Genomic DNA, 72,089 nt, shown 5'->3' on the forward strand with positions numbered 1-72,089 from the left:
GGGCCCATAGCCTTTGCAGTATCCAGTGCCTTCAGTCGTTTCTTGAAATCTCGTGGAGCGAATCGAATTGGCTGAAGACTGGCATCTGTGATACTGGGGACTTCAGGAGGAAGCTGAGATGGATCGTCCATGCGGTACTTCTGGCTGAAGATTGTTGGAAATGCTTCAGCCTTATCTTTTGCACTGATGTGCTGGGCTCCCCCATCGTTGAGGATGGGGATATTTGTGCAGCCACATCTTCCAATGATTTGTTTAATTGCCCATTACCATTCATGACTGGATATGGCAGGACTGCAAAGCTTAGATCTGATCTGTTGTTTGTGGGATCTCTTAGCTCTGTCTATCACATGCTGCTTCCACAGTTTAGCATGCAAGTAGTCGTAGGCTGTAGCTTCACCAGGTTGACACCTCATTTTGAGGTGCTGCTCCTGACATGCCCTCCTTCACACTTCATTGAACCAGGGTTGATCCCCCGGCGTGAAGGTAATGGTAGAGTGGGGGATATGCCAGGCCAAGAGGTTACAGATTGTGGTTGAGTACAATTCTGCTGCCTCATGGATGCCCAGTTTTGAGCTGCGAGATCTGTTCGAAATCTATCCCATTTAGCACAGTGGTAGTGCCACACAACACGATGGAGGGTATCCTCAATGTGAAGATGGGACTTTGTCTCCACAAGGACCGTGCGGTGGTGACTCCTCCCAATACTGTCATGGACAGATGCATCTGCGACAGCCTGTTTGTTGAGGACGAGGTCAAGTAGGTTTTCCCCTTTTGTTGGTTCTTTCACCACCTGCTGCAGACCCAGTCTAGCAGTTATGTCCTTTAGGACTCAGCCAATAATGGTGCTACTGAGTCACTCTTTGTGAAGGACATTGAAGTCCCCCACCCAGAGTACATTCTGCGCCCTTGCCACCCTCAGTGCTTCCTCCAAGTGGTGTTCAACATGGAGAAGTATTGATTCTTCAGCTGATGGGAGGCGGTAGGTGGTAATCAGCAGGATCTTTGACCTGATGCCATGAGACTTCATGGAATCCAGAGTTGATGTTGAGGACTCCCAGGGATACTCCCTCCCAACTGTACACCACTGTGCCACCACCTCTGCTGGCTCTGTCCTGCCGATGGGACAGGACATACCCGGGGATGGTGATGGCAGTGTCTGGGACATTGTAAGGTAGGATTCCGTGAGAATGACTTTGTCAGGCTGATGCTTGACTAGCCTGTGGGACAGCTTTCCCAACTTTGGCACAAGCCCCCAGACGTTCAGAGGGAGGACTTTGCAGAGTTGACAGGGCTGGGTTTGCCATTGTAGTTTCTGGTGCCTTGGTCGATGCAGGGTGATCCATCCAGTTTATTCTTTATTGACTTTGTCGCTGTTTGATAGAACTGAATGGCTTGCTAGGCCATTTCAGAGGGCATTTAAGAGTCAACCACATTGCTGTGGGCCTGGAGTCACATGTAGGCCAGACCAGGTAAGGATGGCAGATCTCCTTCCCTAAAGGGTATTAGTGAACCAGATGGGTTTTTACGACAATCGACAATGGTTTCACTGCCATCATTCGACTAGCTTTTTAAATTCCAGATTTATTGATTGAATTCAAATTCCACCTTATTTTATGGCATAATTCAAACCCATTTCTGCAGAGTAATACTCTGGTCTCTACGTTACTAGTCCAATGACAATATCACTACGCCACTACCTCCCCAATTCCATGGATGGTGTTTAAATAGCTACGGATGAATTTGTAAAAGACCTTGCAATCTTAGTAGAGTCAATGCTCAAAATGTTCAACCAATGCAGAGCAGCAATTAATAAAGCCAATGGTTCTAGACAGCCAAAGCAAGTGAAAGGGAGTTGCAATTAAACTGTAGCATGCTGTGGTCAGACCATACCTGGGATACTGATTCTCATTCTGGTTATTGAGACACAAGGGAATCACTCAATCCATGGATGAAGAACATAGAACATAGAACAGTACAACACAGTACAGGCCCTTCGGCCCACGATGTTCTGCCGAACCTTTAACCTACTCTAGGATCAAACTACCTATATACCCTTCATACTACTATCATCCATGTACCTATCCAAGAGTCGCTTAAATGTCCCTAATGTATCTGCTTCTACTACCACCGCTGGCAGTGCATTCCACGCACCCACCACTCTCTGTGCAAAGAACCTACCTCTGACATCTCCCTGACACCTTCCTCCAGTCACCTTAAAATTATGCCCCCTGGTGATAGCCCTTTCCGCCCTGGGAAAAAGTCTCTGGCTATCCACTCTATCTATGCCTCTCATCATCTTGTACCCCTCTATCAGGTCACCTCTCATCCTTCTTCGCTCCAATGAGAAAAGCCCTAGCTCCCTCAACCTTTCTTCGTAAGACATGCCCTCCAGTCCATGCAGCATCCTGGTAAATCTCCTCTGCCCCCTCTGTAAAGCTTCCACATCCTTCCTATAACGAGGCAACCAGAACTGAACACAATATTCCAAGTGTGGTCGAACCAGGGCTTTATAGAGCTGCAGCATAATCTCGCGGCTCTTAAACTCAATCCCTCTGTTAATGAAAGCCAACACACCATACGCTTTCTTAACAACCCTATCAACTTGGGTGGCAACTTTGAGCGATCTATGGACATGGACCCCAAGATCCCTCTGTTCCTCCACACTACCAAGAATCCTGTCTTTAAGCCTGTATTCCGCATTCAAATTCGACCTTCCAAAATGAATCACTTCACACTTTTCCAGGTTGAACTCCATCTGCCACTTCTCAGCCCAGCTCTGCATCCTGTCAATGTCCCGTTGCAAGCTACAACAGCCTTCCACACTATCCACAACTCCAGCAACCTTTGTGTCATCGGCAAACTTACTAACCCAGCCTTCCACTTCCTCATCCAAGTCATTTATAAAAATCACAAAGAGCAGAGGTCCCAGAACAGATCCCTGTGGAACACCACTGGTCACCGAGCTCCAGGCTGAATACTTTCCATCTACTACCACCCTCTGTCTTCTATGGGCCAGCCAATTCTGTATCCAGACAGCCAACTTTCCCTGTATCCCATGCCTCCTTACTTTCTGAATGAGCCTACCATGGGGAACCTTATCAAATGCCTTGCTAAAATCTATATACACCACATCCACTGCTCTTCCTTCATCAACGTGTTTTGTCACATCTTCAAAGAATTCAATAAGGCTTGTGAGGCATGACCTGCCCCTCACAAAGCCATGCTGACTGTCTCTAATCAGACTATGCTTTTCCAAATAATCATAAATCCTGTCTCTCAGAATCCTCTCCAATAATTTGTCCACTACCGACGTAAGACTGACTGGTCTATAATTCCCAGGGTTATCCCTATTCCCTTTCTTGAACAAGTGAATAACATTTGCCACCCTCCAATCATCTGGTACTACTCCAGTGGACAGTGAGGATGCAAAGATCATCACCAAAGGCGCGGCAATCTCTTCCCTCGCTTCCTGTAATATCCTTGGGTATATCCCGTCTGGCCCCGGGGACTTATCTGTCCTCATGTCTTTCAAAATTTCCAGCACATCCTCCCTCTTAACATCAACCTGTTCGAGCATATCAGCCTGTTTCACGCTGCCCTCACAAACGACCAGGTCCCTCTCACTAGTGAATACTGAAACAAAGTATTCATTTAGGACCTCCCCTACCTCCTCCGACTCCAGGCACAAGTTCCCTCCACTATCCCTGATCGGCCCTACCCTCACTCTGGCCATCCTCTTGTTCCTCACATAAGTGTAGAACACCTTGGGATTTTCCTTAATCCTACCCGCCAAGACTTTTTCATGTCCCCTTCTAGCTCTCCTAAGTCCATTCTTCAGTTCCTTCTTGGCTACCTTGTAACCCTCTAGAGCCCTGTCTGATCCTTGCTTCCTCAACCTTGAGTAAGCTTCCTTCTTCCTCTTGACTAGCTGTTCCACATCTCTTGTCATCCAAGGTTCCTTCACCCTACCATCCCTTCCTTGCCTCATCGGGACAAGCAGTCGCAGCAAGTGCTCCCTAAACAACCTCCACATTTCTGTCGTGCATTTCCCTGAGAACATCTGTTCCCAATTTATGCTCCCCAGTTCCTGCCTAATAGCATTGTAATTCCCCCTCCCCCAATTAAATATTTTCCCATCCCGTCTGCTCCTGTCCCTCTCCATGACTATAGTAAAGGTCAGGGAGTTGTGATCACGATCACCGAAATGCTCTCCCACCGAGAGATCTGCCACCTGGCCTGGTTCGTTGCCAAGCACCAAATCCAACATAGTCTCCCCTCTAGTCGGCCTATCTACATATTGAGTCAGGAAACCTTCCTGGACACACCTGACAAAAACTGCTCCATCCAAACTATTTGCACTGAGGAGGTTCCAATCAATATTAGGGAAGTTGAATTCACCCATGACAACAACCCTGTTACTTCTGCACCTTTCCAAAATCTGCCTCCCAATCTGTTCCTCCATGTCTCTGTTGCTATTGGGGGGTTTATAGAAAATTCCCAATAAAGTGACTGCTCCTTTCCTGTTTCTGACTTCCACCCATAATGACTCAGTAGACAAACCCTCCTCGACGACCTCCCTTTCTGCAGCTGTGATACTATCCCTGATTAACAATGCCACTTCCCCACCTCTTTTACCTCCCTCCCTATTCCTTTTGAAACATCTAAACCCCGGAACATCCAACATCCATTCCTGCCCCTGTGATATCCAAGTCTCCGTAATGGCCACAACATCGTAGCTGCTAGTACTGATCCATGCTCCAAGTTCATCACCCTTATTCCTGACACATCTTGCATTAAAATAGACACACTTCAACCCATCATCCTGGCTGCAACTTTGCCCTGCTCAACTGTCTAACCTTCCTCACAGACTCTCTGCACTCTGTATCTGCCTGTTCAACAGCTACCCCATCCACTGATCCGTAGCTCCGGTTCCCATCCCCCTGCCAAACTAGTTTAAACCCTCCCGAAGTGCGCAAGCAAACCTCCCGCCCAGGATATTGGTGCCCCTCCAGTTCAGATGCAACCCGTCTTTCTTGTACAGGTCCCACCTTCCCCAAAAGGTATCCCAATGATCCACATATCTGAAGCCCTCCCTCCTACACCAGCTCTGTAGCCACGTGTTCAGCTGCACTCACTCTCTGTTTCTAGCCTCACTAGCACGTGGCACCGGTATCAATCCTGAGATAACTATCCTGCTCGTCCTGCCTTTTAGCTTCCAAACTAACGCCCTATATTCGCTTTTCAGGTCCTCATCCCTTTTCCTAGCTATGTCATTGGTACCGATGTGTACCACGACTTCTGGCTGCTCCCCCTCCCCCTTAAGAATCCCGTAGACTCGATCCGAGACATCCCTGACCTTGGCACCCGGGAGGCAACATACCATCCGGGAGTCTCGTTCGCGACCACAGAATCTCCTGTCTGTTCCTCTAACCATTGAATCTCCTATCACTATCGCTCTCCTATTCTCCCCCCTTCCCTTCGTGAGCCACAGAGCCAGGCTCAGTGCCAGAGACCCGGCCGCTGTGGCTTTCCCCTGGTAGGCCCCCAACCATATCCAAAACGGTATACTTATTATTGAGGGGAACGGCCACAGGGGATCCCTGCACTGTGCGCCTATTCCCTTTCCCTCCCTTGACGGTCACCTTTATCCTGTAACTTAGGTGTCACTACTTCCCTATAACTGCTCTCTATCACCCCCTCAGCCGCCTGAATGATCCAAAGTTCATCCAGCTCCAGCTCCAGTTCCCTAACGCAGTCTGTGAGGAGTTGGAGATGGGTGCACTTCTCAGAGGTGAAGTCAGCAGGGACACGTGGTGACCCTTACCTCCCATTTCCTGCAAGAGGAGCATGCAACTGCCCTAGCTTCCATCCCCTCTGCACTAAATTGACACAGAGAAGAGAAGAGCTTCAAGGCTGAAACCAACTTTAGAGGTCTGAGTAATGAGAAAAGACTGGAGAGAAACTTGGATTTTGCACTTTGATGATGTTGAATCCCAAATCATGATTGCTTAATGTCACTACCACTCACAGGTGCAATGACTTCCATTTCTGAATGCTGTCCAGATCCATTACCAGGTTGAGCTGAAAGTTTCCTCCTGTGGTTTCCCAGGCATGATGGGTCCTTAGCCAATAATGCATTGTATTTGCCAGTTCAGACAATGGGCCAATTGGTTGATTGAAATCACCCTTGAATATAACTTTCCTATTTTCATGCATGCTCCTCATCGCTTCAGAAATGGTGATTGTTAGCAAGCCTCTAGCATTATTTTAGTTCTTTGTATTAAAAACAGGCAACCATAGTGTTTGATTGCAATGTCTTAACATTGTGAAAAATGCGATATAAGTACATGCTCTTTCCATGTATACTTGAACATCTCTCTGATTCCTCCCCATATCATTAGCTCTTCCAGGGGCAACCAATGACTCTGCTTCTGTCCCCTTAAGTAGATCTCCTATACTTTACTTAAAGTGCACTAAGTCCAGGTGAGCAACTCACTCCCTAGTAGGCTTTATCTTTGTGATAAGCATGGTAATTCACTTCCCTTGTCAATTAATTCCCTTATGCCTCATAGACTGCTCCCTTGTTTCATCTTTTTTCTCTGGCTCCTTGCTAACCTCCTCCTCCACATTATGCCTTGTATCTGCAGCAATGACTGCAGTCTCATAACTATTTGTTACAGTAATCTCATGAATCATTATTCTGACTTACATTCCTCTCTTGAACCTGATGCATGCATTTTCCCTGTTTTCCTATTTTCTTCAGCTTTTGGCTTTCTTATTCACTAATGTGAGGTGACTTACAAGGTCCTTTATGGCAGACTGGTGCAAAAGGTGAAGTCACACGGGATCAGAGGTGAGCTGGCAAGATGGATACAGAACTGGCTTGGTCATAGAAGACAGAGGGTAGCAGTGGAAGGGTGCTTTTCTGAATGGAGGGATGTGACTAGTCGTGTTCCGCAGGGATCAGTGCTGGGACCTTTGCTGTTTGTAGTATATATAAATGATTTGGAGGAAAATGTAGCTGGTCTGATTAGTAAGTTTGCAGACGACACAAAGGTTGGTGGAGTTGCGGATAGTGATGAAGATTGTCAGAGGATACAGCAGGATATAGATTGGTTGGAGACTTGGGGCGGAGAAATGGCTGATGGAGTTTAATCCGGACAAATGTGAGGTAATGCATTTTGGAAGATCTAATACAGGTGGGAAGTATACAGTAAATGGCAGAACCCTTAGGAGTATTGACAGGCAGAGAGATCTGGGTATACAGGTCCACAGGTCACTGAAAGTGGCAACACAGGTGGATAAGGTAGTCAAGAAGGCATACGGCATGCTTGCCTTCATCGGTCGGGGCATAGAGTATAAAAATTGGCAGGTCATGCTGCAGCTGTACAGAACCTTAGTTAGGCCACACTTAGAATATTGCGTTCAATTCTGGTCGCTACACTACCAGAAGGATGTGGAGGCTTTAGAGAGGGTACAGAAGAGGTTTACCAGGATGTTGCCTGGTCTGGAGGGCATTAGCTATGAGGAGAGGTTGGATAAACTCGGATTGTTTTCACTGGAACGACAGAGGTGGAGGGGCGACATGATAGAGGTTTACAAAGTTATGAGCGGCATGGACAGAGTGGATAGTCAGAAGCTTTTTCCCAGGGTGGAAGAGTCAGTTACTAGGGGACATAGGTTTAAGGTGCGAGGGGCAAAGTTTAGAGGGGATATGCGAGGCAAGTTTTTATACACAGAGGGTGGTGAGTGCCTGGAACTTGCTGCCGGGGGAGGTGGTGGAAGCAGGTACGATAGTGACGTTTAAGAGGCATCTTGACATATACATGAAAGGATGGGTATAGAGGGATACGGACCCCGGAGGTGCAGAAGATTTTAGTTTAGACAGGCATCAAGATCGGCGCAGGCTTGGAGGGCCGAATGGCCTGTTCCTGTGCTGTACTGTTCTTTGTTCTTTGTACATAGTTGAGCAGTGTTCTCCCTGGTCTTTCTCTATGCTGGTATGTGTAGGTTCACAAAATGAATCCATAAGTATTAGATATCAGTTGTGGTTCTGTGGTGGTGCTTTTCTGTCTGTCCGAAGGCCATGGGTTCAAGCCACATTCCTGGACTTGAGCTCATAATTATTTATTGCAGGACTGTGAGAGTGCCCAAATTTGTTAACACTAAGTTATATAGCTAAAGCATTCTTCTAAAGAAGCATATTAGGATTTAAGGTTTGAATGCTTGCAATGCACCATGTTCAACTGGCTCACTCTTTTTTGAACAAAACCCAAAATAGCTTTGAAGAGCGCAATGTGAACATAGTGGTCCAGATTTTGCTGTAGTAATGACTGCAAAATTGTCAGCTTTCACTGTCATTACTGCTCTGAAACTGACAGCAACTTCTGGAGTCCACATATTAAACATGGAAATGCACAAGTTGCTGTCAGTGATTCTACTCTTCTCCAGAGGGTGTACTGTTGAGGCCTCCCAGACTGCAATCAATGGAAATCAATTGAACTGACAAGAAGTTTCTCTCTGTTAAAAATCCTTGAAAATGTTACACCTTGTTGAATGAGCTGTAACTGGGTTTTAAACGGCATACTAAATTCATAATTACTGCTCAACACCCTGACTCGTGTAGTGTTTGATTGGTCTGAGTTTGATTGTGTCAGTCTGTTCATTATCTGTATTTGCTGTGTTTGATTGCTTAAACCTCTGGGTGGAGCTAGAGAGGGCAGAAGCTTCCAGAAGACATAGCTTGAATCTGCACACAACACAGGTTGTTGTTAAGAAATGTGCTGAAATTTGTAAGATCTTTATACTTAATGTTTTTGTAAATAAACCAGTGTGATATTTGCAGTGCCCTGAGATTAAACTGGATATCGAAAGTGAACCCAGTAACCCAACATAAAGATAACAAAAACTTAGCGATGAGGATGATTGAAGAAAATCTAATGTTATCGGTTCCAGAACCGTTCCTTCCGACGCCAGGAAATCCTCCTCGGAGTTGGGAGCGATGCATTTTGGGGTTCAAGACATACTTGCTCACAATGGGAATGGACAGCCCAGATATAGCAGCAAACTGTAAGAAAGCGATACTCGTACATTGTCTGTGAGCAGAAGGACAGCGAGCCTTTGAGCAGCTCACAGAAGGTACGGCTACATTCAATACGGCAGTGAGTGCTCTCGGAAAATACTTGGGGCCAAAGAAAAGCGTGCTGATCGGGCGATACACATTCCGCCAGAGATCCCAGGGTCGTGGTGAACCCATTAAACAATATGTGACAGCGTTGCAGGAATTTGCATCTACATGTAAATTTGGCTCACTAACCAACGAACTGATTCGTGACCAATTAATTGAAAAGACTTCAATTCCACAAATTAGGGAACGTCTTCTCATGAAGGATGATGATTTAACCTTGGAAAAAGCAGTAACTATAGCAGTCCAGATCGAATCTGACATGTTAGTTTTGAAGAGGTTACACACACGGACCCTTAGACTCAGGGATGCAGGCACAGCTTGCCCAACCAGCTTCAGTGCAAGGGTTAAGGGCAAGAAAACTTTAGCAACCTCATCAAAATGTGCCCCATCATGGTCATTCCCTGCAAAGCTGTGCCCAAATTGCGGAAATCCTCATCAAGTCACAATGCCAGGTCCAGCTAGAGGAAAAAAGTGTAACTCATGTTCAAAGGGGAACCATTTTGCAAAGATGTGCAGGTTATTGAAGAAAGAATCTTCATCAGTTCGACACATAGCGGAGTCTCATTGTGAGAGTCACGTACAACATGTATATTCCATCACCTAAAGTAAAGCACCAGGTCACTTTAAGGAGTGCTCAGTCGAGATTGCAGGTATCTCAGCGTCACTTCTTATCGATGTTAGCGCAAAAGTTTCTATTTTGAGTGACAAACTCTACCATCCGTCTTTTTCGCAAATTTCCTTCACTCCTGCAACAGACATCCTTCAAGCTTATGATAACACTCTCATTCCAGTTTCGGGGATGATCACAGTTCCACTATGCTACAAAAATGTCATCCTCGACAGGTTCACTTTCTATGTAGCTAAAGACTGAAGCCTTATGGATGTTAACTTTTTCGATAGGCTTGGATTCAGACTCGTTGACCCCACCGGAGCACACATTAATGTGATTGATAAAGCAGACATGGAAGAAAATGAGGATCAGGAGCTAGAACCTGAACAGAATGATTAGAGTCCGTTTCTGAAAGTGAAGGCACTGAGACCAGCACCAAAGAAAGCCGTGTCACCAGCATGATGTCCAGCTTCAAATAAGGGCAGTGGAAATTACTAAATCCTGAGGGCAAGAAGTGATATGACTGGGAATTTCTCCTTGGGATCCAGTTCACAGCAGCTAGTACCCAGAAGCCAGATGGATTGCCAGCAATCAGCGATGTTGTTCTTGACCAGATTAACCAGATCAAACTAATTGTAAGACCTTTGGACCTTTCACAAATCCTGTCCCAGGGCCCAGACCTCACACCATCTTATGCAGATTTTGGAAGGCAGACACAAAGTGGGTGAGCAAGAGCAATACTAAATGTTGGATCAAGGAGATCATAGAATGGGCAAAGGAGAGAGCCAAGGAAGATTATTGCCAATATAACTGTAAATGATGATATCCAGCTGGAGCAGTCTGAGAATGATGGAAACCTATATTAAAACGTGATGATGTTTCTGATGATTCTGACGAACAAAAAACACAAGAACTATTCCAACGAGTGAGAAGCATCTCGAACAAGCTCATGCCAAAGATGTTTCAACAGTTGATGAAGCAGGTTCAGGAGCTGACAGGTGATATAGAGGAGAGGCTGAAGGGAGTGACGTAAGAGACCTTCCTATCTCAAAAACTATCTCTGTACTTAGAGAAAACTGACAAGTTAAACACTAAGAAATAACTTGATGTATATATGTTTGTTGTTTAGAACGTAAAAATAATGTCTTTAGTCAAGAGGGGGGAAAATGTAGTGTTTGATTGGTCTGAGTTTGATTGTGTCAGTATGTTCATTATCTGTATTTGCTATGTTTGATTGCTTAAACCTCCAGTTGGAGCTAAAGAGTGCAGAAGCTTCCGGAAGACACAGCTTGAATCTGCACAGAACACAGGCTGCTGTCAAGACGTGCTGAAATCTGTAAGACCTTTATAGTTAATGTTTTTGTAAGTAAACCAGTTGGTTATTTAACATAGTGTGATATCTGCATTGCCCTGAGATTAAAATGGATATTGAAATTAAACCTAGTAACCCTGCGTAAACATAACTAGCCCTGAAAGAGTAATTTTATATTTGTTGAATGATTAATTTTTCCAATATGAGAAATACCATATTTTTTAAATATAAAAGTGTAGTTTTTACTTCGTGATTTGCTGTCAGAGAATATTTCAATGTGATTCGCTGCTTACCCTACTTAATAACATCACTGTTGCTGAAAACCTGGAGATCCCCTTGACTTGGTAGCAGATTTAAACTAATGTCAGGAAAGGGGAAATCTATCCCTCAGAGATCGCTAGATCTTTTTAGGTGGCTTTCTTTGAAGTTAGCAGCAAGTGCCATTGCTTCGCTGCTAACTGCAAAATCCGGACCAATATTTCAAAGTATATCGAATATATATGATTTCAGCAAGCTTGTAAAATAAATCACAAAAAATTAAGTAATGTACTTAATGTAAATTTTAAAATTCACATTTAATGTTGTGGAAAATTTACAAAACGTTAGAAAAATAAGTAACAAGATATACACAAAAGTCCATTATTCAAATTGAAATAGTGCATATTTAGGCATCATTCAATAGATAAATTTTCAGTCTGTAAAAAAAGCATACTTACTATAGTTTTTATCCAGTCTCTTTTACAATTCCTGACAAATTTACAGTTTAAGGGAGCCTTTTGTTTCATTGTACTTGTTTATACATTTTGTACCTTTCTTGGATCCATCACTCCTACTTCTTGCTTTCAAGGATGAAAAGACAACATGAACCACCAATCTCTCCATGCTGGCAAGATTGTCCTTGGTATGGCTATTCTCTATGGCCCAAGCTTCTGTTGGACTGGACTAGTCCTGCTGGTTATGTCTCTGTCCCTGAGTTAATCATCCCACAGCTCTGCAGTTAATTCAGATCTAGAACTGCTGTAACTCACACAGTGGCAATACGAGAGTTCTGAGTCAGGTCAAAACTGGGAATACAAACTCATATCTCTAAGTTCAAGCATCCAATGTTCTAACATTAAAGCTAAAAGCTCTTATGTAGGTTTGTATCAAAACTGCATGCCCTAGCTTTCATAATCATATTTCTATGATCAACTGAATATGGCACATTAGAAATACACGTTCAACGCCTTATTGATCGTTGGCTACACAGTTCCCAAAGGCTTAAGCACTGATTGGAACAGTGATGGAATAGTTTTTGACACGTTATAGCTATTTTTCATCACTGTAGTAATTCAGGTTGTGAAACATTCGGAAATCAATAAAACAACATATTGTGAAGTCTGCAAATCAGGGTTATTATTTCAGCACCATCCAACAGAATTGATGCAGTCATAAACATTGTTGGAACTTGACCTCAGGTAATTTATATATGAAACCCTGAACTTGTGACTGGATGGCTTAGCATTCTTACCCAGTATTGTTTACAAAATGGACATGGGGTTGGTGACATTATATTATGAATTATCTTTCACATGTGAAAGAACTATCCACAAGTGCTCACAACTCATGACATCATTTCTTCTAATGAGTCCACAAAGTATTGAGGTTTTTCTGTTCACCAGTGGCCACCCACACCCCAACCGCACTTTCACAGTTCAGTATTCTATTTATTGCAGGTACACTCTTAATGTACTGTTATTTTCTCCCATTAAGTGATAATTCCCTGCAATGAACTAATCATTTTCATGATACTGCCAACATTTGGCACAATGAATTATGAGTCCTCACTAAATACAAGGAAGCGCCAGAAAAACTGACTTTTGACAACATTATCTGTAAGGCTACTTTTCAGATAACAGGATAAAGATATACATTATTGTGCTAATTTAAAAAAAATATGCTGCATTTTAAAATAGTACAATTTACGTTTTTGTTAACATATTATAACTAAGACTTGCACTTGAGGGCAATGATTGAATACAAATGTCATGTATGCAACACAGTATAAACTGTTGAAGGAATCACTTCTATCAGATATTTTATTAACAACACTAACCATTCAGGATACCAGAAGTGATAGAAACTGATACAGGTTAATCCTTAAAAAAAAGCTGCACTACTTTGCAAAGGCTTATTTTAGCTGTTGTTCCAATAGTTCTGTTTTTACATATGTGTTGAATTAACTTTTGTTTCATTTTCTACAACTGGAAGTGTCTTAATACCTTGTTTTTCATTCTCTAGGATTACTGGATTTTCATAAACCTGAAGAGATTTGGTTTGTTTTTCCCTTCTGTCACTACATTTTTCATCAGTCTTGCAACACTTACATTTTCCAAAGCACCGAGTGGAACAGCACAGTGTAACACGCTGTACTATTCTGTCCCAGGGTTTCAAGGAATGCATCCAAATGGGAAGGAAGTCCCAATTTTGTAGTACCTTTGGCAAAAACCTTGGGCACTTTCCTTGCATGATATTGATAACAATTATGATGATGATAATGATCAAGATAGGAATACCCACTCCAGCCAGAACTTGCCAACCAGCAATTGACAGCCCAAATATAGTCAGAGGAAGCAGTAAGAAGCACAGAAGCAAGTAGGCGACTGCAAACCACCTGTACTCGGAAGTGTGAGTTCCCAATGCTTTAGCTAGTTTAATTGGAACACGCATGAATGGTATGGGATACCAAATGATGATTCCAGAGATATTGAAAAAGAAATGGCACAAGGCGATCTACAAGGAGACAAAAAGGGATGTTAATATACATTTTAAAAATCCAATTTGCAACTTAAAAGATGTAACTGAACATAGAACAAATAGGAGCAGCAGTAGGCCATTCGGCCCTTCGAGCTATTGAACATTGAGTGTATACATTGATTTATCACAACAGCAATTAATGATTCTTATTCTTTTAGGTTGGTGATCCATATAAAATATGCAGCTTCTAATGCATTGAAAACTAAAGCATAATCATATGAAACATTGTTATTCTTCATATTCTTTGATTTAAAGGTGGTATGTAATATTTATATTAATGTGTTAAACGTTTAAGTATATAACTTTGCAGCCGCAAACCTGATGATTCATTGGGATGATTCATGTGTTGCAGAGCTAGACGGAGTAGAGAGATGTTTGGTTTGATTCCTTGTTAATATAAAATCATAGAATCTTACAGCACAGAAGGCGGCACAGTGGCGCAGTGGTTAGCACCACAGCCTCACAGCTCCAGCGACCCAGGTTCAATTCTGGATACTGCCTGTGTGGAGTTTGCAAGTTCTCCCTGTGTCTGTGTGGGTTTTCGCCGGGTACTCCGGTTTCCTCCCACCACCAAAAGACTTGCAGGTTGATAGGTAAATTGGCCATTATAAATTGCCCCTAGTATAGGTAGGTGGTAGGGGAATATAGGAACAGGTGGGGATGTGGTAGGACTATGGGATTAGTGTAGGATTAGTATAAATGGGTGGTTGATGGTCGACACAGACTCGGTGGGCCGAAGGGCCTGTATCTCTAAATTTAAAAATAAATAGAAGGAGGCCATTCAGCCTATCATGCCTGTGCAGGCTTTTTAAAAGAGCTATCTAATTGGTCCCACTTCCCTGCTCTTCTAAAAGAGCCCTGCAAAATTCTCCTTTTCAAATCTATAACCAATTCCCTTTTGAAAGTTATCATCGTATCTGCTTCTACCACTATCTCAGGCAGTGCACTCACTCGGCTGGATTTAATGGGCCTTCATGGAGACAGGCTAGGAGGTGGTGGGGCCCATGGAATTGCGATGGAAGGGGGGGTGGGTGGGTGGGTGGAGGGCTTGCGCAACACAATTAATTTGGGGGCGGGAAAGGCTGAAGACGCCCTTCCAGCTCAGAGGCCAATTGCGGCCCTTAATTGGCCTGTTGTCAGCCACTTAAGGGTCTCTTCCTGTCACCGCTAGAACTAAGCCAGTGGAGGAAGTTCACCCAGTAAAAGGAGGCGACCACCCTATCGACTTTGTGGGGAGTGGGGGAGGCGCAGTGGGGGCCTCCTCTGTTGGCAATCTGTGGTCCACGCAAGGCCCCCGCCAGCAAAAAACCACCTCCCTTAACACTACCCCCCCACCCTCACCAGGGCCTGCCGACTGGCCCTGGCAACCCTGCCTCACTTAACCGAGGTCCAGGTCTCCGCTGATTGCCTTGGTTCCAAGGCCGCCTGTAGTACCGGCATTGGCCACGGCTTCCAGTGGAACTGCTGATACTACTGAGCTGATGGCCCTCTGACTGGCTGACAGCTCTTGGAGGCAGGACCTCTGACTTTAAAGAGGTTGCTTAATTGCCCAAGTGCTGTTGAATCGTGCCTGGGTTGGGGGGGGTGGTGCGGTGGTGGCAGCTCCAAATGGCCGAGTCGGGATTCCCACCATCTTTTCAGTCTGGCACCAGGAGTCTTGCCGACACGACTAAATTCAGCCCACTTGGTATATACTGTTAATCCCTACCTCCTTTGTCAAAACCCTTCATTAATTTTGAATATGGTTGGCTGATCTCAGGTGAGTGACAACTGAGGCTGTTACAGTTGACCTCAGCAACGTTGGAGCAGGGGAAGAAAATCAGCCAAGATTATTGTTTGATCACTGCCAATCCATCTTAACTGGGAAAACACAAAACAGATGGTAGATGAGAACAGGATTGGGTTCACTCTGATAGTCCCTGTGACCAAACTCCTACATGAAAGAAGGAACACTTGAACAAGAGACTACAACTGCTTCTCATTCTTGGTTACCACATTTGGAAATGAGAGGGAAATGGAGATGAAAAGATACTTTCACCTACAAAAAAGTAGTAAAAAGTAAAAAAGGTAAATGGCTTGGAATCAGAAGTTACATTAATTTGACTGATTTTTTTATGCGTTCATGGGATGTGGATGTCGCTAGTGAGGACAGCATTTATTGCCCATCCCTAATTGCCCTTGAGAAGGTGGTAATGAGCCGCATTCTTGAACTGCTGTAGTCTTTGTGGGGTACGTACACCCACAGTGCTGTTAGGGAGTTCCAGGATGTTGACCCAGTGACAGTGAAGGAACGGCGATATAGATCCAAGTCAGGAGGCTGTGTGGCTTGGAGGGGAACATGCAGGTGGTGGTGTTCCCATGCATCTACTGCCCTTGTCCTTCTAGTTGGTAGAGGTCATGGGTTTGGAAAGTGCTGTCTAAGGAGCCTTGGTGCATTGCTGCAGTGCATCTTGTAGATGGTACACACTGCTGCCACTGTGCGCGGTGGTGGAGGGAGTGAATGTTTGTGAATGGGGTGCCAATCAAGTGGACTGCTTTGTCCTGGATGGTGTCGAGCTTCTTGAGTGTTGTTGGAGCTGCACCCATCTAGGCAAGTGGAGAGTATTCCATCACACTCCTGACTTGTGCCTTGTAGATGGTGGACAGGCTCTGGGGAGTCAGGAGGTGAGTTTCTTGCCTCAGGATTCCTAGCCTCTGACCTCTCTTGTAGCCATGGTATTTATATGGCTACTCCAGTTCAGTTTCTGGTCAATGGTCACCAGGATGTTGATAGTGAGGGATTCAGCGATCGTAATGCCATTGAATTTGGGCGGCACAGTGGCGCAGTGGTTAGCACTGCAGCCTCACGGCTCCAGCGGCCCGGGTTCAGTTCTGGGTACTGCCTGTGCGGAGTTTGCAAGTTCTCCCTGTGACCATGTGGGTTTCCTCCAGGTGCTCCGGTTTCCTCCCACAGCTTGCAGGTTGATAGGTAAATGGGCCATTGTAAATTGCCCCTAGTGTAGGTAGGTGGTAGGAGAATGGTGGGGATGTGGTAGGGAATATGGGATTAATGTAGGATTAGTATAAATGGGTGGTTGTTGGTAGGCACAGACTCGGTGGGCCGAAGGGCCTGTTTCAGTGCTGTATCTCTCTATGACTCTATGAATGTCAAGGGGAGATGGTTAGATTCTCTCTTCTTTGAGATGGTCATTGCCTGGCACTTACGTGGCCTGAATGTTACTTGCCACTTATGAGCCCGAGCCTGGATGTTGTCCAAGTCTTGCTGCATTTCTATACGGACTACTTCAGTATCTGAGGAGTCGCAAATGATGCTGAACGTTGTGAGTGAACATCACCACTTCTGACCTTATGAGTGAAGAAAGGTCATTGATGAAGCAGCTGAAGATGGTTGGGCCTAGGACGCTACCCTGAAGAACTACTGTAGTGATGTCCTGGAGCTCAGATGATCGACCTGCAACAACAACAATCATCTTCCTTTGCGTTAGGTATGACTCTAACCAGCGGAAGATTTTCCCCAATTCCCATTGACTCCAATTTTGCTGGGGCCCCTTGAGGCCATACTCGGTCAAATGCTGCCTTGACGTCAAGGGCAGTCCCTCTCACCTTACCTCTGGAGTTCAGCTCTTTTGTCCATGTTTAAACCAAGGCTGTAATGAGGTCAGGGGCTGAGTGGCCCAAACTGAGCATCACTGAGAAGGTTATTGCTGAACTAGTGCTTGATAGCACTGTCAACAACACCTTGCATCACTGCACTGAAGATAGACAGTAGACTGATGGGGTGGTAATTGGCCGGGTTAATTTGTCCTTTTTGTGTACAGGACATATCTGGACAATTTTCCACATTGCTGGGCAGATGCCAGTGTTGTAGCTGTACAGGAAGGAACAGCTTGGCTAGGGGTGCAGCACGTTGTGGAGCACAAGTCTTCAGTACTATTGCCGGAATGTTGTCAGGGCCCGTAGTCTTTGCAGTATCCAGTGCCTTCAGTCGTTTCTTGATATCACATGGAGTGAATCGAATTGGCTGAAGGCTGGCATGTGTGATGCTGGGGACTTCAGGAGGAGGCCAAGATGGATCATCCACTCAACACTTCTGGCTGAAGATTGTTGCAAATGCTTCAGCCTTATCTTTTACACTGATGTGCTGGGCACCCCACCGTTGAGGATGGGGATATTTGTGGAGCCACATCCTCCAATTATTTATTTAATTGCCCACCACCATTCATGACTGGATGTGGCAGAACTGCAGAGCTTAGATCTGATCTGTTGGTTGTGGGATCGCTTAGCCCTGTCTATCGCACGCTGCTTACGCTGTTTGCCACGCAAGTAGTCCTGGGGTCTAGCTTCACCAGGTTGATACCTCATTTTGAGGTATGCCTGGTGCTGCTCCTCTCATGCCCTCCTACGCTCTTCATTGATCCAGGATTGATCCCCTGGCTTGCTGGTAATGGTAGAGTGGGGGATATGCCGGACCATGAGGTTACAGATTGTAGTTGAGTACAATTCTGCTGCTGCTGATGGCCCACAGCTCCTCATGGATGCCCTGTTTTGATCATCTGGATCTGGTCGAAATCTATCCCATTTAGTACACAAACGGATGGCGGGTATCCTCAACGTGAAGATGGGACTTCATCTCCACAAGGACTGTGCAGTGGTCACTCCTACCAACACTGTCATGGACAGGTGCATCTGCGGCAGGCAGATTGTTGAGGACGAAATCAAGTATGTTTTTCCCTCTTGTTGGTTCCCTAACCACCTGCCGCATACCCAGTCTAGCAGCTATGTCCTTTAGGACTTGGCCAGCTCGCTCAGTAGTGGCGCTACCAAGTCACTCTTGGTGATGGACATTGAAATCCCCCACCCAGAGTCGATTCTGTGCCCTTGTTACCCTTCGTGCCCTTATTAAAATTGATTGATCTGTTTAATTGTTCACCTGCAAAGAGTTAGCTAAAGTTTCTCCTGGACTGGCAAGAGCAGCTATAACAGCTGTTGTGGTTGTACCAATATTGGAACCCAGTGTGAGAGGGTAGACTCGCTCAATAGTTATCACACCAATTCCTGCCAGAAAAAATAAAAAAATTAGCAAAATAGCATTTGAACCACAGCTGCTATATTTTCAGGTAAAAATGTATTCCTCAAACTTACCAACTAATGGTGTAAGAGCTGAGGTAAAAATAGAACTGCTTTGAACAACAAAAGTCATTCCAGCACCCACAACAAGGGCTATATATCCGGTTAACCAACCAAATGGATATTTGAAATCTGCAAAAGGATTGGAGTTTAAATGAAGAAGAACTATTTCCGCTTTATCAAAAGTGCAGCTATACCCATATTTAAATTGTTGTTAAGTAACAAATATATCACAAACTATTTGGTATTGTTACATATACTTTGAATAACCACACTAAACTACGTTATAAATATTCGCATGCTTAAATGTCAAATTTATAAGAAGCAATTAAATTGTATAGCTGTAAAACAATCGTTAAGCTCCCTCTGCAACAGTAATTGTCTTCATTCATAACATATATGATTTTTAAAATTAAATTTTTATCATGTCAGTAGTTTCCAATCAAGATCAGATCTTTCTTATTTATTAATCACACATTTTCTTTTAATTAGTACAAAAATTGTGCAATGAAACAATTAAAATATTTTTATCTAGATTGTTGAATACAATATATAACTTACTTGTTAAAGAAGGAATACATTTATCTAAATAACTACAGAATCCTAACTGCTATACAGGGTAGAGCCACGAGGGTCTCCATTCTGCATTCCTTTGCCTCTTGCTAACACAGAGAATCACTGTTTTTATAGAAGTGTGAACATAAGGATAAATTGATATATTTAAAGAAAATCACCAAAACAATTGGGGTGATTTTTAATTATGTTGCATGGACAGTTACCTGGTGGAATGGATTGCCCATCCTTTATAGAATGTGCCCGATTTTCATTCCATTGATCGCAATGGAACCGAAAACGAGCAGGATCTCTTAATGGCAGGAATTCATTCCAGGAAAAATAGTTGAAAATTACCTCAATTGTTTTGGTGATTTTTTTTTTATATAAATAAATTTGCACTTATGGTAGCACTAAAAAATTACCCAATGTATGTGGGTAATTGAGGGGGGATGCGGTGGTGTCGTGGTAATGTCACTAGACTAGTAACCCAGGACTTGAGGTTAATGCTCTGAGGACATGGGTTCGAATCCCACCATGACATATGGTGGAATTTGAATTCAATGAATAAATCTGGAATTAAAAAACAAAAAGCTAGTCTAGTGGTGACTATGAAACCATTGTCGATTGTTGTAAAAAACACATCCGGTTCACGAATGTCCTATCGGGAAGGAAATCTGCCGTCTTTACCTGGTCTGGCCTACATGTGACTCCAGACCCACAGCAATCTGGTTGACTCTTAAATGCCCTCTGAAATGGCCTCGCAAGCCACTCAGTTGTATCAAATGGCTACGAAAAGTAATGAACCAGACGGGCCACCCAACATCGACCTAGGCACCAGAAATGACAACGGTGAAACCAGCCCTGTTGACCCTGCAAAGTCCCCCTGACTAACATCTGGCGGCTTGTGCCAAAATTGGGAGAGCTGTCCGACAGACTAGTCAAGCATCAGCCTGGCATAGTCATACTCATGGAATCATACCTTGCAGACAATTTCCCAGACACTAGAGGTGGCAGCATAGTGGTATCAAGTCGGGAGGGAGTTGCCCTGGAAGTCCTCAACATTGACTCCAGCTCCAAGAAGTCTCATGGCATCAGGTCAAACATGGGGCAAGGAATCCTCCTGCTGATTACCACCTGCCACCCCCGCCCCCTCGACTGATGAATCAGTGCTTCTCCATGTTGAACACCAATTGGAAGAAGCACTGAGGGTAGCAAGGGCACAAAATGCTGTGGCTATAAGAGCAGGCCAGAGGCTGGAAATTCTGTGGTGAGTAGCTCACCTCCTGTCTCCCCAATGCCTGTCCACTATCTCTACAAGGCACAAGTCAGGAGTGTGATGGAATACTGTCCACTTGCCTGGAGGGGTGCAGCTCCAAAAACACTCAAGAAGCTCGACACCATCCAGCTCAAAACAACCCACTTGACTGGCATCCCATCCACCCCCTTCAATATTCACTACATCCACCACCAACGCACAGTGGCTGCAGTGTGTACCATCTACAAGATGCACTGCAGAAATTCATCAAAGCTCCTTTGACACCACCTTCCAAACCCACGACCTCTACCATCTAGAAGGACAAGGGTAGCAGATGCATGGAAACACCACCACCTGCAAGTTCCCCTCCAAGCCACACACCATCCTGACTTGGAACTATATTAGCCATTCCTTCACTGTCGCTGGGTCAAAATCCTGGAACTCCCTTCTGAACAGCACTGTGGGTGCACCTAGACCCCAAGGACTGCTGCGGTTCAAGAAGGCAGCTCACCATCATCTTCTCAAGGGCAATTAAGGATGTGTATTAAATGCTGGCCTAGCCAGCGATGCCCACATCCCCCAAACGAATAAAACAAAGTCACAACTGTTAGCTCCATAATTAATAATTCCAGAAAGATATTGCAATATAAATCACATTAAGATTATAGATTTTCCATGCAGTGACACTATGGAATTTGCCCCTTCTTCCCGTAATCTGCCATTTGGAAAACTAAAGTCGGAAAGACACCTTTTACCAAAACTCCCAAATGTGTTTAGATTTCATTGTATTTATTGTTTCAATCTGTCTCACAGTGAAAAATGTAGCCAATTATTTAAATTCAACACTCTTAGAGCTGCAAGGGCAGCAAATGAAGGAGGAGGAATATCCATATATTATGTAATTGGAGAGGTGTGGATTAACGTTAATTTTCCTACACTATGCATATCTGCATTTGTGATATGAAATAAGTTTTTCCACTTACCAGTGTTAATAATTTTTTTGATAGCAGTAGCAACTTGTCCTTTTAACATAGAATTGAGAAGCTTGACAACAAGTATCAAGCAGGTACACAGGATAATCAAAGAGGCTGCAAGGAGAATGAGGCCAACCCCTAAATCAGATATGGTTGTATTCACAAATAGATGATGACCTACAACAAAAAAAGTAAACCTGGAATGATTATGTGCAATGCCTGAGTTAACATATCATGAATATACAGATATCTCGTTCCCAAATGGCCTAATGTCCAGTATTAAAAATATTGTATGAAATTCCATAATTCGATACTACGTTAAATTTATGACAAATATGGTACGCAGAACAATAACTTGCATTTATATAGTGCTTTTAACAGAGCATAATGTCCAAAAATGCTTCACAGGAGTTTAATCAGATGAAAACTGACAGCAAGTCAAACAAGGAAACATTCGGGCCAGTCCGAACATTTAACCAAAAGCTTGGTCAAAGAGGTAGGCATTAAATAGCATCTTAAATTAATGTACTGTATTCTTCACTAGCCCAGTGTTTCTATACTATACTGAATAATTCTTTATATTCAGTATTTGTTGCAGGCACAAGCCAGTTTTGAGGCTTTTTACTTTCAAATGATGAAGTTGCATTCCATTGGTTTGTTGATTCTGGTACATACTTTCTTAAATAATATAAAAGTAGTTGACCATTAATTTACATTTTTCAAGGTGTATTGTTTGTGATACATTTTTCAGTGTCCAAGTGTTGTTGCCATCGCTCCAGCAAAGTTCAGGTGATGTGCAGTTAAGTTCACTGGGGACAGTTACATTTTTCTCAACCTGTTAGCCAAAAAAAAATTATTACATAAAATCAGTAATGTTCTTCTCAAACTAACATTATCTGAAACTACACAATCACAGCAGCATTGCCAAATGATAAGGTAGTACTACAAAATAACTTTGTCAACTAAACTAAGAAGTGATTTATCTAATGTTAATTTATTTATTGCTGTGCATTACTGAATGTTTCACTGAACTTTCAGTTTGCTTATCATTAAACCAAATATAATTTTGGAAATTTATTTGCAGCACATTGTAACATCTGATATTTGCATGACGCCTTTAATGTAATAAAATGTCCCAATGCTTCACAGGAGCATTATAAAACAAAATATGACACCGAGCCACATTGGATCAGATAACCAAAAGCTTGGTAAAAGAGGTAGGTTTTAAGGAGTGTCTTGAAAGAGGAAAGCAAGGTAAAGAGGTGGAGAGGTGTAGGGAGGGTATCCAGGGTTTAGGCAACTGAAGGCACGGCCACCAATGGCAATTAAAATTGGGAATGCTCAAGAGGCCAGAATTAGAGGAGCGCAGATATCATGGAGGGTTGTGGGGCTGGAAGAGATTAAAGAGATAGAGAGGGGCGAGGCCATAGAGGAATTTGAAAGCAAGGATGAGAATTTTAAAATCAAGATGTTGCTTTACCAGGAGCCAATGTAGGTCAATGCGCACAGGGGTGACAGGGTGAATGGGACTTGGTGTAAGTTAAGACATGGGCAGTACAGTTTTGGATGACCTCAAGTTTACTGAGGGTAGAATATGGAAGATCAGCCAGGAGTGCATTGGAATAGTCCATTTTGGAGGTAACAAAGGCATAAATGAGGATTTCAGCAGCAGATGAACTGAGACGGGATGAAGTCGGGCGATGTTACAGAGGTAGAAATCGGTGGTGTTAGTGATGAAGTGAATATGTGGTTGGAAGTTCATCTCGGAGTCAAATGTGACACCCAGGTTTGAGCAGACTGGATTAATCTCAAACTGTTGCCAGGGAGAGGAGGGAATGGCATTTGGAGGAGGGGCCGAAAACACTGGCTTCAGTCTTCCCAAAATTTGATTGGAGGAAATTTCTGCTCATCCAGTACTAGATATTAGTTAAGCAGTAAAATAATTTTGCAACAGTGGAGGAGTCGAGAGAAGTGGTGGTGAGATAAAGCAGGGTGTCGTCAGCATACATGTGAAAACTAACGCTGTGCTTTCGGATGATGTCACTGAGGGGCAGCATGTAGATGAGAAAAAGGAGGGGCCAAGGATAGATCCTTCTGGGTCAATAAACAGTACAGCACAGGAACAGGCCATTCGGCCTTGTAAGCCTGCGCCGATCTTGATGCCTGCCTAAACTAACACCTTCTGCACTTCCGGAGCCCATATCCCTCTATTCCCTTCCTATTCATATATTTGTCAAGATGTCTCTTAAACGTCGCTATCATATCTGCTTCCACCACCTCCCCTGGCAGCAAGTTCCAAGCACTCACCACCCTCTGTGTAAAAAACTTGCCTCGCACATCCCCTCTAAACTTTGCCCCTCGCACCTTAAACCTATGTCCCCTAGTAACTGACTCTTCCACCCTGGGAAAAAGCTTCTGACTATCCACTCTGTCCATGCCGCTCATAACTTTGTAAACCTCTATCATGTCGCCCCTCCACCTCCGTCGTTCCAGTGAAAACAATCCGAGTTTTTCCAACCTCTCCTCATAGCTAATGCCCGCCAGACCAGGCAACATCCTGGTAAACCTCTTCTGTATCCTCTCCATAGCCTCCACGTCCTTCTGGTAGTGTGGCGACCAGAATTGCACGCAATATTCTAAGTGTGGCCTAACTAAGGTTCTGTACAGCTGCAACATGACTTGCCAATTTTTATACCCTATGCCCCGACCGATGAAGGCAAGCATGCCGTATGCCTTCTTGACTACCTTATCCACCTGCGTTGCCACTTTCAGTGACCTGTGGACCTGTACGCCCAGATCTCTCTGCCTGTCAATACTCCTAAGGGTTCTGCCATTTACTGTATACCTCCCACCTGCATTAGACCTTCCAAAATGCATTACCTCACATTTTCCAGATTAAACTCCATCTGCCATTTCTCCGCCCAAGTCTCCAACTGATCTATATCCTGCTGTATCCTCTGATAATCCTCATCATTATCCGCAACTCCACCAACCTTTGTGTCATCCGCAAACTTACTAATCAGACCAGCTACATTTTCCTCCAAATCATTTATATATACTACAAACAGCAAAGGTCCCAGCACTGATCCCTGCGGAACACCGCTAGTCATATCCCTCCATTCAGAAAAACACCCATCCATTGATACCCTCTGTCTTCTATGACCGAGAAGTCACCAGAGATAATGGAGCAGGAAGAGAAGACATTGCAAGTGATAATCTGAATATGATTAGATAAGAATGGAACCAGGTGAGAGCAGTCCCACCCAGCTGGATGGCAGTGAGAGGCATTGGAGGAGGATGGCATGGTCAGGTCAACCGTGTCAAAGGCTGCAGACAGGTCAAGAAGGATGTGGAGAGAAAGTTTACCTTTGTCCCAGTCACATAAGATGTCATTTGTGACTTAGATAAGAGCTGGTTTGGTGGCATGGATGGAAATCAGATTGGAGGGATTCAAACATGGAGTTCCAGTAAAGATGGGAATGGATTTGGGAGTTGATAATACGTTCAAGGACTTTGGAGAGGAAAAGGAGGTTGAAGATGGGATGCTTGTTTGCAAGGACTGTGGGATTAAGGGTTGTTTTTTGAGGAGGGGATGTTGACAGCAGATTTAAAAGAGAGAGGGCCAACTGCTGAAGGGAGAGAACCATTAACAATATGGGACAAGGAAGGGGAAGTTGAGAGATCAGCAGTTTAATGGAAACAAGATCAAGGGAGCAGGAGGTGAGTCTCATGGACAAGATGAGCTCAGAGTGGGCAAGAGGGGAGATAGCAGGTAAACTAGAACAAGATGAGAGTTCAGGGCTCAGTTAGAGGGAGAATTAGAGGAAGTTTGGCCTGGTGGGCTAATGGAAGGGAAGGAAGCAGCCAAAGCAGCTGATCGGATGGTTTCAATCTTAGTGACAAAGAAGTCCATGAGCTCTGCACTTATTGTTGGAGGTGAGGGTGGAGGAGACGGGAGAGGGGTTAAAAAGATGGTTTGCAGTCGGAAAAGAAACTGGGGTTATCTTTGCATTCCAGGATGATGCTGGAATAGTGAGCAGTTTTAGCAGACAGGAGCAGGACCCAATTATTTTAAACGTCCAGCCAGATCTGGTGGTGGATGGCTAAATAGGTTGTCCACCATTTCCTTTCAAATCTGTGTCCCTTGGACTTACGGAATTGGAGATGAGGGCCATACCAGAGAGAATGAACAGGGTGAGAGAGAGTAATGGTTTTATTGGGGACTAGGCCATCAAAGATGGAGGTGAGGGTGCGGTTGAGCAAATCAGTAGCTGCAGAAATGTTGTGGCAAATGGAGGGCCAAAGGCTAGATAGTTAGGATGTTGAAAGTGCAATTATAAGTGAATTGGGTGAAGTTTTTTCCAGGGACAGATACAGAAGGAGGTAGGGTTGGGGTGTGGAAGGACCCCAATAACAATAAAAATAAAAAATATATAAGAAAGTACAAAATGAGAAATGGTCATTGGCCAATGAACTCATGAGTCTCAACAGATCAAACTCATCTTTCTACATTAGCGCAAGGCACAGTATTCTGCCTTGATCTCCGTGCTCCTCCAATTCTGACCACTTGAGCATCCCCAATTTTAATCGCGCCACTTCAACTGTCTAGGGACTAAGTTCTGGAATTCCATCCCTAAACCTCTTCACCTCTCTATCGCTTAGTCATCTCTATTATTTCCTTATGTGGCTCAGTTTCAAATTTTGTTTAACAATGCTCCTGTGAAGTGCCTTGGGACATTTTACTACGTTAAAGGTGCTATATACATACAAGTTGTTGTTCTTTCCTCCATTTGCATTACTTTTTTTTCTGTTTTCTTTGTGCTTTATCATTATCTTCCGAACAGCACTGTGGGTTTATCTACACTGCATGTAGTGGTTCAAGAAGGCGGTACACTATCACCTTCTCAAGGGCAATTAGCAATGGGCAACAAACGCTGGCCATGCCTGAGATGCCCACATCCTATGAAAGAATAAAACAAAAACCAAAGTATTTTCTTCTTTCTCACTATTCTGCCCAGCCTTTCTATTCTGGTCTTGATCGGTTTTTTTTCACTCCTGTCTCGACACTGATTTGAACTTACGTTTTTTTCTCTTTGAATTGATTTATTTCTCTTGACTCCACTGGGTCTTTTGTTCAAGAACCTTCACTGTTGCAGGATTGTTTGTAACATCAGACCTGCACTAACTTATACTTTTACCTACCTCCCATTACATAGTTCCTACAAACATTATGTTTTGAAAGTTTCAACACAAATTCCATGCATTACTTGGTATAAATAAAATAAACCAGAATGAACAGTAGTTTCAGTTAAAAAAGCACTTTCAAATTACATAATCCAGCTGGCTCTGAAGTGTATATTTATGTGGCCCAGTGTCACTTTATGGTTTACTTCAGAGTCAACTATCATTCATTATTGTTTAATCTGTTATATTGGGTATTTTTAATGCCAGTGGTGGTTGCATCAATGACTGTTGCAAACTAGCAACAAAACTATGTGGGGTGGTAAAAATTCTGAGCCAAGAGGTGCACCACAAGAATTGCAGTGGGGTGAGTCTTTAGTCTGTTCTGGAGTAGATCCTGCTCAAAGTCCTGGGGATAGGTCATTTGAATAAAAGAGGCAGCACCCACACCATTAATCACCACAAGGGCACCCACCCTGTGGGAGCACAGGAATTTTGGAGCAGCATCTTGCAGTTTTGGTGGAGAAAAGGGAGGCATAGGCTGAGCTGGGCCAGTAAAAGTCACCAAAGACTAAAATTGCCGCATTCCTAAGAGCAATGGATTGGTGCAATCAATTGTTGTTGGATGTGACGTTGTAGGCCCAACTGCAGCCATTGTATGTAAAGTACACCTGCTTCATGCAAGCCAGCTTTTCATCATTTGGCTTAAAGTGGCAGGATTTCAAGAAGAGTCTAGTACCTCACCAGTTCTATTACCAAATATGGCATCAGATACCCCCAAATCCCTTCCCGCCCCAAGATGGAATTTCTCAGAGCGGCCAGGGAAGGACAGGAACAGGTTCTGTCTCAAATTGCTCTCCCACACCCAGATTCCGCTAACTCTCAGCGAGGTTAACAGTGGCTGTAGCTTCTTTCAAGCCGACCCCATAATCTGCTGCACCATTTGGCCAGCTCTTCTTACAGCAAATTGTTGCCAATTTTCCAGGTTATGCTTGTTTAAACAGTCACTAAGTGCATTGAACTGAACTAAATTGGTAAGCTGTTCATCACTGTTCATTATTAATTATATTCTACACTAGTTTATCTACAGTTCTTGTTCACTTACAATACTAGTTGCGGTCTTGCACCATTCCTTAATAAGGCTTTTGTTTGCTGCCGATGGATCTCCAGTTGCTATATCATTGATTACAGATTTATCCAGCTGAAATGAAATAATTGTTTTAGTAATTTAAATATATAATCAAGACAAAAGTGTTGCATGAATTTCTTTTAAAATGTTACTGTCCTTGAATTTAATGGATTTAAAAAAAATTCAATCTTGGGATGAAAGCTGACAGATATTGTCCATCCCTAGTTGCCCTTGAGAAAGTGTTGCAGTTTTTGATGCAACTGAGTGTCTTGCTAGGGCAATTAAGGATCAACAACATTGGTGTGGGACTGGTGTCACATATGGGCCAGATTGGTTAAGAACACCATGGGCTGAATTTTACCAGCCCCTCGATGGCATGGGTTGTGGTGGGGGGGGCCCATAAAATTCAGCGGGGGGGGGGGGGGTGCCTCGACCCCTAACGTCGAGAAGGGCCTGCCGCATATTACTGGTGGCGGGAGACCTCAGTGCGCCCGCCCCCCCCCCCCCCCCCAGCCACTTGGCGGTGAGGCATTCATCTAAATATTCAAATGAACATAAAATAAATTTAAATGAACCTAACTGCAAGCGGCGACCGTCCCACACCGATTTTACGGCTGCCGATCTCACCTCGTGCGCCTTCGGATCTCCCTACTGAGTTCCGAGGTGAGAACCTGGGGGGGAGGGGTGAGGAATAAAATTTTCATGGCGAGAGGGGTGGGGGAACAGGGAAACCAATTTTTATTGGCTGTGGCGATGGTGGGAAGGGGTTGAGGGAACAAATTTCGGGGGGGAAGGTTCAGGAGATCATTAGAAGTTTATAATGGGGGAGAGGGCAATTTGTATATAAATTACCAATTGTGGGGTGGGAGATGGGATTTAGAGTGGAAATAAAATTTTATTGTTATTTCCAGGAGACTGGGACTTTTAAATATCGAAATATTACTGAAGAGCTTGAAGCCCTTTAAAAATGGCGCCAGCGCCTGCATGATTGCACAAGATGCCATTGCTGGGGACATGTCGGCCAACCCCTCTACGTCGTCGGGGGCGGCCGCTCCACCCCCTCTATTTAAATCAGCCCCCACATATAATATCACAGGGGCTCAGTGGAGGCACTTCGTGTCAGAAGGCTGCCAAGTTCAAAGCAAGCCACCGCCGAGCGCTAATAAAATCCAGCCCTAGGTTTCCTTCCTTAAAGCACATTAGAAAACCAGCAACTTCATGGTTACTATTACTGATATCAGTTTTTATTTCCAGATTTTATAAAATGAATTTAAATTCTCAAACTACCATGTGTGATTTGAATTCACATTCCTGATTCACTACAACAGCAATAGCACCTTTAATGTAGTAAAATGTCCCAAGGAGCTTCACAGGAGTGTTATCAAACAAAATTTGACACCGAGCTACATAAAAAGATATTAGATTAGGTCAAAAGCTGGCTCAAAGAGGTCGGCTTTACGGAGTGTCTTAAGGGAGGACAGTGAAGAAGAGGGGCTTAGAAAGGGAAGTCCAGGCCTCTGCAATGGTACCATAACTACTGTAACCATAATCTATAGAGTCTACAGTGCTCCACAAATGCCACAGTTTTCTTTTGAGCTATAGGTAGGAGTTAAGGAAGTCTAATTTAAAAATAATGATATAGCATGCGCTACTTGACATTCCAGATTTCACAGTGGAGGTTAACATATAAAGCTGTCACAGAGATTTCAGAGAGTGATCAATCATGGTTAGCAGAAGTGAGTTCAATGCAAAGGGAAACAAAATCAGCGAAGAAAAGGAAACAGAGTTCTGGATCGAGGAAATTAAAATAGAATGGAACAAGAATTTAGAAAGTTAGTTTTGTGAAACGAATGAAGCCTTACAAGTGTCTATCCCAACCCTAAGTATTATATCTATGTGATCACCTTGATTATTTGAAACAAAAGTTACAGTCAAGCAACCCGGAAAGCATACTGCAATACCCTATATGTACAATCTGTTTGTTAATGTTGAAATAGTTTCATCCCGACAAGCAATTGCCTGTTTTATGCTAGGAGCATCCATTTTGACAGTAATTAGTATATTATTTAATTCAAACAGCTGAATCAAAAAGGAATTTCATTTCTCCCCAAATAAGCAATAATTTTTCACAAAGCTATTTTTTTATATAACTCCCTGTATTGGGAACTTTAATTACCCAAATATCGATTGGGATAATTTTAGAGTAGAGGGAAAGGAGGGGGAGATATTTCTGGATTGTATTCAGGACAACTTCCCTGATCAGTACATTCTCAGTCTAACTAGAAAGGAGGCATCACTGGATCTGGTGCCGGGAAGAGGTGTGCCAAGTGGAGCACTTGGGTAAGAGTGATCATTGCATCATAAGATTTAGACTTGTAATGCAGAAAAGCAAGGAATGATGTCAGGTAGAACATCTAGATTGGAAGAGGGCTAATTTCAATGCGAGGAGAAGAGATCTAGCCAGGATAAAATGGAACCAAAGACTGACAGAAAAAACTGCAATGGAACAATTTTTAAGGAAGAGATTTTTCAGAAAGAGGCTAGGTACATTCCAACAAGGGCGAAAGGTAGGGGAAGCAAGAACGTGGCGAGAGAGCTAGAGATGATGACAAAACAAAAAAAAGAGGGTGCATGATGGATGTCAGGTGAATTCTTCAAGTGAGAACCAGGCCAAATACAATAAGTTGAGAGGAAATGAAGAGGAAAATAAGACTGGCAAAGAGTGAATGAGACTAGAATGGCAGTCAACATAAAAGGAACCCAAAAAATCTTCAACTGGCATGTAAATAGTAAGCGGGTAGTAAGAGGTGGAGATGGGCCTATTAGGGACAAAGAGGGTAATATATGCTTAGAGACATAGGGCATGGTGAGAATACTTAATGAGTACTTTGAAATGGTGTTTGCTTAGAGGAATCTGACAAAATATCAGTCGAAGTGGAGAGAGTAGAGGCAATGGATAAGGTTAAAACTGAGAAGGAAGAGGTACTGGAAAAGCTGGCTATGCTTAGGGTAGATAGTGACCTGGTCCGGATGGCTTCCATCCCAGGTTGCAAAAGGAAGTGGGGGTGGAGAGAGTGGAGGGCTTGGCATAATCTTCCAATCTTCCTTGGATATGGGGGAGGTGTCAGAAGATTGGAGAGTGGCAAATGTGACATCCTAATTCAAGGAAGGGTGGAAGGAAAGTCCTAGCAACTACAGGCCAGTTAGTTTAACATCAGTGATGGGTAAGGTTTTAGAAACAATCAAGGGAAAAAATCAACAGGCTCTTGGAGAGGTTTGAGTTAATTAAGGATAGCCAGAATGGTAAAAAAACAGATCATGCTTGGCTAATCTAATTGAATTTTGTGGTGAAGTAACAGAGAATGTTGATGAAAGGAATAGAGTGGATGTTGTTTATGTGGATTTTAAGAAAACATTTGATAAAGTACCTCATAAAAAGCTAGTTAACAAAATTGAGGCTGATGGAATAGAAGGGTCAGTGCATATTAAACTGCACTGCATATTAAAAAAAAAAGTCGGGTTAAGGACAGAAAACAGCGAGTTGTGGTAAATTAAAAGCAAAATACTGCAGATGCTGGAAATCTGAAATAAAAACAAGAAATGCTGGAACCACTCAGCAGGTCTGGCAGCATCTGTGGAAAGAGAAGCCGAGTTAACGTTTCGGGTCAGTGACCTTTCTTTGGAACTCGTGGTAAATGGTTGTTTTTCAAACTGGAGGATGGTAGACAGTGGTGTTCCACAACGGTCAGTGATAGGACCACTGCTGTTTTTGCTATATATGGATCTTGGAATACAGAGTAGAATCTCAAAATTTGCCGATGATACCAAACTAGGAGGTGTGGCAAACAGTGAGGATGATACAAACCACCTGCAGCAGGACATAGATAGGCCAGCAGAATGGGCGGACAAGTGGCAGATGGAATTTTATACAGACAAGTGTGAGGTAATGCATTTTGTCAGAAGGCATAGGGTGAGACAATATAGACTTAATGGAGCAGTTCTAAAGAGTGTGCAGGAACAGAGGGACCTGAGGGGGCATGCGCTTCAATCTTTGAAGGTGGCAGGACATATTGAGAGAGTGGTTAGCAAAGCATATGGGATCTTCAGCTTCATAAATAGAGGTAAATATTACAAAAGTAGGGAAGTTATGCTGAATTTTTATAAAACTCTGGTTAGACCCAACGAGAATATTGCGTTCAGTTCTGGTCACCACATTTTAGGAAGGATATGAATGTCCTCGAGAGGGTGCAGGAGATTTACCAGAATGATTCTAGGGATGGGGGATTTTGGTTACAAGATTAGGTTGTAAAATCTGGGGTTGTTCTCCCTGGAACAAAAGAGATTGAGGGTAGATTTAATAGAGGTGTACAAGATTATGACAGGCTTAGATAAATTAGACAAGGAAAAGCTGTTCCCATTAACTGATGGTAGAAGGACTGGGGGACACAGATTGAAGGTTTAAGGCAAGAGATGCAGGAGGAATATGAGGATGAATTTTCTTTACGCAGCGACTGGTAATGACCTGGAACTCGCTGCCCACGAGGGTGGTGAAAGTGGAGTCAATCAATGATTTCAAAAGGAAACTGGATGGGGTCGTGAAGGAAATAACCTTGCAGGATTACAGGGATCGAATAGGAGAGTGGAGACTGAATGGATTGCTCCACGGAGAGCGAGCATGAACTCGATGGGCCGAATGGCTTCCTTCTATGCCATAAATGACTCTTTGCTCATTTGAGCCATCAATTTAATGAGCACAGTGATGTGCGGTAAAGCAGTTTCCTGTATGGTCTTTACTGATCTCATGTTTCACTTCAAAACTTCTAATGAGAAGTGTGATGTCAAACCGAACTTGGAAATTAATCACATGGATGTATTATTTTTAAAAAATCAGTTTAGCATCTCATCCAAAAGACAGATCCTGTTACATTACAGAGCTCCTTGAGTACTGGGCTGCAACATTATCCGAGCTTATGTGTTCAAGTTTATGGAATGGGTCTTAAACATGTGACTTTCTGATCTAGAGGAAAAGAATGCTACTCCAGACCTGTAAAGTGACTCAAATTATCTTCACTTGATAGTATGATCATTTGCTCCTGTGTTTTACTTCAACTCTGATTAATATGCTTAATTAGGTTTGGTTGCATAATAATCTAAACTTTTTTTTTACAGCTGCTTATGTACTGTGTGTTATAGGATTATACAAAGCCAATGCAGAAGTAAAATTATTTGACAATGTCGCCTTATTTTTTTTTCATTCACGGGATGTGGGCATCACTGGCCAGAGCAGCATTTATTGCCCATCCCTAATTGCCCGTGAGAAGGTGGTGGTGAGCTGCCTTCTTGAACTACTGCAGACCATGTGGGGTAGGTACACCAACAGTGCTGTTAGGAAGGGAGTTCCAGGGTTTTGACCCAGCGACAGTGAAGGAACGGCGATATAGTTCCAAGACAGGATGGTGTGTGACTTGGAGGGGAACTTGCAGGTGGTAGTGTTCCCATGTATTTGCTGCTCTTGTCCTTCTAGTTGGTAGAGGTCGCAGGTTTGGAAAGTGCTGTCTAAGGAGCCTTGGTGCGTTGCTGCAGTGCATCTTGTAGATGGTACACACTGCTGCCACTCTGCGTCAATGGTGGAGGGAGTGAATGTTTGTGGATGGGGTGCCAATCAAGTGGGCTGCTTTGTCCTGGATGGTGTCGAGCTTCTTGAGTGTTGTTGGAGCTGCAGCCATCCAGGCAAGTGGAGAGTATTCCATCACACTCCTGACTTGTGCCTTGTAGATGGTGGACAGGCTTTTGGGAGTCAGCAGGTGAGTTACTCTCCTCAGGATTCCTAGCCTCTGACCTGCTCTTGTAGCCACGGTATTTATATGGCTATTCCAGTTCAGTTTCTGGTCAATGGTAGCCCCTAGGATGTTGATAGTGAGGGATTCAGCGATGGTAATGCCATTGAATGTCAAGGGGAGATGGTTAGATTCTTGTTGGAGATGGTCATTGCCTGGCACTTGTGTGGCGCGAATGTTACTTGCCACTTATCAGCCCAAGCCTGGATATTGTCCAAGTCTTGCTGCATTTCTACACGGATTGCTTCAGTATCTGAGGAGTCGCGAATGGTGCTGAACATTGTGCAATTATCAGCAAACATCCCCACTTCTGACCTTATGATTGAAGGAAGGTCATTGATGAAGCAGCTGAAGATGGTTGGGCCTAGGACACTACCCTGAGGAACTCCTGCAGTAATGTCCTGCAGCTGAGATGAATGACCTCCAGCAACCACAACCATCTTCCTTTGCGTTAGGTATGACTCCAACAGCGGAGTTTTCCCCCTGATTCCCATTGGCTTCAGTTTTGCTCGGACTCCTTGATGCCATATTCGGTCAAATGCTGCCTTGATGTCAAGGGCAGTCACTCTCACCTCACCTCTTGAGTTCAGCTCTTTTGTCCATGTTTGAACCAAGGCTGTAATGAGGTCAGGAGCTGAGTGTACAGTATATTAGGCTAATTTTCTTCAACAAAGTACTTGACAAATAGTTTCAATGGAAAACAAAAGAGGCTGAGGCCTGTTACATCAGTTCTTTGTCTCTTCTCCACTGCCATGACATTTACAAGGCTTTCCGCAGTCAATGGACCTAGGCTTATGGCTGTAATAGGTGCAGGACTAGCGTTGCTAAGGAAATGAGGTGGGAGGACATTTCCCGCCTTTCCAGTTCCAATTCTATCCACAGGACCTCAAAGAGTTACTGGTGGGGCTTGCACTGGGACCTCCTCAGTTTGATGGTGCCTGGGAGCAGCCTAGAGAAGAATTATAAACCAGATAAATAACCTTTGACCTTTTCCCAACAGGATCTTTGGGTCTTGAGACTTCCTGACTACTGTTCTCCAGCAGAATCCAGAATGTCCCTCATAGTTGGTGCCCAGGCCAATAGCTGCAGAAATGAGAGCCTTTTACCACAAGGCCCAGGACAGCACAATCAGATAGATCTTGGTAGACACTGAACACTTTGAGTATAGCACCCAGCATGGAAGAAGGGGAAGAAAAGAGAAATGTCAACCTAATTATTTGGGTGGGTTGTGTTAGCAGTTCAATAATGATTCCATTATCACGATGTTGTAATAGCTTACCTGTATAATAAGTTTTGTGAGGGGATTAGTGATGACTTTTAGCATATCTGGAGCATCCTCGCCACTCTTGATATCAAATGATTTCACAATAACGTGGCTGAGATGGTATAAATAGCCAGAAGCTACTTCAAGTGGCAGAAGGATGATTACCGAGAGCCAATTAAAGAAATCGTGCACAGTTGCACCTGCAAAGGCTCTAGGAAGGAAATAAACATTGTTACTACATTCATAATTCTAATTATAGATATAAGCAGGATGGCCAAACTATGGCCCTTTGGTTACATGCTACCTGCAAACCCCAACAATCCAGCCATAAATTTAGGCAAATTGGTGTTCCTTGCATTTAAAATTCTTACTTATTAGTTTATCTTATTTGAATTGTGTAGGTCTGGAGGTTCAGAAAAGGCTATTTTAGGCACCCTTTCCTCAGTGACTAATAAGTGTTAAATCAGAATACCATTCATTTGTTAGCAGCTGCAGCTTGGGATATCTGGGAAGATTAATTTAAATATTATGGGATGAACTTTTCTCTCCTATCCGTCTGGAGAAACCTGAGTTTATAGACAAGTGGGGAAGGACAAAGGGGCGGAAGACAGATGATGCCATGTTTCTGCCCCTTTATATTATCCAGAGATTTCCAGAGTTTCCTCGAGGGACAGCAGGAAAAGGACAAAAGGTAGAAATCTCTGATCAGAAGGCTCCAAGGTCGATGACTATTAATACTGTTATAGGCCTCTCAGGTTGCATTTCTGCACCGATTCCCGAGGACAACTGCTTCAGTCACATAAGATAGATATATAGAGAGATAAAGCACTGAAACAGGCCCTTCGGCCCACTGAGTCTGTGTCGACCAGCAACCACCCATTTATACTAATCCTACATTAATCCCATATTCCCCACCACATCACCACCTTCCCTCAATTCTCCTACCACCTACCTAAACTAGGGGCAATTTACCATGGCCAATTTACTTATCAACCTGCAAGTCTTTGGCTGTGGGAGGAAACCAGAGCACCCGGCAGAAACCCACGCGGTCACAGGGAGAACTTGCAAACTCTGCACAGGCAGTACCCGGAACTGAACGCGGGTCACTGGAGCTGTGAGGCTGTGGTACTAACCACTGCGCCACTGTACTGCCCATTGTAAAATATTATAATATAACTGCAACCTGAAATTGCACCACAAGGGGCTGAGATATATTATTGCTAATAATGTATGTCATGTAGAGCAAAGAAATGGACCTTCAAATACAGTTTTGAAATTATCTCTCTGGATTTATATTTTATAACCTTTGCTGTGCCTTCTAACATTCTTTTTTTTTTAACAGTGACCTGCTCACTAAAACCCCAAAATCTCTCTCCTGATACTTCAAGTACAGCACATAATCCAAATCAACCATTCCTCTGCCAAATCTTCGAACCTAATATTTCCCTATATTAATTAGCATCTTCCATTTCTCTGCCCCCGATTGAGTTTGTCAAGATCCTTTTGAATTTGATGTTCAGCATTTGCCATTGTTCCCAATTTGCTATCAGCTGCAAATTTGGATACTTTGGACACAATTACTGTTAATCTGTTAATTGTGTGTCAGTTGTTTAATTATATGCAGGTGGAGAGTGTTAATTGGGGTTTTACTTGAGCACTTATAAGCAGACACTTACTGAGACTGATGGAGGTTTTTGAGTGAAGAGCTACATGTTTGTAATCCTTTTACTCTGTACAATAAATGTGAAACTAAGTAAAGATAGACTCCAGCATTATCCTTCCACAACGAATTTTCTGGAATTTAATGTGGTAGAAGTTCAGGCTGTGAATAAAAGTTTTTTCTGGGAAGAGAGGGCAATTTATATATAGATGACTCATGGGGGCGGGGCGGTGGGTGGTGGTGGGCGGCGGTGGTGGTCGTAGGAGAGGGGTTTCAAAGATGTAATGAAATTTTATCTTTATATGCCAGAGACTGGGACCTTTAAAAATCGGGGGCAGTTGTTCCACCTCCTCCATGTAAATGAGCCACCACGCGAAATATCGCAGCGGCTCAGCGGCACACAAGTCGTGCGAGCATCGTGCCTTTTTTGATGCTTGTTGCCGATATACAGCGAGCTTTCAAAATTCAGCCCATGTTGTTTCTAGTCAGAGTGTTAGAGAAGTATTAATGGCATCAGGTGACCAGAATCAGAGAGATAAAAAGCAAATTGTCTTAAAGTTACACTGACAATTTGCTCACCCTTCTTATCAAAGATTAAAAAACCCGCAAAAGGATGCAGGTGTGTTGATGAAGAGTATATGAGGATAATAGAAGAGATTAGTGAAAAGTGTGAAATCTGTAAAAAGTATTCAAAGACACCATCATGTCTTATTGTAAGTCTTCCATTGGCACGTGGCCTTAATGAGGTAGTTGCCAACGATTTAAAAGTATGGGACAAAGACAAGAATATTTTCATTCTGCATTTTATAGACCTAGCAACTAGATTTAGTCTTATAGATAAAATTATGGAGAAATGGATAGGGACAGGGCTTGGGGCACCAGCTAGGTTTCTGATTGATAATGGAGGGGAATTTGCCAATGACGAGTTCAGTGACATGAGTGAAAACATGAACATTATGGTTCTGAATACTGCAGCTGAAAGTCCTTTAAACAGTGGGTTTTGTGAAAGGAATCACACAGTAATTGATGAAATGATGCATAAAATCTTAGCTGACCAACCAAACTGCAAGTTGACAACCACCCTGGCATGGGCAGTTCATGCAAAGAATTCACTTCAGATGGTTGGAGGATATAGTCTCTCACAATTGATCTATGGGTGGAATCCCAAATTGCCTTCTATACTGTGCGACAGTCTTCCTGCTCTGGAAGGTTCTACAATTAGCTCCATTTTTTCTGCACATTTGAATGCTTTGTATGCAGGCAGATGGGCTTTCATCAAAGCTGAGGTCTCTGAGAAAAATTCAGAGAGCTCTGAAGCATCGTATGAGGCCGTCTGAGGTGGAATTTAATTGAGATGTGGTGTATTATAAAAGAGAGGGAATGGAAGGGCCCTGGTAAACAAATATGTCATGATGGTACGACGGTAGTTATCTAGCATGAAAATCAAACTGTTAAGGTCCATTCCTCGTGATTAAATGGGGTTGATTACAAAATCTCAGAATCTGAGCAGCTGATAGAGGGAATCGAGGCACTTTGTACCTTGAATCCTCATGTTTTGTGATGAAGGTCCTGAGGAACAGAATACAGTAGATCAAGGGTTGGATAGTAATGTGAGTGGTCACGATGCTCAGGAAAGAGCTATCACATACAAAGGCCAATTGCCCCAAGTGTACTTGGGCGATATATATTCCAGAGGAGTCAAATAACCAAATTGACCAGAAACTGAACTGGAGCAGCCACAAGAATACTGTGGCTACAAGGGCAGGTCAGAGATTGGGAATTCTGTGGTGAGTAACTCACCTCCTGACTCCCCAAAGCCTGTCCACCATCTACAAGGCACAAGTCAGGAGTCTGATGGAATACTCTCCACTTGCCTGGATGGGTGCAGCTCCAACAACACTCAGGGAAGCTCGGCACCATCCAGGACAAAACAACCCACTTGATCAGCACCCCATCTACCACCTTAAACTTCCCTCCCTCCAACACCGACGCACAGTGGCAGCAGTGTGTACCATCTACAAGATGCACTGCAGCAACTCACCATACCTTCTTCAACAGCACTTTCCAAACCTGTGACCTCTTCTACCTAGAAGCGCAAGGGCAGCAGACGTATGGGAACATCACCACCTGCATGTTCCCCTCCAAGTCACAAACCATCCTGGCTTGGAAATATATTACTGTTCCTTCACTGTCGCTGGATCAAAATCCTGGAACTCCCTCCCTAACAGCACTGTGGGTGTGCCCGCACTGCAGTGGTTAAATAAGGTAGCTCACCGCCACCTTCTCAAGGGCAATTAGGGATGGGCAATAAATGCTGGCTTTGCCAGCGATGCCTACATCCTATGAAAGAATAAAAAACACATTATTATGATTGTGATCACATTGGTAAGTAGACCCAAAAGCACCTCTATCAAATCTCTCCTTAACCTTTTGTTTTAAGGAGAACAACCCCATTTCTCTCATCTTTCCACAAACTTGAAGTCCTTCATCACTGGTACAATTCTAGTAAATCTCCTCTGTCCTCTCTCTTAACATCCTTCCTAAAGTGTGGTGCTCAGAATTAGGCATTATTCCAGCTGGGGCCAGCCAGTGTGTTATAAAGGTTTAGAATAACTACCTTCCTTTTGTACTGATTGCCTCTATTTATAAAACCAAAGATCCTGAAAGCTTTATTAACAGCCTTTTGAACTTATCCTGCCACGTTCAAAATCTTGTTTAAGTACAGCCCCAGAGCTCTCTGTTCCTGCACCCCCTTGAAAAATGTATCATGTAGTTTATATGCCTCTCCTTATCCTTCCAACCAAACTGAATTACTTCACATTTCTCTATGTTAAATTACTTCTGCCATGTGTCTGACCTTTTCAGTCTGTCGACACTCTGCATTTAAAATCATTGGAATTATCCTTCTTCCACCCACCTCCAAAATAACAAAACTTACTATCAGGTGGTGCTCCTTCAACCAGTTGGTTTACTGTGTCATGCACACAAGAAGTGCAATAATCATCATGGACTAACTCTGAAGAGTTATTAAGAATGGAATTTGTCTTTAAAAAATGAACCTTTATTTTAAAAAGGTGAACAATGGTCCAAAGTGGCTGCCAAAGAAAAAGGGATTGACCTTTCGTATATTCGAACCATCTGCCAAAGACAAAGGACAAATCTTCAAAGCTATGAGATATCAATTGAACCTATCCTAAAACATTCCAGAATTGAATGTCCACTCAACACCTCCTTTGTTTCAGAAAACACCACATCCTGGGCCATTGTACTATCACCATGGGGAAGAGACCTGTATGCTAACAGGTGGTGAAAGATAACAGCTTTGCCTTAAAAAAAGAGTCCGAGAGGGAGAGAGAGGGGGAGAGAAAAAAACATCCTAACAGTCTGTGTTCCAGCCAAACCAGAAAGCACATGCCCTGCTGCAGAATCCTACTGGAAAGGAAGATGGTTGTGGTTTTTGGAGGTCAATCGTCTGAGCTCCAGGACATCACTGCAGGAGTTCCTCAGGGTAGTGTCCTAGGCCCAACCATCTTCAGCTGCTTCATAAATGACCTTCCTTCAATGAGAAGGTCAGAAGTGGGGATGTTCACTGATGATTGCACAATGTTCAGCACCTTTCACAATTCCTCAGATACTGAAGCAGTCCATGTAGAAATACAGAAGGACTTAAGTGGCAAGTAACATTCGCGCTATAAAAGTGCCAAGCAATGGCAATCTCCAGCAAGAGAGAATCTAATCATCTCCCCTTGACATTCAATGGCATTACGATTGCTGAATCCCCCACTATCAACATCCTGGGGATTATCATTGACCAGAAACTGAACTGGAGTAGCCATATAAATACCGTGGCTACAAGAGCAGGTCAAAGGCTAGGAATCCTGCAGCGAGTAACTCACCACCTGACTCCCCAAAGCCTGTCCACCATCTCCAAGGCAGAAGCCAAGAGTTGGATGGGATACTTGCCTGGATGGGTGCAACCCCAACAACACTCAAGAAGCTCGACACCATCCAGGACAAAGCAGCCCGTTTGATTGGCACCCCATCCACAAACGTTCACTCCCTCCACCACCAACACAAAGTAGCAGTAGTGTGTACCATCTACAAGATGCACTGCAGCAAAGCACCAAGGCTACTCAGGCAGCACCTTCCAAACCCGCGACCTTTACCACCTAGAAGGACAAGGGCAGCAGATGCATAGGAACACCACCACCTGCAAGTTCCCCTTCAAGTCACACACCATCCTGACTTGGAACTACATCACAGTCCCTTCACTGTCGCTGGGTCAAAATCCTGGAACTCCCTTCCTAACAGCACCACATGGACTGCAGAGGTTCAAGAAAGCAGCTCACCACCACCTTCTCATGGGCAATTAGGGATGGGAAATAAATACTGGCCTGTCCAGTGATGCCCACATCCCATGAAATGAAATAAAATAATTATACAGCAATGAGAGCTAACTGTAACCAATGTCTTCAACGGAACCTTCAATCAAGAGAGAAATCTACAATCATCTCAGGTCTGCATCCATCAAAAACTTGATTTCCAAGAGAATTCAACAGGTTTATCATAACCCTCCCCCCACTAAAAGTTGCCTTCTTCTTTCCCTTCTCTTTCTGTCTCTTCTTGTGTGTTCGTGTGGGTGCGAGCGAATGCATGAGTGGATAAAGCATATTAATCAATAAACAATTGACTTTCTGTTTTTCAAACCTACAAGAAAATCTGTCACTGTCTGTTTATTTGAAAAATAAAACACCAAGGGGCTAAACTCTAATGCAAATATACTTGCTATGGTCAGATGGGGAGCTGAACTGTGGGAATTATCCATGCCACACCATGTGGTCAAACAAATTAGGGGCTTGAGCCACGATCTGAACTGCCAGGCAAACGAGAGATTTGGAAAATGGGAGGAAAATTCATCTCTAAAATGTGGAAAAATAAGCAAACAATTTTTTCTTGTATTCTTCTGTTTTTTGTTCTCTATGGTGCTGGAATCAAAAGAGATGGTCACATTTAATGCTAAGGAGTTTGTAGAGCAGGGAGAGATATCCCATGATAAGTTGAGCAATTAACGCATTGAAGATTTAAAAAGCTGAGCTGCAGAGGTGGGAATCACTTTCAGACAAAACCAAAAAAAAACCTGAACTAGTGAAAAATCTAGCCAACCATTTTAAACTTACCCCTGAACTACAAGAGGAGAGCATGGAACCAGAGACTGAAAAAAAAAATCATTCTAGCCAGTTACAGATGAAAAAAAAGGAGAGATGCAATTTCAGAAGGAAAAAGAGGAAAGAGAGTTTCAGTTATAAAACGAAACAGAGGAAAGAGAAATTCAGTTGAAATAAGAACAAAATACAATTGAACAGTTACAGAGACTGCAAACCCAAAATAAGAATGCTACCAGTCACTCAAACCTTATCCCCAATTCAGAGCAAAACTTTGACGTGCTGAGACACACAAGACTAGTGCCAAAATTTAACGAGGAGGAGGTTGAGTCATATTTTACCTAATTTGAGAAAATAGCTGCCAGGCTAAAATGGCCAAAAGAATTTTGGACTATCCCCTTAAAAGGTGAGTTCGTGGGGAGGGCTTGTGAAGCTTTTTCCCTGTTGTCAGAAGAGAGTTCCTCTGACAATGAACAAACTAAACTGCAATTCTAAATGCAAATGAGCTGGTACTGGCAGCATATAGGCAGAGATTCTGACACACCCGGAAAAGACCCACGCAGACTTACATTGAATTCAAAAGAATTAAACATATGGCTTTTGATCCCTGGATACGATCTCTCTAGTTAGAACCCGCATATGAAAATCTGACAGAACTGATGTTGCTGAGGGGGGACCTGACTGAGGTATACAAAATTATGAGGGGCATTGATAGGATAGATAGTAAGAAACTTTTTCCTTAGTGGAGATGTCAATAACTAGGGGGCACAGATTTAAGGTAAGGGGCAGGAAGTTTAGAGGGGAGTTGAGGAAAAAGTTTTTCACCCAGAGGGTGGTTGGAATCTGGAACACACTGCATGAAGGGGTGGTAGAGGCAGGAATACTCATGACATTTAAGAAGTATTTCGATGAGCACTTGAAACGCCATAACATACAAGGCTATGGGCCAAGTGCGGGGAAGTGGGATTAGTTTTGGACGGGTGCTTGATGGCCAGTGCAGGCGCATTGGGTGGAAGAACCTGTTTCTGTGCTGTAAAACTCTATGTCTCTATGACTCTAAAATAGCATCCCAAGTAATATAAGAACCCAACCGAAGAACAAAGTCACAGGAGTAAGGGAAGCAGCTAAAATGGCCAACGACTATGAATTAATACACAAATCACTAACTCCAAATAAATTTGGGTCTAGTAATTCTTACAAGCTTGGGAGAGATAGCAGGGATGCAGATGAAGCAGAAATGGGCTCAAGAGAAAAGAAGAGCAAGGAAGGAAAACCCAACCAGTCTCCAACCATTCAAAGAGGGAACCCAGGGGACAAACCAGTAGGGATCCGCCCAATATGTTTCCAGTGTGGCAAAGCTGGGCATGTCCAGGCCAATTGTTGGTATACCAAAAAAAAAGCAGGAAACGCCCCAGTCAAGCCTGTGTCTGTGGCTTTGAAAGTGATAAGCCTGTTCTAATATAATGCAAGAGCAGAGCACATATCAGACCTTTTTGCGCAAAGGAAAATAACTCCTTTTGTGTCCCAGGCACCAACAAGGAGATCACCATCCTCAGGGATACCGGTCGTTTTCAAACCCAAACTGACGGAAATGCCACTGGACTGTAGAACAAATGTCACAATATTACTAAAAGGGCTTACTGGCAAATGCTTGAAAGCCCCCTTCGTTAAAATATACCTACAGAGTAATTTGGTCACCGGGATAGTGACAGTCAGAATCATTCCAAGCTTATCAATGCAGGGGCTAGACCTATTGCTGGGCAGTGAATTGACAGGAAGCACAGTATTGTACCCTCAGGGTCCAGAACAGCCCACAGAGGCTGGATAAACTGAGGACAGCAAACAAAACTCTGAACAGCTGCAGAGGACTGGGGACATCCCAAACATCCCATAGGGGGTGATAGAGCCAACAGCATTTAAATGGGCCCAGATAGAGTCAAAAAGATTTAAAGGAGCTAAGATAAAAGCCACAAAAGTTGAAGGAAAAGCAACCGAGATATGGTTAGTTGAAACCTTGGTTAAAGATTTAAATAGCAATGAGGAAAGTTCCCAAACAGAAAAGCCAAGTGTGAGGAAGATGCTTCACCTAGCTGAAGTGCCACAGTGGAGTACAGTGGAAGCTGGACAACTGCCTGCCAGCAGTAGTGTCTCATAGGGCATGGAACAGATTAGGGAAACACCGATCTCTGAAATAAAAGGGAAAGGGAAGGTAACATGGCCTAAAGTGAACCAGACTTGTGAAATTCACAAGAAAACTAAAAGTGAGGTCAGCGTGGATCTACCCACTGAAGAATTTCACGATCAGATTCCAAATCCAAAACTAATCAGGCCCAACAATTTAAAGTCAAAACTCAGCAAGAACAAAGAGCAGGAGGAAATCCCAGATGTCTCACAGGGGCTAAAAAACAATGTTTCACCCACTATCATCCTAGAAATAAGAACTATCAATGTGCCAGAACCTGAATGGTCAACACCATGTATTGTGGAAGCAATAGTTAAGGGGTTAAAGTTTGTACAGACAGGGAACCTTGCAACCATCAGTAACAGAAATTTGTATTCTACAAGCTTCACCAAAAATCACATGGTCCTGGAGATTAATATTCTTAAAGTTGTACAAACAGTTGCAAGAGAAACTATAACCCCATTTGACAACACGTAACAAAAAGAAATGCAATCTTTTGATGGTATCTCATCCAAAGGAAGATGAAAAAACTTAAACTTGAAACTCAAATGGCTGCTACAAACAATGTCAACTGCAGCAGTTGTAAGATGGAGGAGTGAATGAAATGAAAGTGTACAGTAGTGTGACCCTAAACTTTCTTACTGTTTCTTTTTTTCCACCCTGAAAAAACAAACATAAAAATGAAATACAAGGAATTTCATTTTTTCTCTTTTGGGGGTGGTATCACACACACCAGAAGTGTGATGATACAACAACCATGGTCTTTAAAAAATGAACCTTTATATTAAAAAGTAAACAATGGTCCAAAATGGCCATTGAAGAAAAACACCTTTTGTGTTTTAGAACTGTCTGACAAAGACAAAGGACAAATGTTCAAAGCTAAGAGATGTCAATTGAACCCATCGGACACCTATCTTAAAACATTCCAGAATTGAATGTCTTCTTCTGAAACGGTGACAGGGAGAGCGAGGTGGCAGCTGGGTAAGTGAGTTTACAACTTATATAAACCTACCTTTTTGTTTTGGCGGTTTCTTTTTGCAGCGGCGACAGGGAGAGCGAGGTGGCAGCTGGGTAAGTAAGTCCTATATATTTGGGCAGCGGCTGAACCCGAGACACTACACTTGTAGTGTCTCCCACCCGCCCTCCTCCTCTAACCAAAAAAAAGGACTCGGTGGTGTGCAGATAAGGTAAGGCTTTTTCTATTTATTTTTTTTTCGTGTGATTGGTAAAAACTTTTCGTTCCTTTTTCGTTTATCTAAGTTAAGACTAACTTAAGCTTAAGATTGAAAATGGCAGGCCCGTGTTATGCTCCTCTTGCTCAATGTGGGAGCTCAGGGACACGGCTGATGTCCCTGACTCCTTCACGTGCTGGAAGTGTGTCCAGCTGCAGCTCTTGTTAGACCGCATGACGGCTCTGGAGCTGTGGATGGACTCACTTTGGAGCATCCGCGATGCTGAGGAGGTCGTGGATAGCACGTTTAGCGAATTGGTCACACCGCAGATTAGGATTGCTGAGGGAGAAAGGGAATGGGTGACCAAAAGGCAGAGAAAGAGCAGGAAGGCAGCGCAGGTGTCCCCTGCGGTCATCTCCCTCCAAAACAGGTATACCGTTTTGGATACTGTTGAGGGAGATGGCTCACCAGGGGAAGGCAGCAGTAGCCAGGTTCATGGCACCGTGGCTGGCTCTGCTGTTCGGAAGGGCGGGAAAAAGAGTGGAAGGGCTATAGTCATCGGGGATTCGATTGTAAGGGGAGTAGATAGGCGGTTCTGTGGTCGAAAACGAGACTCCCGAATGGTATGTTGCCTCCCAGGTGCACGGTCAGGGATGTCTCAGATTGGCTGAAGAACATTCTGAAAGGGGAGGGTGAACAGCCAGTTGTCGTTGTGCACAGAGGCACCAATGATATAGGTAAAAAACGGGATGAGGTCCTACAAGCAGAATTTAGGGAGTTAGGAGCCAAGTTAAAAAGTAGGACCTCAGAGGTAGTAATCTCAGGATTGCTACCAGTACCACGTGATAGTCAGAGTAGAAATGAAAGAATAGTCAGGATGAATGCGTGGCTTGAGAGATGATGCAGGAGGGAGGGGTTCAGATTTTTGGGACATTGGGACCGGTTCTGGGGGAGGTGGGACTATTACAAATTGGACGGTCTACACCTGGGCCGGACTGGAACCAATGTCCTTGGAGGTGCTTTTGCTAACGCTGTTGGGGAGGGTTTAAACTAATGTGGCAGGGGGATGGGAACCAAATGAGGTCAGTGGACAGTAGGGAGGTAGTAGCTAAAGCCTGTAAGGAACTAGATAATGAAGTCAGCATGACTAAGGGAAAGAGTAGACAGGGAGCAGATGATGAACGCAAAGGGACTGGTGGTCTGAGGTGCATTTGTTTTAATGCAAGAAGTGTAGTAAGTAAGGCAGATGAACTTAGGGCCTGGATTAGTACCTGGGAGTATGATGTTATTGCTATTACTGAGACTTGGTTGAGGGAAGGGCATGATTGGCAACTAAATATCCCAGGATATCGATGCTTCCGGCGGGATAGAGAGGGAGGTAAAAGGGGTGCAGGAGTTGCAGTACTGGTCAAAGAGGACATCACAGCTGTGCTGAAGGAGGGCACTATGGAGGACTCGAGCAGTGAGGCAATATGGGCAGAACTCAGAAATAGGAAGGGTGCGGTAACAATGTTGGGGCTGTACTACAGGCCTCCCAACAGCGAGCGTGAGATAGAGGTACAAATATGTGAACAGATTATGGAAAGATGTAGGAGCAACAGGGTGGTGGTGATAGGAGATTTTAATTTTCCCAACATTGACTGGGATTCACTTAGTGTTAGAGGTCCAGATGGAGCAGAATTTGTAAGGAGCATCCAGGAGGGTTTTCTAGAGCAGTATGTAAATAGTCCAACTCGGGAAGGGGCCATACTGGACCTGGTGTTGGGGAATGAGCCCGGCCAGGTGGTTGAAGTTTCAGTAGGGGACTACTTTGGGAATAGTGATCACAATTCCGTAAGTTTTAGAATACTCATGGACAAAGACGAGAGTGGTCCTAAAGGAAGAGTGCTAAAGTGGGGGAAGGCCAACTATACCAAAATTCGGCAGGAGCTGGGGAATGTAGATTGGGAGCAGCTGTTTGAAGGTAAATCCACATTTGATATGTGGGAGGCTTTTAAAGAGAGGTTGATTAGCGTGCAGGAGAGACATGTTCCTGTGAAAATGAGGGATAGAAATGGCAAGATTAGGGAACCATGGATGACAGGTGAAATTGTGAGACTAGCTAAGAGGAAAAAGGAAGCATACATAAGGTCTAGGAGGCTGAAGAAAGACGAAGCTTTGAAAGATTATCGGGAATGTAGGACCAATCTGAAACGAGGAATTAAGAGGGCTAAAAGGGGTCATGAAATATCTTTAGCAAACAGGGTTAAGGAAAATCTCAAAGCTTTTTATTCATATATAAGGAGCAAGAGGGTAACTAGAGAAAGGATTGGCCCACTCAAGGACAAAGGAGGAAAGTTATGCGTGGAGTCAGAGAAAATGGGTGAGATTCTAAATGAGTACTTTGCATCGGTATTCACCGAGGAGAGGGACATGACGGATGTTGAGGTTAGGGACAGATGTTTGATTACTCTAGGTCAAGTCGGCATAAGGAGGGAGGAAGTGTTGGGTATTCTAAAAGGCATTAAGGTGGACAAGTCCCCAGGTCCGGATGGGATCTATCCCAGGTTACTGATGGAAGCGAGAGAGGAAATAGTTGGGGCCTTAACAGATATCTTTGCAGCATCCTTAAACACGGGTCAGGTCCCGGAGGACTGGAGAATTGCTCATGTTGTCCCCTTGTTTAAGAAGGGTAGCAGGGAAAATCCAGGTAATTATAGACCGGTGAGCCTGACGTCAGTGGTAGGGAAGCTGCTGGAGAAGATACTGAGGGATAGGATCTATTCCCATTTGGAAGAAAATGGGCTTATCAGTGATAGGCAACATGGTTTTGTGCAGGGAAGGTCATGTCTTACCAACTTAATAGAATTCTTTGAGGAAGTGATTGATGAGGGAAGGGCTGTAGATGTCATATACATGGACTTCAGTAAGGCGTTTGATAAGGTTCCCCATGGTAGGCGCCTGGAGAAAGTGAAGTCGCATGGGGTCCTGGGTGTACTAGCTAGATGGATAAAGAACTGGCTGGGCAACAGGAGACAGAGAGTAGCAGTGGAAGGGAGTTTCTCAAAATGGAGACGTGTGACCAGTGGTGTTCCACAGGGATCCGTGCTGGGACCACTGTTGTTTGTGATATACATAAATGATTTGGAGGAAAGTATAGGTGGTCTGATTAGCAAGTTTGCAGACGACACTAAGATTGGTGGAGTAGCAGATAGTGAAGGGGACTGTCAGAGAATACAGCAGAATATAGGTAGATTGGAGAGTTGGGCAGAGAAATGGCAGATGGAGTTCAATCAGGGCAAATGCGAGGTGATGCATTTTGGAAGATCCAATTCAAGAGTGAATTATACAGTAAATGGAAAAGTCCTGGGTAAAATTGATGGACAGAGCGATTTGGGTGTTCAGGTCCATTGTTCCCTGAAGGTGGCAACACAGGTCAATAGAGTGGTCAAGAAGGCATACGGCATGCTTTCCTTCATCGGACGGGGTATTGAGTACAAGGGTTGGCAGATCATGTTACAGTTGTATAGGACTTTGGTTCGGCCACATTTGGAATACTGCGTGCAGTTCTGGTCGCCACATTACCAAAAGGATGTAGATGCTTTGGAGAGGGTGCAGAGGAGGTTCACCAGGATGTTGCCTGGTATGGAGGGCGCTAGCTATGAAGAGAGGTTGAGCAGATTAGGATTATTTTCATTAGAAAGACGGAGGTTGAGGGGGGACCTGATTGAGGTGTACAAAATCATGAGAGGTATAGACAGGGTGGATAGCAAGAAGCTTTTTCCCAGAGTGGGGGATTCAATTACTAGGGGTCACGAGTTCAAAGTGAGAGGGATAAGTTTAGGGGGGATATGCGTGGAAAGTTCTTTACGCAGAGGGTGGTGGGTGCCTGGAACGCGTTGCCAGCGGAGGTGGTAGGCGCGGGCACGATAGCGTCTTTTAAGATGTATCTAGACAGATACATGAATGGGCAGGAAGCAAAGAGATACAGACCCTTAGAAAATAGGCGACATGTTTAGATAGAGGATCTGGATCGGCGCAGGCTTGGAGGGCCGAAGGGCCTGTTCCTGTGCTGTAATTTTCTTTGTTCTTTGTTCTCTTTGAAGTAGCCACGTCCTGGGCCATTTTGTGATCACCATGGGGAAGATACCAGAATGTCTCCTAACAGGTGGTGAGAGATAACAGCTTTGCCTTAAAAAGAGAGAGAGAGAAAGAGAGAAACAACATCCTAACAGCTTGTATTCCAACCAAGCCAGAAAGCACATACCCTGCTGCAGAATCCTACATCTACATTATACAGCAATGAGAGCCAGAAGTAACCCACCGTCTTCAACAGAGCCTTCAATCAAGAGAGAAATCTACAATCATCCCAGGTCTGCATCCATTGAGAACTTTATTTCCAAGAGAATTCAACAGTTTTATTGTAACCACCCGCCCCCCCCCCCCCCCCCCACCCCCGACTAAAAGTCACTTTCCTTTTTCCCTTCTCAATCTGTCTCTTCTTGGGTGTGTATGTGTGTGCGTGCACAAGTGAATGGGTGAGTGGATACGGTTGTGACAGTTTTTGGATAAGGTGCATTGATCAATAAACATTTGATCTTCTGTTTTTTAAACCTACAAGAAAACCTTGTCACTGTCTGTTTATTTGAAAAATAAAACACCAAGGGGCTAAACTCTAATACAAATACACTTGCTATGGTCAGATGGGGAGTTGAAGAGTGGGAACCACCTATGTTGCACCACATGGTCGTAACAACTGTCAGAAATAATTTAGCTCTCGAGTTCTTCCCCCTCTCCCCTATACATATGCGTTGTCCAATCACTGCTGGTTCTGGATTTTTACTGCTGTTAGAAGAGTTAAGAGGGGAATGGATGATGTGTAAACACACCTTCTGAATTCATTTCGGTCTCCGGATTGCATCAGGGCCACGATGGTATTTGTGACTGAGGTACCAATGTTTGTTCCCATTATCACGGGGATGGCAGAGCGTACTCCCAACACTGAAAAGAAACAGCAGAAACTAAAGCAATGTCAGAGGAGAGAGACGGACAGCAGCAAGATCTCAATCATTGCCAAACCTCCCAAAGAGGAAGTCTAACTCTGTGCTCATGTTCATGTTTTGGGATCACATGTGTACTTACAGCCAGAGGACACCATACTGACTATGATAGAAGATGAGGTGCTGGAACTTTGTACCAGAACAGTGACCAAGATCCCGATCACCAGCCCAGCCACAGGGTTTGCAAGGATCGTGTTATCTTTGAAAATATCACCAGCAGCTTTACCTGCAGAACAATAGACGAGAGAGGAATTATAAAACAAAAATAATGAAGTCTGTTGTCACTGAAAAGTTTTTCTTTTTATTCTTTCATGGGATGTGGGTGCCACTTGCAAGGCTAGCATTTGTTGCCTACCACTATTTGCCCTTGACAACTAAATGGCTAGCAAGGCCATTTCAGAGGGCAGTTAAGAGTCAACCACATAACTATGGGTCTGGAGTCACATGTCGGCCAGACTGGGTAACGACAGCAGATTTCCTTCCCTAAAGGTCATTAGTGAACCAGATGGTGTCTTACAACAATTGATGATAGTTTCATGGCACCATTACTGAGACTAGCTTTCAATTCCAGATTTTTATTAATTAATTTAATTTAAATTCCACCAGCTGCCCTGGTGGGATTTGAACCTGTGTTCCTGGGCATTAGCCTGGGTCTCTGGATTACTAAAATAAAAGTAAAATACTGCAAATGCTGGAAATCTGAAATAGAAACAGTAAGTGCTATTTATAGGGGAGAGGGGGAAGAGCACAAGAGTTAAATTATTTCTGACAGTTACGACCACGTGGTGCAACATGGGTGGTTCCCACTCTTCAACTCCCCACCTGACCATAGCAAGTGTATTTATATTAGAGTTTAGCCCCTTGGTGTTTTATTTTTTAAATAAACAGACAGCGACAGGTTTTCTTGTAGGTTTAAAAAACAGAAGATCAATTGTTTATTGATCAATACGCCTTATCCCAAAATTGTTACAACCACATCCAATCACATATTCACTCGTACACACACATACACACACACCCAAGAAGAGATGTGAATATAGGAGGTATGATCAGTGAGTTTGCAGATGACACGAAAATTGATGGTGTCATAAATAGTGAGGAGGAAAGCCTTAGATTACAGGACGACATCGATGGGCTGATAAGATGGGTGGAGCAGCAGCAAATGGAATTTAATCCTGAGAAGAGTGAGGTAATGCATTTTGGGAGGACTAAAAAGGCAAGGGAATATACAATGGATAGTACGACCCAAGGAAGTACAGAGGGTCACAGGGACCTTGGTGTACTTGTCCATAGATCACTGAAGGCAGCCGCACAGGTAGATAAGGTGGTTTGGAAGGCATATGGGATACTTGCCTTTATTAGCCGAGGCATAGACTATAAGAGCAGGGAGGTTATGATGGATCTGTATAAAATGCTAGTTAGGCCACAGCTGGAGTACTGTGTACAGTCCTGGGCACCACACTATAGGAAGGATGTGATTGCACTGGAGAGGGTGCAGAGGAGATTCACCAGGATGTTGCCTGGGCTGGAACATTTCAGCTGTGAAGAGAGACTGGATAGGCTAGGGTTGTTTTCCTTAGAGCAGAGAAGGCTGAGGGGGGGACCTGATTGAGGTATACAAAATTATGAGGGGCATTGATAGATTAACTAGGAAGAAACTTTTTCCCTTAATGAAGGGGTCAATAACCAGGGGGCATAGATTTAAGGTAAGGGGCAGAAGATTTAGAGGGGATTTGAGGAAAAAAAAATTCTCGCAGAGGGTGGTTGGAATCTGGAATGGACTTCCTGAAGAGGTGGTAGAGGCAGGAACCCTCAACATTTAAGAAGTATTTAGATGAGCACTTGAAACGCGATAGCATACAAGGCTACGGGCAAAGTGCTGGAAAATTGGATTAGAATAGTTAGGTGCTTGATGGCTGGCACAGACACGATGGGCTGAAGAGCCTGTTTCTGTGCTGTATAACTCTTTGACTCTATGACTTTAAATACTGAGCAGGTCAGGCAATATCTGTAGAGAGAAACAGAGTTAATGTTTCAGGTCTGTGACCTTTCATCAGAACTGGCAAAGGTTAGAAATGTCTTTGAACAAGTGAAAGGGTTGGGGAGGGGGGAAGAATAACAAAAGGGAAGGTGTGAGATAGGGCAGAAAGCAGGAGAGATTAAATGACAAAGACCTCATGAAATAGTAGGCAAAGAGAGCCATAGGAAAAGACGGAGTGTTAATGGCAGAATAATGAACAGCTCTGACCAAAAGCAAAAAGATGAAAAACAAGGTGAAGACCAGTTCAATAACACCGTCTCCCCTTCCCTTTGACCTTCCCCAAACCCTTGTCGTCTTCGCAAGTGCGTAAAAGAGAATGAGCCTCTGACCCTCTCTCACCCTGTCGCTAACAAAAGAGCCCAAGTAGCTCACCTCCAACAAGCTGGAACGCCGAGCTCAGGATGTCCAGTGAACAGACGAACAGGTAGAGGAATCCAACAAGTAAAACGATTTTCACAGCCGCTGTCAGCACACGAAGGATCTTTGCCCCGGTGTTCAAATCTGCCAACATGAATTATTATTTTTATATTTGTGAGGACACGGTGCTTCCGCCGAGGTTTGAAGGCGCAAACATGTGTCTCTAAGGCGGAGACTGGGGAAACAAGTACCTGACCACTTGATGCCAGTATCCTCGAGTTTGGGTAGTGCCCAGGGATCCTCCGGCTCGACCTTCACCAGGGAGATGGTGGAATGAGCGGGCAGCAAACCCGGTCCCTGACTGGATCCTAGAATATGGAAATCATCCAGAGGAAAGTGAGTCAAACCAGGACTGTAAGTAACCAGAAGAGGTAAGAGGAGCTGGGTTGCCCGCAGGTGCCGGTACACCGGAGGGAAACGTCTGAACTTTACTTACCGTTCACTGTTGTCTTGGATTCACCCTCGAGCTGGTCAGTCCCAGAGCTGCTCTGTGAGCCCTCGAATTCAGCCCGTGGACCCATGGTCTGCAATGAGCAGTGTTCAAATATTTAGCGTTTCCATACCGATCACTCCACACCAACCTTCCCACTGTTAACAATTGAGAATAACCAAACAAAACACTTTCCCTCTTGCCTTTTTTCACCAGCGAGACACCTCCCAAGCCAGGTTTGGTGATCAGTTGTATATCAAAGAATTTCTCAGTTTTGGTCTCCTAACCGCAGGAACAGACTTAAGAAATTGATAGGAAAGGGAAGACTATAAATAAGCAACGATTTTTTAAGCCCCAGTAACAAGTGGGCGAATTTGATGCTGCTACTGAATTACGCGAACATAAAAACAAAAGTAGAGGTAAAATGAACAAAATTAAATAACACAAATAATTTATAAGTAGATTTCTAAAGGATCTTAAACAAATGTTGAATGTCATTTGCAATAAATAAATGATTGAATGCTAATTCGCTGTTTACTATTCGTTGACTCTACTGCTCACCGAATCGTTGCTGGTAGAAGACTGAGACATGTGAAGGAGCCTTTATTTACTTCCACTCACTGGGTGGTTTATATAGAGGATGGCAGGAGCAAAGTCTATTCTCATTAGACTGAATGACGTGCTGTACTGCAAAGCCCCTGTCACACCAATGTCCTCAGTGATCTTTTGTAATATTTAACTATAACAAAAATCTATAAAATATAGCAACTATATTGCTTTGATGATATAGTTATATATGTTATAGCTAAATTCCATCAGCTCATCAAGATAAAGTTATGAAATATAACCTGTTAAGGGAATCATTGATTTATTCTCAATCCCATGATTAGTTGAATGATTTGCCCACTTGTTGGATATCTAAAGTGCCACATGTTATCTCTGTTTCAATGTTTTAGTTGTAATGCCTGTGACAGGATTCTCTGGACCAATCATAGGCTCAAGGGCTTAGAAATTTGATTGTGCCCCACCCATTTTTCAGGCACTAAGCAGGTGCATAAGCTTCAAATATAGCGGGCCAGAAAGGTGTAAGCAAAAGGAGCTGGATCTGCACTCCCAGCCATATTGGATCAACTTTTCTACAGGCATCCTGGGCGGACTCTTTAAAACAATGAGTAAAATATTTAAATAAGGGTCATGTACTTGTTGTAGGATCCTTTGGTGATAATTGGGTTGCCCAACTGCCTGACATGCCATGTGATAAACTCTCCAAGCAACATGTGGTGCCAATAGGCAGGAAGGACCCTTCACCAGAGCTATTTAAAGGGATCAGGCAATAGTTGCTGGTTTGTCATTTCAGACTACTGGTTAACGTCTGTGTGTTTCTTGGCCTGTTATCTGAGTCTGGAAAGATTATTGTGACTACTAAGAAAAAGATCTTAGGCTTTGTACTGCTTTTGATTGCCTTCTAAACAGTTTACTGCAGTCATAGATGATGTAGTAGGACCGCCTTTGCGGCTGGAGGACAAGGTTGAGTAGAAGGTAGACAACAAAGAACAGGAGCAGGTTGAGAAGGAGTGCACCATGCAAGAGGCCACAGCAAGTAGTCAGGACACTTTTATTCTGCATGAATGTTTTCGAGGAGCAGTGTACAAGACATCTTCACTTCACAAAGGAGTCTGTCACCAGGCTATGTCTTCTGCTGTATCCGCAATATAAGCATTACAACAGGGCATAGATCTGGTTAATAAACGAGAGGTCTGGAATAATAATCCAGTAAAATATGAATTCAAATGCCATTATAGAAATTTGAAAATTGAAGTCAGTTTAAAAAAACTACTTGGATATAAAGACCGTATTAGTAAGAGTGACCATGAAGCTGTTGGATTACCATAAAAACTGCACTGGTTTACTCATGTCTGTTAGGGAAGGAAAGCTGCTGGCCTTATCCAGTCTAGCCTATAGGGGACTCCTGTCCCACACCAATGTGGTTGACTCTTAGTTGCCTCTGAAGTGATCCAGCAAGTCACTCAGTTGGATCAAACCGCTAAGGCAACTTGGGATGAGCACCAAATGCCAGCCTTGCTAGCAACATCCACAACCCAAGAATTAATTTTTTAAAATGTCAAAAAGAGTTTCAAAGCTATCATTCAGCTGATTCTGAATGTCACCCCTAATATTTTCCCCACGTGATAAATTCTGTGTGAGATCTGTTTGTATATATTAATATAATAATAGATGGCTTTATTTATTAATAGTTAGGTAACAGAATTTTCTAGAGAAAGAGAAAGTAAAGTCTTGTTTGAATAGGAATGCGAATAAATTTTAACAGGTCCATTTGTTTCTGAAAATCAAATAAATGTAGGTTTTCTGCAATATCGATTGTGTTACTAACATAATGCAGTCCTTTGTCATGACAATTTTTAATTTTGGCACATGGAGTTCACTTTGCCCTGTTTTACTGCATGAGGTGGAAAAGATCAGAGCTGCCGGGATAAATTCCCCCCTCCCCCACCGGTGCCAACTAAGAACTTGTGTATAATCTCACACCCTTGGGGACAGAAGACATCTTTCCCCACTATTTAAATTTGTTGCTCAATATCAAGGTCCCACACGGCAGACTGGTAAAAAAAAAAATCCCATGGGATCCAGGAAAGTGCAGCAAGGTGGCTCAGTGGCAGGAAACAAAGGGTAATTGTTGCCGGGTATTTATGCGACTGGAGGGCTGTTTCCATTGGCGTTGCGCAGGGCTCAGTACTGGGTCCCCTGTTTTTTGTGGTATGTATTAACAATTTGGACGTAAATGTAGGGGGCATGATCAAGAAGTTTGCAGGCAACACAAAGATTGGCCGTGTGATAGATAGCGAGGAGGATACCTGTTGGCTGCAGGAAGATATTGATGGTTTGGTCAGATTGGCAGCAAAGTGGCAAATGGAATTCAACCTGGAGAAGTGTGAGGTGATGCATTTGGGGAGGTCAGACAAGGCAAAGGAATACATGATTAATGGGAAAAGACTGAGCAGTGTAGAGGAAGTGAGGGACCTTGGACTGAATGTCCACAGATCCCTGACGGTAGCAGGACAGGTTGATAAGGTGGTTAACAAGGCATATGGAATCCTTTCCTTTATTAGCTGAGGTATAGCATATATGAGCAGGGAGGTTATGCTGGAACTGTATAACTCATTGATTAGGCCACAACCTGAGCACGAGAGAAAGTATAGAGGAGATTTATGAGGGTGTTGCCAGGACTGGTAAACTGCAGCTATGATTGGATAGGCTGGGATTGTTCTCCTTGGAACAGAGAAGGCTGAGGGGAGATCTGATGGAAATGTACAAAATTGTGAGGGGCCTGGATAGAGTGGAGGTGAAGGGTCTATTCACCTTAGCAGACAGTTCAATGATTAGGGGGCATAGATTTAAAGTGATTGGTAGAAAAATTAGAGGGGAGATGAGGAAAAATTCTTTCACCCAGAGGATGGTGGGGATCTGGAACTCACAACGTGAAAGGGTAGTTGAGGCAGAAACCCTCAACTCATTCAAATGGAGTCTGGATGTGCACCTCAAGTGTCATAATCTACAGGGCTACGGACCAAATGCTGGAAAGTGGGATTGGAATAGGTGGATCGTTTTTTGGCTGACACAGACACGATGGGCCAAGTGGCCTCTTTCTGTGCCTTAAACTTTCTATGATTCTATGATCAAATAACTCAAACCAAAAAAAAACTTTTCAATGCACAATATTGTGCATTATTTTCTTTTCCCTGTAAAAAGCATAGGAATTGAATTTATACTGTAGGATATTGGATAATACCCCCAAAAAATAGTGGGAGAGGAACTTTAGGCAAGCCATTAAAAATTGATAGTTAGTATACTACACCATAATTTTAGGCTATAGGTTTTAGATGGTTGCAATGGCCTATAAAATATATGGATCACTTATTTCCTGGTACACATTTTCACCATTCACTGAGGATAAATCATGAAATAGTCAATAATCATTTGTATTATTAAATGGATTTCAGACTCTTTTTGGTATCTACTCTAGGGCCAAGGAGCATGGTTAAAGGTGATAGCTGTGTGAACCAAAGCTTTGTAATGCTGCATAATGTGATTATAGCTGAAGATGAGTTTGAGATAGAGGATGTCAAAATGATCTGTTGGTTATATTATTGCTGCCCAAAATGAATCAGTGAATCAATAAATGGTAATAACAAAAAAAAAAATTAGAAAGTAAACACAACTTGGGAAAACATAACACTTCGGGGCTCGTATGTCTTGATTAGACCTTCCCTGCAGATGACACTTTCCCCTGCATTTTCTGAATGCTCATATACCACAAGAAATAGTGCAGAAAAAATGAACTGTTTCCATAGCTTTCTTTGCATTGATTTATTAGGATGCTGGGAGAAATTTCTAAAGAAAAGAAGCCTAGAGTTCTACTAAAATATTTAGAATTTCTTTACTCCCTGATTAATTCTCTCAGTTTCTTGACTTAATGATGATTTTTCTTTGCCAACTCGTTTTTTTCTGCCAGTTCCCTTTGCTCCCTGTTCTGTCATTCCCTCTGTTTCACTACCGCTATTTCACCAACTTTCTTCAGCTGCTTTTTTCTCCAAATTTTCTTCCTGTTTACATTGTTTTGAGCACAAAATGAACAAGCCTCAATTAAGACATTATGTCGGAAGGATTTTGTTTCCAAGGAGTTTCAGGTGTGTGTAAAAGCTCCCCGACACACCAGCCACCCCACCCCTCACTACACACACACACACACACACACAAATACCAGCCAGCCCACCCCTCACTACACACACACACACACATCAGTCACCCCACCCCTCACGACACACACACACACACACACACATCAGTCACCTCACGACAGACACACACACACACACACACACACATCAGTCACCCCACCCCTCACAACACACACACACACACGCACACATCAGTCACCCCACCCCTCACTGCACACACACACACACACACACACACATCAGTCACCCCACCCCTCACTACACACACACACACACATCAGTCACCCCACCCCTCACTACACACACACACATCAGTCACCCCACCCCTCACTACACACACACACACACACACATCAGTCACCCCACCCCTCGCTACACACACACACACACACACACACACACACGCACATCAGTCACCCCACCCCTCACTACACACACACACACACATCAGTCACCCCACCCCTCACTGCACACACACACACACATCAGTCACCCCACCCCTCACTACACACACACACACACACACACATCAGTCACCCCATCTCTCACTACACACACACACACACATCAGTCACCCCACCCCTCACTACACACACACACACACACACACACACACACATCAGTCACCCCACCCCTCACTACACACACACACACACACACACACATCAGTCACCCCACCTCTCACTACACACACACATCAGTCACCCCACCCCTCACTACACACACACACACACACATCAGTCACCCCACCCCTCACTACACACACACACATCAGTCACCCCACCCCTCACTACACACACACACACACACATCAGTCACCCCACCCCTCACTACACACACACACACACACATCAGTCACCCCACCCCTCACTACACACACACACACACACACACATCAGTCACCCCACCCCTCACTACACACACACACACACACATCAGTCACCCCACCCCTCACTACACACACACACACACACACATCAGTCACCCCACCCCTCACTACACACACACACACACACACATCAGTCACCCCACCCCTCACTACACACACACACACACACACACATCAGTCACCCCACCCCTCACTACACACACACACACACATCAGTCACCCCACCCCTCACTGCACACACACACACACACACACATCAGTCACCCCACCCCTCACTGCGCACACACACACACACACCCATCAGTCACCCCACCCCTCATTACACACACACACACACACACACACACACACACACGCGCGCGCGCGCGCACGCACACACTCCCCCACGCACGCACGCACACACACACGCGTGCACACATACATGTCTAGGGGGAGGCGGTGGCGTACCGGTATTGTCACTGGACTAGTAACCCAGAGACACAGGTATTGCTCTGGGGACATGGGTTCAAATCCCACCCCAGCAGAAGGTGGAATTTGAATTCAATTAATAAATCTGGAATTTAAAGCTAGTCTAATGATGGCCATGAAACCATTGTCGATTGTTGTAAAAACCATCTGGTTCACTAATGTCCTTTCGGGAAGGAAATCTGCTGTCCTTACCTGGTCTGGCCTACATGTGACTCCAGATCCACAGCAATGTGATTGACTCTTACATGCCCTTGAAATGGCCCAGCAAGCCACTCAGTTCAAGGGCAATTAGGGATGGGCAATAAATGCTGGCCTGGCCTGCGACACCCACATCCCATGAATGAATAATAAAAAAAAACACACACTCACACACACCGGCCACCCCACCCCTCACTACACACACACGCGCGCGCGTGCGCACACACACAGACACACACACACTGGCCACCCCACCCCTCAATACATACACGGGCACATACACACAGTCACACCAGCCACCTCACTACACACACACGCGGGTGCGCGCACACACACACAGATATAAAAGGTAATTTTTTGAATTTTACAAAATGCAGCTGGAGGAATATCTTCTGGTTAAGATGTTTAAAGGGTAAGAACAAGTAAATATAATTAGATGCCAAGGACAATAATTGATTCATGGCACAAGTTTAGATAACTTTTCTAAAGTTTTGTTTGCATTATCTTAGTGAAAGAGAAGGAAAGCAGTTACAGAACTCTTCCTGAAAAGATTAAATTGGTCGAGGACAATCCACGCTGGAGCTGATTTCTACATAATTTGTGAATGAATGGGTTTGATTAGCAGAATGGTCCCTTTTTCCTTCCGTGCTTTCTTATGTTCTCTCCCATCCAATCTTCATATTGATCTTTATTCACTCAGGAGTTTCCAAATTCCAAGATAAGCAGCATGTACATAGCAACCAAATGTTGGAGGAAATTGCCTGGGGCAGTTGCTTGGCGTGTAGCCTGAAATAGGTCAATTAAAATGGATAAAAATCTGCCCTTCGGGAAACTTCAGCTTATCCTAACTATGCTGTCCACATCCTATCCTGCGTCGTCCCATGCAGCCATCATCCTGTCTTTGCTGACCTATGTTCGCTCCCAGTCCTCCAATGCCTCTAATTTAAAATTCACATCCCTATGATCAAATTGCTTCATGGCCTCACCTCTCCCTATTTCATTAACTTCCTCCGGCCAACCCTACAACCCGTCCTCTCAATCCTTCAAACTCTCCATTCCTCTGACTCTGGCCCCCTGTGCATCCCTCCCTTTCTTTGTCCCACCATTGTGTGGCTGTCCATTCAGTCAGCTAGGCCACACATTCTGGAATTCTCTCTCTAAATCCCTCTAATTCCTTCTGCTCCTTTGAGACCCTCCTCAAAATCTGTCTCTTTAACCAAGCTTTTGTTCACCCTTCCTAATATCTCCTTCTCGAGCTCTGTTTTTCTTTGTCTTTTTACACCTCTGGGTGCTGTGAGACATTTTGGGACCTTAGTTAAAGGTTCTGTATAAATGTGACTTGTGTGACTGTTTTAGGAACTGAGCCTCACAAAGAGCTCTTAAGTACATTAACATTAGCTCTTCAGCTTAGTTCATCATTTGGATCATTACATACTTAATAAGTTGTGCAAGGAACAGTGTCATGTGTCATTCCATAGTTCATTTCTAAATATTAACTGGGCATTAACCTACCTTACTAGCTGCTATGAATTGCTAAATACTGATTATTTCAATTGAACAGTGAAGTAAATGTTAATTTGAGCTGTAAATGAATTAATTACATTGTGAAAAATATGCTTCTTAATGCACTTTAAGTTTGACAACTGTAGTTCACCCTTTTAAATCATTCATACTTATCTGTACACCAGTGTACTAAAGTAGGTTTTGTAATCAGTTTTTAAGCAAACAGTTCTGTACAATACTGTAATTAAGAAAAAATGGCCTTGATTATTGCATACACAGCATTCACAGTAGAATTTCCAATAGGTCACTGCAGTAACTGTACAAACTTGGAAAAGTTGTGGGTGATATAATTTATGTTGACGGGTGAAACAAATTTGCTGTGAACAACTTTTACATAGAAAACTTAATTAATCCAGTAAGCTTTTCAAAAGGTTATCATCAATAAATTTATGCCTCAGATGGACTTTCATATGATTGTCATATCCAGAAATTTCAATCTGTTATTTAATTGCCCTTTTTTTATTAGCACCAACAGTGCAAGCTTCATGAATGGTATCAGTCATGCCATTATCCAAAACCTTTATTGCTTGCTGTGCAATAAAAAGCTGTTTGGATATAAGTTAATTTAAAGAATAAGCATTGGTGAGGGAATTGAGGAGAAGGCAGAATGTGTGGGAAGTATGAAGGAAGAACAGCTTGAAAGTAAGATGAAACACACATGCATCAACAATTAGCTGTTTGTCTCTGCTTTTCGATATACATTGATACATGTGTATTTCATATACAAAGGTGGCTTATAAATATGTAATGTCATAGCTAATTACTGTTTTTGTTCTAAGTTATTATAAGTGCTGTAATATGCAATTCTGAGCATGCATGCATATTTACATCTGTACATATTGTATTTCTCTAAAACAAAGTAATTTCTAACTGAGAAAATTGAAAATGTATTTCTTTGAATCATTGAGGATTGTGTTAGCCTTTGTACCAAACAAAAGTTCCAGTCCTGTAGCTCAGTGCTACATCTGTGTTTTTTTTTTAAAGCGGTCAAACTGTAAAGGCTGCCACAATTTCTCGTTAAACTGTAATAAATGTATAATTTTATTATGCTTGGAGGATAGAAAGTAGTTTAGGGAACAATTAAAATTCTTCAGTTAAAACACTGAAAGAAACAGGCTAAAAGGTTTTGATATTTCAGACTGGCTAATGAAGCAAGAAAGGTTGAGTTCAGATAAATATGAAAAATTATAACTGTTTAAATTGATCAGTGTTGATCAGAATAATTATGGGGGCTGAATAGGTCAGAATTCGCGAATATTTGTTTTTTAGCTTGAGATAGTAAAAGGATGAACTTAAATCACCGTGCAATGCAATCACACTGAGATGAAACAGTGGGGGATGAAATAGGACCACACTGGTTAGGCCCCAACTGGAGTACTGCATCTAGTTTTGGTCAACTCACTTCAGAAAGGATGTGAGGGTCCTTGAGAGGATGCAGAGGAGATTTACCAGAATGGTTTCTGAGATGGAGGATTTTAGTTACAAGGTTAGTTTGGAAAAGCTAGGGCTATAATCCTTAGAACAAAGGAGATGGAGGGAAGATTTAATAGAAGTGTACAAGAATATGACAGGCTTAGATAAGTTAGACAAGGAAAAGCTGTTCCAATTGTCATGAAAACGTATTCTGCCAATTTTTTTTTAATCCATCAGTTGGAAACCCGAATTAAACTTTAAAAAGAAAGTGAGAGATGAAGAACTTGAAGTAAACTTTAAAAAGATAGCAGCTAAAATGGCCACCGCAATTTGCATTGAAATAACTCACATACCATAGTATCGAGGTGGAAACAAGTATCTGGTTAATCTCCCACCAGAACAATGGCTTGCAAATTTGAATTTGCTTTACCTCCATTAACAAGACATTCAAAGCCATCTTGGAACATTAACACTGGTGGAGACAAACCTCAAAGGGTAAACGCTGAAACAGTGGGACCTGAGAGAGATTGGAATTATTAGACTTGAACTAATTAATATGCAAAAGAGAGATTACACTGGACAGTCTCTCCATCTGTGTGAAAACTTGCAGTTTCTTTTCACTACAGCAGACAAGCACTTGAGTTCATCCAAGTTTGTCATTGCTGCAGACAGAGACCCTGGGGAGAAAACCATCTACATCACTGTCTTCAAGAAAATCCTGAACCAGGTGGTCACCTCTACCAGCCAGAAAGTTCAGGACCACAAGTTCATCTGGAAGACAACTGAATTACCAGACTCCATAGACTGTATATTCTTTTATTTGTTCTGGACTCTAATCAACCAATCTATTCTTCTTCACTCTGTAACCTATTTGTGTGTGTGTGTGATTTTCATGTGTGTGTGTCTATGCGTGTGTGTAAATGTTGGAGCATAGTTTATTATTTTACTTAGATTGGGTTTTGGTTTTAAGTACAATAAACTAACCTCTTTCCTGTTTAAACTCAAGAAAACCTATCCAATTGGTTATTTTATGATCATAGCACATCAAAGGGTGAAACACTCATTAAATTGGTAAGCACATCCACTGTTTAAAAGAAATAAACCCTGTTGCTATCAGACAAGGAGAGAGAAAAGAGAAGAGTCTTTTGACCCATTCTCACCTGATCGTAGCAGTCTGTTTTGAAAAGCTTGCAAAACAGCTGAAGTGGCTGCCAGAAAACTGGACCGTTCTATTGCAAAGCAAATTAACAGGAAAAGCCCATGAGGTTTATTCGTTGTTACCTGATGAGAGTTCATCAGACTGTGAGATGACCAAAAATGCTATCCTGAGTATATATAAGCTGGTACCGGAGGTGTTGCGCCAAAAATTCCAAACCCTTCGAAAGCAGCCTGAACAAACTTACCTCTAGTTTGAAAGAGTTAAGCAACTCACTTTTGACCAATGGATATGGGCACTCAAGATACAGCCCACATATGAAAACCTTAGAGAGGTGATCCTTCTCTAGGAGTTCCAAAACCCACTTCCCCTTTCCATTAAAACCCATGTGGAGGAACAAAAGATTCCAAGAGCCAGGCAGAGTGCAACCCTTGCTGATGAATTTGTGCTTGTCCGCAAGCCCTTACCTCAAGGGAAAACCTTCCATAGTCACCTCCAAAAATACAAAAAGGATAAAAGATGAGAGGCTGATAGTATCCTGAATAGCCATGGGCGAGAAGGGAAAGCTGCACACACAGCGGGCCCTTCCCAGGCCAAAAAATATAGTGCTGAGAGCAGAAGCAACACCTGAAAGCCTGTGTGTTTCCACTGTAACAACCATCTTCAAGCTGACTGCTGGCAGTTACAGGGAAAACCATAAGTCTAGTCAGGGTACACCTGACCAGTGCAGGGTAAGGGGCCCTGATGGAAAACATAGCAGACCAGGCTCTGGCTTTAACTGCAGCAGTAAGACCCAGTAAATCTACCACTGTGAGTGTGGGAAAATGTAACACAATCCCTGACAGTTCCAGGATTTTGTTGCCAAGGAAAAGTGACCCAATACCCCTCGAGTGAGGCAAGTGAATTCATAGCCATACTTAGGGATACAGGGGCCACCTAATCCCTTCTGATGGAAAAAGGAATCCCTTTCCTCCAGAGAGTGCATTGAATGCAAGAGTGCCAGTGAACAATATCGGAGGAAAGTATATGCCCATACTTTTATATCGAATGCACTTGGAGTGCGACCTTGTTTCAGGACTGGTAACCGTGGAGATTTACTCTAGATTACCTGTGGACGGGGTCGACCTACTCCTTGGTAATGATCTGGTGGGGGCAAAAGTGATAGCTTCCCCAGTGGTTTTCGAGAGTCACAAAGAGGTCAGGGAGACAGAGCTGTTGCAGGAGAAGGTCCCTGGCATTTTGCCTGACTGTGTAGTGACCCAGTCCATGGCCAAACAAGCTCCATCAGAGGAGGCTGAACTGGCACTGCAGACAGGTGACCCTGCTGTCTGGTTATCTGAAACCTTCTTTGGGAAGTTAGAGGACCCAAAGGACGTGTTAAACAGGTCTTCCTTGGTCAAGGCTCAGCAAACCGACCCAGTATTAAAGAAGTCAGCACAGACTGCCCAAACTGAGGCTGGAGCAGAATGCTACTATTTAAAGAATGAGGTTCTAATGAGGAAGTGGAGACCTTCTCACAGACCTGTGGATGATGAGTGGACAGGGTTCAGCAGATAGTAGTGCTGCCAAGGTACTGCAAGGAAATACTAAGAATAGTAGTACCAATGGCTGGACATTTCAGTATAAGAAAAATCCAAGCCTGCAAAAGACAGAATCTTGACTGGCCACAACTCCACAAGGATGTGGTGAGTTCTGTAAAACTTGCCATATGTGCCAGGTTGTGGGGAAGCCCCCAACCTGCAATAAAACCTGTATCCCTAATTCCAATACTGGGCTTTTGGGAAACTATTCAGCAGAGTGCTGGTGGATTGTGTGGGACCCCTGCCAAAAACAAAAGAGGGCTACCAGTATATTCTTGCCATTATAGATGTGGCTACCCAATTCCCAGAGCCCATTCCCCAACGTAGTGGTGGAGGAGCTAACCCAATTCTTCAGCCGATATGGGCTTCCTGCTGCAATGCAGATGGATCAGGGCATGAATTTCATGTCTGGTATATTTCAAAAAGTCCTGGATAATCTGGGTATAACCCAGCTAAAGTCCTCAGCCTACCACCCACAGTCACAAGGGGTTTTGGAGCAGTACGACCACACCCTCAAGACAATGATCACGGCATACTGCTGCGAGTGGCCCCTGAGACACCTGACTGGGACAAAGCACTGAGATTTCTCCTGTTCGCCACCAGGGACTCACCCAATGAGACACTGGCTTTAGTTCCTTTGAATTAGTTTATGGGCATGGGGGAGAGGTCCTCTTAAACTAATCAAGGAGAGGTTTTTGGGATACAGGGATGAGCCTTCCATGTTAGACTACATCTCCATGTTCCAGAAGTGGCTCAAGAACACCTAAAAACCTCCCAGGCAGCTATGAAAAGGCAGACAGATAAACATGCCAAGGCCAGAATATTTTGGCCTGGAGACCAGGTGAGTACTATTGTCAGACAAACAACTTAAAAACAATTATTCAGAATTCTAGTCCTACTTAACTACTGATTCGACCCGATAAAGAAATAAATGCCAACACTCATCAATGCGTTGGAGTGCTTAAGCTTTACTCTGTATGGCTTTCAAAAATTAAACATTAACCGTGCACTACAAGATTAAAGATTACTTGTAGGTTAGGTTACATAGAATTCCAGTAAAATAGTACTAAAGTCCCAGACAATATGACTGCAAAAATCAATGCTACAAACGATGCCCACAGACTCGCACCTAGTCTGTGTCTTTAATGTCACCAAGTTCCCACTGATCAATGATGAGTCATTCAGGAGGGACCTTCTTCCAATAGCTGGCCCGGCTATTTCAACTGCAGTGCCAGATAAAGGAAAGGGACCACCTTATATCCAAGATTGACCCTCACTCTCCCCTTGGGCACGATGTCAGTGGGGTCAGTATTAGGGCCTTTCCCTGCCTGATCAATCACTGTGAGTGATCAATATCTTTTTCTATACCCCCATCCCACTGCTAACCCAGTTCTTTACCCAATATGGGCTGCCTGTCAAGATCCTGTCAGATCAGGGCATGAATTGCATGTCTGGTACCTTTCAAAAAGTTGGGGGTCTGCCTGTCTGTCTCCCTCTCTCTCTCCAGGCAACACTGTAAGTTCAAACCTTTCCTGCAGACTGCAAAACAAAATTATCATTGCTGCAGAGTCCCTGAGGAGAAAACCAACTACATTACTGTCTCCAAAAAAACCCTGAACCAGGTGGCCATCTCTACCAGCCAGAAACTTCAGGACCACAAGTTCATTCAGAAGACAACTGAATTACCAGACTCTTTTATTTGTTCTGGACTCTAATCCCCCCAACCTATTCTTCTTCACTCTGTAACCTATTTGTGTGTGTGTGATTCTCGAGTGTGTTTGTGTGTGTGTCTGTGTGTGTGCAAGTTGGGTTTTGATTTTAAGTACAATAAATTAGCCACTTCCTCCTTTAAACTCAAGAAAATGTGTACGATCATTTCTTTTATGGTTATAGCACATAAAAGAGTGAAACACTCACTGAATTGGTAAGCATATCCACTATTGAAAAGAAGTAAACACTGTTGCGGTCAAACAAGGAGAGGGACAAAAGGGGAGTCTTTTGACCCCTCTTCACCTGATCGTATCACCATTAACAAATGGTACAAGGACTAGAGGACATAGATTGAATATTTTGAGCAAAAGATGCAGGGGGAATATGAGGAAGCACTTTTTTACACAGTGGGTGGTAATGACCTGGAACTTGCTGCTCACAGGGATGGTAGAAGCGGAGATGATCACTGACTTCAAGAGGAAGTTGGATGGCCACCTGACAGAAATAGACTTGCAAGGCTATGGGGATCAAGAATGGGAGTGGGATTGACAGTATAGCTCCGTGGAGAGCTGTCATGGACTTGATGGGCCGAATGGCCTCCTACTGTGCCACAAATGACTCAATGATTCGAATCCACTGCATTCATTTTTTGGGATACAAAATGGGGTAAAAAGCAGCAATTACACAGGACTTTGTTCCATGTCTGAACATCAAAATACGCACAAGCCACATTGGGTCAAGTATTATTTAGGTGTCTCCGGCCACCTCAAACAGGTGCAATACCCTTTGCATATGCTAATGAAAGGTCTAACAGATGTTCCACAGCCCCACTCCAAGATTCAGCCGACTCCATTTAATTTTTGGGTTGTTCTGTGGCCTAAACCATGGTTCTTAAAGATACCACAGGAGGTCGCCAACTAAACAGTAAATTTTTGTTTGTAACTTATATTAATGTGGAGCCAGGAGGAGGAGTAGTGCAACAATGGAAGCCACTCCCAGCCCATTTGCTCTGCTGCACCATTCTTCACCCCTCCCCTCCTCTCCCAGGACTGACCTAAGGGTTGCTGCTGGTCTCACAGCTGACCCAGGTTGGTCTGGAGCCAGATTGGTGGCTGCAACTTGTTGTAATTATGGTGATGAGCCCCGATGTCGATTTGTGGTGAGCTTCCAGCCTCCAGTTGCTGGTGTATTGAACATATTGCCAATTTGCACCCAAAAGCGGGCCAAAACAGTTTCTCCCCCAGTATGTGTTCTCTACTGCTTATGGGGGTTATTTCAGTGATGGAACAAGTGAATGACAGCTGTCCTTCATGCTTTAACCTATAATAATAAGTAGATAGATCCATACAAGTTCAACTTCCTTCTAATTTTGTTAAACAAGGAATGATTTCCCCTATATACTCACCAAATTAACATTCACAAAACAAATGCAACTAACAAAGGTGAAAGATTTACTTTGTGCATCAAGTGTAAAAACATCACAAACCTATTTTTAAAGGAGAAACTTCCCTTAAAACATTATATATTATATTATAAAACATTACCTTGATTTGGATTTTGATTGACACTAGCTTTAATTCTTTCAGCTTATTTTACAAATTTAGACTTCAACATAAATTATATCCTTTTATTTAAAGTAGCTGCTGATCTTTTCACTTTTGTTTACTTGTCAATAAATAATTGACTTTCCTTTCTCAGTGCTCGTACCTACTCATTTCACCTTTATGCTTTATGTTGCTTCCTGTTTCTATACCCTCACTGAATTCCATGACAGATTGAGGGGGTGGAGGTGGGAGCGGGGGCAGGGATGGAATCATAGAAGCATAGAATGGTTACAGCACAGAAGGAGGCCATTTGGTCCATTGAGTCTGTGCTGGCTCTCTCCAAGAGCAATTTAGCTAGCCCCACTCTCCTGCCCTTTCCTTGTACCACTGCAAATCTTTTCTCTTCAGATAATTATCCTATTTCCTTCTGAAAGCTACGATTGAATGTGCCTCCACCACACTCTCAGGCAGTGCATTCCAGATTCTAACCACTTGCTACATTACAAAAAGTTTTTCCTCATGTCCCCTCTGGTTCTTTTGCCAATCACCTTATATTGGTGTCCTCTGGTTCTTGAAACTTCTGCCAATGGGAACAGTTTCTCCCTACCTACTCTGTCCATACCCCTCACAATTTTGAACACCTCTATCAAATCTCCTCTCAACCTTTTCTTCTCTAAAGAGAACAACACTAGCTTCTCCAATCTATACAAATAACTGAAGTCCCTCATCCCAGCAACCATTCTCATAAATCTTTTCTGCACCCTCTATAAAACCTTTACATCCTTCCTAAAGTAGGGTGCCCAGAATTTGACACCATACTCAAATTGAGGCCAAACCAGTGCTTTATAAATGTTCATCACATCTTCCTTGCTCTTATACTCTATGCCTCAATTTATAAAGCTCAGGGTCCAATATATGCCTTTTTCACCACTTTCTCAACCTGCCCTGCCACTTTCAACAATTTGTGCACATATACCCCTATGCCTCTTAGCTCCTGCACCCCCTTTAGAATTACACCCCTTATTTTGTATTGTCTCCACATTCTTCCTACCAAAATGTATCACTTCACATTTCTCTGCATTAAATTTCATCTGCCACATGTCTACCCATTCCACCAACCTATCTATCCTCTTGAAATCAATTATTATCCTCCTCAAAAACACAATAGTTCCAAGTTTTGTGTCATCTGCAATTTTTGAAATTGTTCCCGATACACCAAAGTTTAATCATTTATATATATCAAGAAAAGCAGTGATTCTAGCATCAGCCCTGGGGAACCCCACTTCCTCAATTGCAAAAATCACCATTAGTCTGTTTCCTGTCATTCAACCAACTTCATATCCATGCCGCCACTGTCCCTTTTATTTCATGGGTTTCAACTTTGCTGATAAGCCTATTATGTGGTACTTTATCAAACACTTTTTGGAAGTCGATATAAACCATATCAACTGCATTACCCACATCAATCCTCTCTATGACCTCATCAAAAAACTCAATCAAGTTGACATTATTTGCTTTAAACAAATCCACACTGGGTTTCCTTAACTAAGCTACACTTTTCCAAGTGACTGTTAATTTTGTCCTGGAATTTCTTTCTAAAAGCTTTCCCACCACTGAATTTAAACTGACTGGCCTGTGGTTGCTAGATTTATCATTACACCCTCTTTTGAACAAGGCTGCAATATTTGCAATTCTCCAGTCCTCTAGCACCACCTCCATATCTAAGGAGCATTGGAAGTACCTCCACAATTTTCACCTTTACTTCCCCATCTGGTGTTGGGAGACTTATCAACTTCAAGTACAGCCAGCCTGTCTAATATCTCCTTTTTATAATTTTTTAGACCATCAGTAGCTCAACTACCTTCTCATTCACTATGGCTCGGGTAGCACCAAGACAGATGTAAAGTATTCATTTAGCACCTCAGCCATGCCCTCTCGTCGACTCATAAGCTTGTGTAAGACTTTTGGATTCCCTTTTATGTTGGCTGCCATTCTCTTGTCATACTCTCTCTTTGCCCCTTTTATTTCATTTCTCATTCCCCTCTGAACTTTTTATATGCAGCCTGGTTCTCAGTTGTATTATCAACCTGACATCTGTCATTCACAATCTTTTTCTGCTTCGTCTTGCTCTCTATCTCTTTCATCATCTAGAGAACCCAGCTTTGTTTGCATTACCTTTCCCTCTCATGAGAATACACTTCAACGGTACCCAAACCATGTCTTCTTTAAAGGCCGCCCATTGTTCTGTTACAGTTTTGCCTGCCAATCTTACATTCCAATTTACCCAGGACAGATGCGTTCTCACCCCACTGAAATTGGGATTCCACCAATTAAGTGTTTTTACTCTAGGTTACTCCTTGTCCTTTTTCATAGCTGATCTAAGCCTTATGATACGGAGAACACTGTTCTCAAAGTGTTCCCCTGCTGACTTTTGATCCACTTGACCCACCTCATGCCCCAGAACAAGATTCAGCAATGCCTCCTTCCTTGTTGGGCCGGAAACAGACTAGTCAAGACAATTCTCCTGAACACACTTCAGAAACTCTTGTCCCTCATTGCCCTTTGAAATATTATCCCAATCTATATTAGGATAATTAAAGTCCCCATTATCACTAGTCGATAGTTGCATCTCTTTGTAATTTCTCTGCAAATTTGCTCCTCTATATTTTTCCCACCAGTTGGTGGCCTATAGAATACACCCAGCATTGTAATGGCACCTTTATTGTTTCTTAACTCTAACTGAATAGATTCTGTCCTTGACACCTCTAGGACATCCTCTCTCTTGAGCACTGTAAGATTTTCCTTAATCAATACTGCCACCCTTTCTCCTTTTGTTCCTTCCCTATCTTTCCTAAACATCTTGTATCCAGGAATGGTTGGTACCCAGTCCTGCCCTTTTTTGAACCATTATTGGCATAAAATCATATTCCCACCTGACTATCTGCGCTTGCAGCTCACTAAGCTTATTTACCACTCTTCTTACATTTACATATATGCCCTGTAAACCTGAATTAGATCTTACTGTATTCCCTCTTAGTCTGATCCCATGGAATACCTTACTATTTCTTACTCTCGTGCTATCTGTATCTCCTGTCTCTTTGTGCACCTTGTTCCTTCTTATGCTACATCCTGGTTCCCACCTCCCTGCCAAATTGGTTTAAACCCTCTTCTAGCCCTGTTGAGGTGCAACCCATCCGTTCTGTACAGGTCCCACATTCCCCAGAACCGATCCCAATGTCCCAAGAATCTAAAGCCCTTGTTCCTGCACCATCCCACCAGGCATGCATTCATCTGCACTATTCTCCTATTTCGATACAAGCTCGCATGTGGCACCAGGAATAATCCATAGATTACTACCTTTGAGGTCCTGCTTCTTAGACCCTTTCCTAGCTCCCTAAACTCATCCCTCTTTCTACCTATCTTTTTGGTACTGATATGGACCACAAACGCTGGCTGTTGACCCTGCCCCCTCAGAATGTCC

The 72,089-nt window shown here is 43.3% G+C and overlaps 1 protein-coding gene and 1 long non-coding RNA gene across 2 annotated transcripts; one reads left to right on the forward strand and one right to left on the reverse strand.

Annotated features, from left to right (window-relative positions):
* The first annotated feature begins 8,743 nt into the window (after positions 1–8,743).
* LOC137372863 (uncharacterized) lies at positions 8,744–14,152 on the forward strand. Its single transcript, XR_010975513.1, has 3 exons — positions 8,744–10,826; positions 11,048–11,133; positions 13,390–14,152. It is a non-coding gene; the product is annotated as an uncharacterized lncRNA (long non-coding RNA).
* On the reverse strand, positions 13,312–53,421 carry slc34a2b (solute carrier family 34 member 2b). Its single transcript, XM_068037224.1, has 12 exons — positions 53,337–53,421; positions 53,092–53,208; positions 52,856–52,984; positions 50,525–50,668; positions 50,272–50,383; positions 35,243–35,438; positions 28,103–28,198; positions 22,531–22,651; positions 21,826–21,993; positions 19,048–19,164; positions 18,836–18,960; positions 13,312–13,881 (listed from the first exon to the last, which is right to left on the reverse strand). The coding sequence occupies exons 1-12, from the start codon at positions 53,419–53,421 to the stop codon at positions 13,312–13,314; spliced, it is 1,980 nt and encodes a 659-aa protein (XP_067893325.1).
* Between the last annotated feature and the right edge of the window lie 18,668 nt (positions 53,422–72,089).

The sequence above is a fragment of the Heterodontus francisci genome, chromosome 1 (genome assembly GCF_036365525.1).
Source record: "Heterodontus francisci isolate sHetFra1 chromosome 1, sHetFra1.hap1, whole genome shotgun sequence".
NCBI classification, from domain to species: domain Eukaryota; kingdom Metazoa; phylum Chordata; class Chondrichthyes; order Heterodontiformes; family Heterodontidae; genus Heterodontus; species Heterodontus francisci.

Bases quoted from the DNA above. Each gene is read 5' to 3' on its own strand.
- slc34a2b (XM_068037224.1), bottom strand. From the start codon at position 53,421: ATGGGTCCACGGGCTGAATTCGAGGGCTCACAGAGCAGCTCTGGGACT. The intron at 35,439-50,271 runs GTGTGTTTACAC...TTTCCTTCCTAG, and splicing joins GACCGAAATGAATTCAGAAG to AGCCTTTGCAGGTGCAACTG. The intron at 19,165-21,825 runs GTAAGTGGAAAA...ATCCTTTTGCAG, and splicing joins CAAAAAAATTATTAACACTG to ATTTCAAATATCCATTTGGT.